The sequence below is a fragment of the Salvia hispanica genome, chromosome 1 (genome assembly GCF_029641045.1).
Source record: "Salvia hispanica isolate PSC_SH4W2 chromosome 1, Shi_PSC_v1, whole genome shotgun sequence".
In the NCBI taxonomy this organism is placed as follows: domain Eukaryota; kingdom Viridiplantae; phylum Streptophyta; class Magnoliopsida; order Lamiales; family Lamiaceae; genus Salvia; species Salvia hispanica.
In genome coordinates, this window is record NC_142692.1 from 14,722,102 (window position 1) to 14,793,857 (window position 71,756).

Sequence of the window (71,756 nt, forward strand, 5' to 3'; positions counted from 1 at the left end):
GGAGGGTGATTGGACTAGATGGGGCTTTCTTGAAGACTTACCTAGGTGGCATTTTGTTATCTACAGTGGGAACTGATGGGAATAATCAAATGTATCTTATAGCTTGGGCAATAGTTGAATTTGAGAACGAGGTTTGTTGGACTTGGTTCATTAACATTCTAGTGCAAGATCTGAACTTGGGTGAATGAGTTGGAATTACTATTATTAGTGATCAGCAAAAGGTAGTATGATAAAAACAGAGGCGATGAAGCTCTTGTCGTTCCCTCTGTAACGACGAAGCTCTTGTCGCTCCCTCTCAAGCTCTCCCACCACATCGCCGGACTTCGACTTCAGATCCGCAAACTCCTCCAGGAGCCCGCTGGCGTGAGGGAGGATGTCGCCGTCGTCCCTCTCGGCGGCGCTCGCAAGCACATCGGCCAAGGCCTTCTTGGCCTTCGCCGCAACGCGGGCGCAAATGAGGTTGCAACGTCCTAAGACGCACGCTCGCCGAGAAGTGAAATAGCCTTATCGGCTATTTCAGTCAGAAACCCCACCTTCACGTCCAACCCTCCCGTCGAAGTTGGCGGCGCCTTCCCCTCATGGCGGAGATGGAACTCCAGCTCCTCAACACTGGTGTACACCTTCTCCTCTAACCTCTCGGTGATCTTTGGGCGTGGGACGAACTCGAATTTTAAACCTAAATCGTAGAGACTGAACGGCATTTTCAAAACGACCTTGAAATTGAAACTTGAGCTAGAGAAGTAAAGTAGTAACTCAGCGAGTACAAAGTGTCGAATTTATACTCCCTAACTCCCACTCTTAAGTGGGACCTTTCTAATTGGGCACTTTATGTATTTTTTTTTTATTTTTTTTTTGACATTTTTCTTCTAATAGATGTTCTTTAGTGCACTTGTCTGTGTGAATTGCAGTCGAATTCGCTCAGCTATTAATTTTCTTATGCAATTCTGCTATTGCTTGTGCATTGCCTCTACAAACTCCATTTGGGATCCTTACGGAGTCTCTGTTCCCTTTTTAATGATCTCAATGTTTTGTGTTCTTGAGATTGTTTTGAAAATAATCACTTACACCTTTTTTTCGTTATCTGAAGTTTGCAGGGGTCGGTAGGATTTATTTTTGGCTATAGAGCATTTTGATGGCCTATTGATAGTGGCAAGTTTTCGTTGGTAGATTTGTATCAAATTCTGTATTACAATGTCTACCACTTTCAAAATATTTATACCCAATGGAAAATCAGACTATGCCGGTGTTCTTGTTCCATGATTTACACAAGTCATCTGATAGGCATGTAGAAAATAACCATGAGAATGCGGTCGAAGGAGAAATAAATCAGCTGCCAATGGGTATGATTCATGTACCTGAACCATTTGGTTTGTTTTGAAATATATAACTGAAAATGTAGTAACAAAAGGAATATGATTTCAAAATTTTAATTTCAAATAATGTTCCCATAGATATTCATATTTCTTACAACACCATTAGATTATACAGTTTAGACAAAGATAAATCTAATTTGTTGAGCAGTGAATTAATAAAGAACACATGAACAAGAAGGATAAAAGAATTGAGTTAACACTGCATCTGCATTGAAAATTTCATAAAGTCTACAACGAAGATAAAGTTGAGGATACATTAGAACTTCAATGTAAAATCCTAGACATAGGTGACATACATTAGACTATTGCATAATCTGGACTATTATAGTCTAGATAAGAAGCCAGATCACAACACATAAACGCAAAATAGCATACTTCAAGTTCCGGTTCTGTCGATGCAAATTTTCAGCCACGATTTGGAGTGATTCCAATTCAACCTCTTTGGAACGGACTTTCTCTGTTAGCATATCATGCATATCAACTCTCGCTTGCAATGCTTTTTGCATGTTGTCCTTCTCCACCTTCAATTTTTGCATATAGTTCTCTTGATTCGGTGACAAAGATGGATCAATTCAGCGGAAGAACTTGCAGTCGTCCTCCTTCCAAATATAGCACCAATAGAAACATCGTCCAGGATTTGCATTCGTCTTCGATGTTACAACTTGAGCTTCAATTCCATGATTACAAACCACGACTTCTGGCCTTGGCCAACTCCCATGGCTCATTTTACATGACGATGTGGACATCCTACACACGCACAATTGATAAACACAAAACACAAACAAGAGACAGAAAAAATGATTCTCAAGCTCAATAAATCAGACAGTACGTGCTTAGCTAAGATCAGCTAACTACTTTCATTTCAGATTACATCTTATACATATGCTTCCATCATCTAATGTTTCAGCTTTAGCCTGAAAAATTATTGAAAAAAATACAGACTATTGGTATAGTTGCTCCTAAACTAAATGACTATTGTTTCATTTTCAAGTGCCTATCGTACAGTACAAGCTTAACCAGCACAGAACTAAAATGATTCAGAGCAACTTATCAAACTTATAGCAACTTTATAGATAGAACTAAAAATTTCACAGCAAAATTTTTTTTGAAAATTTCCCCCTAAATAAATGCAAGAACAAGAATAAACATAAAAATCGAATAGAACCTTACATCGATTTCAGTCAGGTGACAAATTAAATAGAACCCTAAATCGATTTGAGCTCACAATTCGAATAGAGTCCTATATCGATTTGAACCCACAATTCGAAATAGAACCCTAAATCGATTTCCATAAAAGTCAATGCAATTTGAAATAAACCCTAAATCGAATCAATGCAATTCGAAAACAACCCAAAATCGAATCTGACTTTCAAGAAATTTAACCTCGTTTTTGTCGATGATTGTCTGGATGGTGATGTTTGATTTACTCCCTCCGTCCCTCATAATTTGTCACCATTTGACCCGGCACGGGTTTTAAGAAATGTAATAGAAAATGGGTTGAAAAAGTTAGTGGCATGTGGGTTCTACTATTATATATTAGTTTTATAATAAAATGTGAGTGGGAATGAGTTAGTGGAATATTAGGTCCACTACCAAAAATGGTAAAAGTGAAAGGTGACAATTTTTTATGGACGGACGAAAAAGGAAATAGGTGACAAATTTTCAGGGACGGAGGGAGTAGTTCGGATGGCGATTTTCTCTCGGATATAAATTTTAATTTTTTTTCCACCAAAGGGAGAGATTAGCGTGATTTAGTTCGGATAGAAAGCTGAGTTTTTTTAACAAATTTTTTTTAGCATAACACAAAACGATGTTTTGTGTTCCGGCTGCCACATAAGATAAGTTTATGCCGGAAAATTTCAGGGTCGGGTCATTCAGGAAATTTGCACAACCCGACAAAGTTCGTGATTTTTCACGCAACTTTTAAAGTTCACGGTAAATTCCAGACTTTTGTGAAAGTTCATGAGTTTAGAGGCAATTTACCCTAAAACTAATATAAAAGTATGACGCCTTTGACTATCTTTTCTCATTCAATATTCGTTATATTTCTTAAAATTTATACTCATTTAAAGTAAGCCAACTATTGATGGACGGATGGAGTAATTATTTGAGCACATGGATTTGACTTTGAGGCTCAACGCCTACTTCTTGAGTGACCTCGGGTCCTAGTTAGAAAGAAACAAGCTTGTGTTGTGTAAGTGGTAGGGTGGAATGCATGAGATCAAAGGTTTTAGGTTAGAATCCACCTTGACGCACTCATGACAAAATTATTATGCATCCATAATAACATAATTTCCATAAGAGCAAAAGAAAGAACTATTACTTCCATGTTCTATTGAAGATGATCCACTTTATTTTTTTCTTCAGAAATGACTCCTTACCTATTTAGGAAATAATTAAAATATTCAGTTACTACCTTTTTCTCTTTCTCTCTCCTATTTTAAAACATCTAATAGTCTTTTCTCTTTGTTTCTCAATTCATCTTTCCTACTCCCTTTACAAACCAAACAACCCTTTTTTTGATCTCAACCTAAACTCTTTAAAATAAAAATGCATAAAATCTCACATTGTCCTATAAATAGGTCATTTTTCCTAGGACGGAGGGACTATATTATGTTATCGCAATATAAATGGAGTAAAATTTTATCGTAAAACAAATATATTACTGTAATACCTTCCGTCTTTTAAAATTAGCAAAGGTTTTCATTTTGGTTTGTTCATTAAAGTTTTTTATTTTGGAAAATGTTTTTCTTTTTATGAGTATAATTAATCCATTTTTCACTAACAACATTTCAACTATTTTTTGTTTCTATCTCTATCACTTTATCAATTATAAATTAAAAATTTTGCTATTTTAAAAGCTGCTTTTTAAAAATAAAATAAAGGATATAATATTGTACCATGGAACAAATAATCAGATTCTGATCTTACAAAATATGAAAAATTAAGCAACTGATAGAGAATCTATATTTGTTACTCCCTTCGTTCCAGATAATTTGTCTCATTTTTTTTATTTCGGTCCGTCCCACATAGTTTGTCTCATTTAACTTTTTATCATTTTTGGTAGTAGATCGCATATTCCACTAACTTATTTTTACTCACATTTTATTATAAAACTAATATATAAAAGTAGAATTCACACAGTGGCAGAGCCAGGAATTTATCAGTGGGAGGTCCAAATTTTTTATTGATAATTGTTCAATATTCTTAGTATATATTGTCCAAAACCAATGAGGCATAACCGCATAAGCAATAAGAGGGATCGTGGAGAAGAACATATATAATTATATATAGTGAAAATAAATAAAACATGGACAATGGAACCTATAATCACATGGACAAAGTCAATGTGAATTAATTTATTTTCTTAAATTGTAAAGATAATAAATATTAGTGTGTGAAATTCACATAAAATTACCAATTGTGAGAAAATCAACAAAACTTATAAATAATAATTAACGATGCTAGTATTATAGCAGTAATTACATATTTATGGGACAATAGAATAATTTTTATTTATAGAGATTTATAGATTAAAGTTTCAAACTAATAATGATACCATATGTTATTTTATATATTTATGAGGTTAGAGAATAATATTTTATTCTTATATATGTGTGATTTTAAATTTCGAAATGAAAGAGAATACATATAAATATATAATATAATAACATAATAGGATATATAAAAGAGAAATATAAAAGCAATAAATAAAAATATCAAAATCTACGCCTAAGGAGTTTCGAACATGGGAGCATTTAGATGCTAGACCAAACAGAGAGGCAACTGAGCTAGAAATATCCTTGGTTATAGCTCTATACATATATTATATATAGGCAAATTCAGCTAGAAATATCCTTGGTTATAGCTTTATACATATATTATATATAGGCAAATTCAAAATGGCTGAGTGGCCCAAGGCCCCCCCAAGCCTCAGCGTGGCTCCGCCACTGAACCCACATTTCATTAACATTTTCAACTCATTTTTCATTACATTTTTAAAACTCGTGTTCGATCAAAGTGAGACGAATTATCCGGAATGGAGGGAGTACTATTTACAAGGCTTTCAAATTGTCTTCCTCTCATTTGTATAATGATCTATACAATATATAAAAGGGGAGTTTTGGGGGTGTTTAGAGAAATAAGAGGAATTTTAGGGGTATTTATGGAAATGGCCATTTAAAATAGATATTAAATGAATTACAAATATATAAAATATGCGATTAAGTGTTAGTTGGTTATTTAATTTCCATAGTTAATGGATTAGTGGTTTAGTGAGTGGTAATGTTGCACAACAACATATAGCCGAAGAAAAGCAAGACTTGAAAATAAAACCTGATTGGTTTTCTAACTCTTAAATATGTTTCATGCTTTATAATGATGCAGGAGTTCAAGATTGGAGGGTTACAATTTATACTCTTCTGCCATGCTCGCAAATACAGTTTTGAGTACTAGAGATGCTAGAGAAAGAACAAATAATTTCGTACTTTGTAGCAGACGGGGTGGCCCTCTTTGCATGCACGGCCTTTTCAAATTCTTCTCCGTGTTGTTTATGTTGTTCTCTGTGCAGGTCTTTATGATGAAAGTGGTTTATGTTTTGAAGTGTCGAGCTTAATTATGTGATTTTTTTTTTTCCTTTTCATCATGTATTATTGTGAAGTGTCGAATGTATAATTTTTTCATGTAGCGCTCCATATGAATATTAGGTTGGTGGCAGCTCTTATTCATTTATCTTTCCTGGACGTGGTATGAGTGGTAGCAGCTACACGGGAAGTAGGCGATACGGGAATACTCTTAGGGTATGCAACCAGTTTTTTTTTCCGACTAAATGCATACATATCGGTTGTTTTCCCCTAGCTTCTAGACCAGAGCTAAATCCTCCATAGCTTTGAAGCTCTTGTTTTCCCCTCCTCGGCAAACTTCCAATACAACTTTACCATTGATTTAAATCAAATAAAATAAAAAGAAAAATTAATTGAATCATCCTCAAGCTCCAAGATTGCGAAATAAGTAGAATAGAGAGTAAAGAACATTTTTAGCCATGGAATACGGAGAAAAGAACATTTTTAAGTCACATCATTTGTTGACGTGACAGTCACACAGTACATGCTGCAGCACAACGTTATCATTGTAGGTAATTTGACAAGAATGCCCTTTAAGGGTCTGAGGGTGTTATCGTCCGAAAAAACCTCGTTTGTGATTATATGTTTTATTAGACCCCTCTAGTACTAATTTTTTTTATTAGAGGTCACTGACGTAACAACGGGTGTTTGATGCAGTTTACTCTTTATTAAAATCTAACTCCGTCACTAACTTTTTATAAAAACAAAATAAAAGTCAACTTCACAACAAAATGGAAAATTTTTAACACAATTTATACACAAATCGAATATCAATTTATAATCGATCTTAATTTCAAACCTATTCTCTCTGTGTCTCTGCAAACAATTCTTCGTCATAGCTCTTACAGTGAGCAGTGAGCACACATTCTCTCGTTGACGCTGACTCCTTTGCATCGCAATGCCTCTCAATCCCTACACCATAGTCTCAAATTAGGATCTTTTTCTGACTTTTCTGTCAATTTAGATCCCGCTGAATTCAGCAAATGCAATCAACCCCTTTTCAACCCTAATTGATCCAATCAATTCAAAAATCAACGCCAAATCAATTCTTAAATTAACGACTAATCCAATCTCAATCCCAATCCCCCGTTATGAAATCCTCGGGCCGATTCTTCACGATCGGGCTGGTCACGTCGTGGTACTCCTCCAACATTGGGGTTTTGCTGCTCAACAAGTATCTGTTGAGCAATTACGGCTTTCGGTACCCGATTTTCCTCACCATGTGCCACATGACGGCCTGCGCGCTGCTCAGCTACATCGCCATTGCGTGGATGAAGGTTGTGCCGATGCAGACCATAAGATCTAGGGTTCAGTTCATGAAGATCTCTGCTCTCAGCTTCATTTTCTGCACCTCCGTTGTTAGCGGCAACATTTCCCTCAAGTACTTGCCCGTCAGCTTCAATCAGGCTATCGGCGCCACCACCCCCTTCTTCACCGCCGTCTTCGCCTACATCATGACTTTCAAGAGGGAGGCCTGGTTGACTTACGTCACTTTGATTCCTGTGGTCACGGGAGTCATCGTCGCCAGTGGGGTATCATATCATCGCCTTTCTCCTTTTTATTGTTTCATTTCTTTGCTTGCAATTTTGATTTTGTATTGGTGATATCGTTAATTGTTGGATTCATATAATGGAAAATGAGTTTTGTGGGGTTTATCTGTTAAAAAGAAGCGGTTTAAATGCAATTTGAATGGGCGCTCTTGTGTTAGTTCTAGTAACTTCTAATAATGTAATCTTGTGAAAATTGAAATCAAACACTTCTGATTAGTAAATCGTGTATTATCTGATTTTGGTTCGATTTGTTTCTGTTAGGGTGAACCGAGTTTCCATTTGTTTGGTTTTCTCATGTGTATCGGAGCTACAGCTGCAAGGGCACTGAAATCAGTAGTTCAAGGAATTTTGCTTTCCTCTGAAGGGTAAGCTTCCTCGTGTTTGTTTTTATCTCTGAAGAGATCGCACCGTTTATGTGGATTCTGAAGTTTTTTTTCTTTTTTCATTGAAGGGAAAAATTGAATTCCATGAACCTGCTACTGTACATGGCTCCTATAGCTGTTGTGTTACTACTTCCGGCTACACTTTTTATGGAGGAAAACGTTGTTGGTATTACAATAGCCTTAGGTAAAGAAGACATCAAAATTATTTGGTTGCTGTTATTCAACTCTGCGCTGGCATATTTTGTAAATTTGACCAACTTTCTGGTCACAAAACACACTAGTGCTCTAACTCTTCAGGTATTTTTTGCTTCCTGTTTCATGGTACCCTTTCACTGAACTGTTACTATTGCATTGTATTCTTGTTATCAGTTTTTAATAATTTTAAATTTTTGGTGAAAAGTAGCAAAGTTTTTTCTCTCATTTTTCTTAAAATGTGAATGGCAAAGTTTTTACCTATATGTAGATCATTTGGTTGCTAAATTATTGCATCCAATCCAAAAAGCTTTTCAGGGTTAACTACTGATATTATGTTTGATGAAAGTTTTAAACTTTTGACACTGGTGTTGGGAATACATAATCCTGGTTCATATTAGTCAGTGAGTGTGTGTCATTCTTAAGTTACTTCACGATTATACTGACATATGGAGAGCAGTTCAGTGGTTTCAAGTAAATGAAGTCTGTATTTTCTGAGTAAGGCGTCCTCATATCATTCCATCTTGTGATACCCTTGCTTAATATCTCTTCCATTTCACATACCACTATCATAGTTTTGCTCTACTCGATTTTGTTTTGGAAGCTATCAATTTTCTGATTGTGCTAAAATGGATCCAAATTATCTTATGTTGGAGAATCATGATATTATGCACAATAGCATGGCTATGTGAATGTGAAATAATTGTTCGCAGACCCTCCAGCTAAAACTGACCAGTTGTTTCCATGATGAATATCAGGTGCTCGGAAATGCAAAAGGGGCCGTAGCAGTTGTAGTTTCCATATTAATCTTTAAGAACCCCGTCTCTATAACAGGGATGCTTGGATACTCCCTTACTGTCCTTGGTGTTGTCCTCTATAGTGAAGCCAAGAAGCGTAGCAAATGAAGGCGAATGTACGACCATCAACAAAGTAATTTGACAGAGCTTGGCCACGGGAACACGTATTTTTGCCCAAATAGCCAAGGATGGTAGGGGGCGAGAGGGTTTGACACATACCAGCAATCTGAGTGGTGGAGTAGAAGTTCGAATAAGTGACTCAAATGTCTTACTTCCCAATTTTGGCAACTCAAAGTAAGCTTACTTTTACCTTATTCTTTTTGGGAAAGATTGGATCCATTTACATAGCCTGTGATTATAATTTTTTACAATGTCAATTAACAATATACACACAGAGATTATCAATTCGGCCATCCTTCATCAAGTGATATATGAAAAGATTATTAGCCAGTTTTGTTCGTGTACCGTGCCTTTGCCTCAATGACTCAATTGGCAATTCTACTTTATTTTCCTATTTTTGTGACCTTGAGCTATACTGCTCTGTGACTGTTATTTTAACTGCCTGCTGCGGATTCCGATTTCACATCGGCGGTTAAACGAGAACAATATTAAAATCGCTAATCTGGCATTTTAGAAAGGGAAGAAACAATTAAACGAGCATTCATTATTGTTATTATTCAAAGTTAAAATTTGAAAAGTTATTTCACATGGGCAATAATTAGACTGATAAAGTATAGAGTAGTTTAGGGCTGTGCATAGCATGTGGTCGGTCTACTTCCGAAAAGAAGTGAAAGAGCTTTTTCACACTATTTATACTAAATTCAAACTCATTTTAATTTATATGTCATACTCTCTCTGTCTCCAAAGATTATTCACTTTGAGTTTGGCACGAGTTTTAATGCAAAATTGATAAAATAATAAAGAGATAGAGAGAAGAAAGTAATTAAAGCATGGTTAGTGACAAAAGGGTCTCATCTTATGAAAGATAGAAGAGTTTCTAAAATTAGAAAGTGCATATTCTTGTGGGACAGAGAGAGTATCAAATACTCCTTTTGTCCAAAGGCAATTTCTTTTTGGCCGTTGTTTTGCTAAGATGATAATAAATAGTTAAAGTGGAGAGAAAGTAAATTAATAGAGATAATAATATAGAAGAGAGTCGTATATATATTATTATCTTAATTACATTACTTTATATCTACTCTAACTATTTATTACTCCCTCTGTCTCATTAGAAATGAAACGTTTTCCTTTTTAGTTTGTCCCATTAAAATGAAACGTTTCTAAAAATGGAAACATCTCTATCTCTATTTTTTCATCTCTCTTCATTAACTCATAAAACAACACTAAATAAAAATATGTGCCGATTCCCAAATGTTGTATATTTAATGGGACGGAGGGAGTATCATTTTTGCAAAAAATGTCCGATTTGAAGCGCCTCATTTGTAGCAGGACGAAGGGAGTATTATGTTATCTTAACCATTTACTTTTAACTCAAACTTAAAAAAATATTTTCTATATTATGCATATTTTACTCACAAAATTTGAAAAAAAAAATATTTTATCTTAGTGTAAACTTAAATATTGGTATTTTATTTTGGAGTACCATTGGAGTTAATTGTCTGCCTTATTATAAAATCTTATTATAGATTTTAGTGTATCATTGGAGATGGTCTGAGATCCATTACGCCAACTAATCAAATTATATTCCTGTTAATTACTATAATTAATAAACTTTGGTTATAAATAAGTCACACTAATTAAAGAAATTTTGAATTTAATTAACATGAGTATACCCAACGTTTGAATACACACGAACAGTTTTCTAGAGCAAATATTTCAGGTTAAATTTCCAAACTGATCACACCAAAGTTGTTTTTCATAGAAAATTCAATTTATATATCACTGATTGAAAAGTTATAAACCACAGCATAAACTGTATTAAACAATATCTTGATCCAAATCAAACCTTGCAAGTTGCAAACAAACTCTCAACAGAGAAGAAAATGAAGCCATTGTGTATGAAACTTAAACATGTTGCATGGCATTAAGAACAGTGATGGGAAATATAAAGTTCCCCTCAATTGTGTCGACAGCACCAGCAATGAATGCATTACACTCAGTTGTGGTGATAGTTACCTCCACGTTTGCAGGACTCGAAATCAAACAGAAATATGTCGAAAAACACACCCACAAAGGCAAGCTCATTCCAGAGTAGTAAAAAAACTGAACGTGCCTTGTGTTCAAGAGTCAGGAACCGCAACAGTCGGGTGTTTCATTGATGCAGACTTGATCAAATGGTTATAGCTCCCTTTTTCTTTGAAGAGCTGTGAAAAATGGGGTTTGCAGTATAGGATGCCGTCTAGGGCAGCATAGTTTGACGGAGTTAGAGAGCATCCACCATGAGAACACTTGAAACATGACTTGTGATAACTCAGGCTTTCCACGGTCACCTGTAAGAATCGGTGAAATGAACGTATTGTATTATAAAAAAAGAGTTGAATACAGATGCAACAAGAATATCTCAGGGCCTCAAATGTGAACTAGAATAGAAGTAAAAGATTTAGCCACATATAAACTTTTCATCTTCGATTTTGCCTCAGATGTCACTGTAACAGATGTTTAATCGGTATCCATACCTTCTCAAGTGGGTAAGCTGTTTTGCCGCACGTTGCACATTTCTCTTGTGTTCCAGAGAACATGCCTGCAGCCTTGCTAGGTGATCTTGTCTGGAATTTCAGAAAAAAGTGGAAAAAGCATCATCAGATCACTTCTTCAGTTCTTAAAAGCATAGTAAAAAAGATTGAAGCCCATGTTTAGGAAATTTACCATCTCTGCTGTTAACTTCTCAGCTGACTTTGCAGCTGCAGATATTTACAATGGGACTGATTAAACAAATCAAAACAAATATCTTTAACAGATACGGAGGAATTGAAGGCTTACGTGATTGAAAGTTCTTGGTGAAACTGCCAGTCTCCTTGAAAAGTTGCTCATAGTGGGGCTTGCAATAGAGAACACCCTCCATCGACGAATAACTGCTCAGCTGGGGTTTATACACGGATATCAGTATACATGATTAACGAACATTAAGAGACCTTAGAAGAACACAAGGTTCATCCCTTTTAAAAGGACCACATACTATTATCTTTTAAGAAATTTCATTAGAAAGCAAAGGGCACACTTTAAATGAAAATGTGCCTATTGCCTTGCACATTCCATTGCAACTGAAAACAATGGGAACAATTCAATTAAACAATTAGGTATAATGAGATGCAGTAGTTTATATGCAAGCATACAACAAACCACTTACACTGATAAATCAGAAAACAACAAATTCAAGAAATCACAATAGAACTCCCATATGGCAATACAAATATACAACAAACATATTCATGAACAAGAAAAGAGGCTTAACCCCATCATTATAAGAGACTACTTGTTAGCAGATAATCCAAATACAAATATGATAAATGGATTAAAACAAAAGATATCCACATTATTCTCCACTCAACAAGCAATCATGAACCAACAAGATATCTCATCAATTAAAAATCTAAATATAGAAAAAGGATGGCATGGATGTAGATCTTCTTATAGTACAACTTCTTCCACAACCAAATCAGCAAAGAAGGGATATTTGCAACCTTGAGGGTTCCCTTGCAATGGGAGCATTTGAAGCAAGATTTATGATAACTAACTCCATCAGCAGACAGCAATTCCACTGGATACACAGTCTTATCACACGCCTTGCATTTCTGCTGTGTTCCAATAAAAGACATTGCTCTTTCAATCAATAGATCTGAGGGATCACAAGCTCACAACTTGCCAATCCCAATAATTAACTGCCAAAACCCCAAAATCAAGCAGTCATAAATCTACAAGTTGAAGTAAAAGAAATAGATGACAATGGAGTGAATGTAAGAAAGCAATTACATATAATTATACCTCAAAAAGAGACGAAAAGTGTAAAATTGGTGGATAAGAGGTTGAATCTGTATTTATTTATGCAGCAACACGAGATCGGATGATGAAGAATAGTGAATAGAGACAGGGAGAGTAAATATCCATCTTCGCCGGAAATGCATTTGAATAGGATATAATATATGCTGTCTTTTGTTAACTAAAAGCCTAAAAAGAGCAGCGAGAGTCCCACTTTGAAAAAATACTGTAGTCTTTTTTTACTATTTTAGTTGTTCCATAAAATTAATTTAATTTTTATTTCTGAATTTTTTTTCCCCATACATTATACTACTACTAATAATTTCTACTACTTCAAATTTTAATTCTCTCTAATATTTCATCAATTTTGTAGTATTAAAATTTGTGTCAATTCTGAAGTCTTTATTTTTAGTTCAATCAATTTTTTTTTCTCTCGTATTTCATTGATTTCGTATTAAAACTCGTGTCATTCTTAAAGTCCTTATTTTTAGGGGATATGGGAATATTGAATTATCAATAGTCCATCACTCTTATAGTTTAGTACCCCGCCAATTATCAAAAAATCATTAACTTAGTCTAATTCTTATCTATTCTCCAACATAAACATACTTTGCAACTAAATATAATAGCATTATTCACGATTGTCACGCAACTAAATATTCTATTGTGTATAAAATGTGATATGTATGCAATGAACTGATGAAGTAAGATGTAATAATGTCAATTATCTTTATGCCAAAACGATGTTGATTTGTTCTATGAAACTAATTTGAATTAAAGAAGCGCTACACCCCACGGACACCACATACGTTTTTGTTTAATAATTTTGATAAATACTAATAGTACTTACTACTATGTCATTAGTATGTCGAGTAATCCTAATGAGTGCATCACAAGTTTGAATTAAAAGTTTTGGTGTATTGTGATTTGTGAGTGGAAAAGAGTACTATATTGGTATTGATTTGGATAATGATTAGTGTTATTAGTGATAATGAGCTAAGAAAGTGGTGGACCATATTGATATAAATTATTATTAATAAATTGATGTATTGGGTTGGTTAATATGTTGTGGGGTTGCAAAAAAAGTCAAGATTATTATCTCGCAAAATATGAGTCAGCTGATCGGATGGCAGCTCGACGCCTCGACCTATTGTTTCACTCTTTCCACCTTTAATTTAGTTTCTCGAAATGGTCTTGAACTTTGGTGAAGCTTGCTTGTACATAGTAATTCTTTAATCCTTCATGACATGATTATACTGTTTCTCGAATATTTGATTGCTTCAATTAAACATGATAGTTCTTGGAACCACTCTTCCAGCTCATTCAAAGCACAAGATATTTCTGGCAACACTCTTCAAAACAGATGCATACCTCACAGGTGAAAAATAGCAGTAATGCTCAACAACATAAGTATTTGTGTATCCTCAATGAATTATATGAACAATATTATATACGTATATACGCTATTGATATGAAGAAATGGTATTTATTTTGCCTACTTCTGATTTTCAGCATGAGCTTTGGCACCATGTCCCAAAATAGGATATGGAAGTTTGAATATGCGATCTCCCAAACAAGGGCCCCGAAGACTATCCATCTGGCTGCTAATCACACCTTTCACTCGGAACCCCTCTTCTTGCAGCTTCCTCCGCTCTCTTGATAAAAACTCTTCATAATCTATGTGCATTTCATTATCCTTTCTGCTAGCCCGGAATCAAAACAGATTTCAGGATCAGCCATATAAATTCTTTCCGCATAAAATAGCACAGATATGCTAGGCAATAATATATCAGCAATATAAAGCATCAAATTGGCAGAGCAGAGCAGTCATGTATGCTTGTGTTTAACCACCCTGTTTGTAGAAAATTAGTTTTATGATACTATAATGGCAATAGTTGACCACTTGTAAAACTTTCTACTTAGTATCTGGCCCTACGTGGTATAAATTTCATATGAGCAACGTTATCCAGCAACTGAACTACATGCTCTCTCACACACTGCTTAATTCAGATGTTCTATAGTTTACTTCTGATTCCAGCAGAGGCCTTTCATCATCTTACAGCACAATGTACTAGACATACATGCATGCTTTAGCTTTGATAGGATATGCTTGTGCCCAGATTTTCTTGACCACCACTTAAATGCATAACTAGAGACCAAAACACGGAGTGAACCAAAATGCCATTATAGTGAAGGGTTTAGGGTTTAGTTCACTATAAGAGAGTTTTTGTTTACTATAAAGGCGTTTAGTTCATAACACAGATTTGAAAATATGGAGTGAACCAAAACACCATTATAGTGAACACTGTGTTTTCAAAATCCATCCAATCTTATCCTTCCATAGTTTGATCTAATGGTTGAGATTTGATATTTAGTTATGCATTAAGAACTAGTTATACATATAGAGAGAGAAAGCTAATTAATGTAACTTAGTTAAACCAGCTAACAACACTCTGGACTCTGAATGACATAGGTGCAATAAAGTGTACGATGATGGCACACTATGTTTGCTGGAAATAAAGATCAATTAGTAGAATATGATATAGGACCACTGATAAATTATCTGATTCTAATGAATGGAGGGCTAGGTGTTGTTTTCATCTTCTTTTTTGCTGTGAACTAGTACTATCTGCGAAGATTCTTCATAATAAACTGATTTTCTTCAAGAGATAAAAAAACAGTATTTCTTCAAAGTTTTTATAGTTGAACTTAGTTCATGTGGTCCTTAATGCATATGACTACTTTATTTACAAAACATATCAAGTTATTTGCATGTAATTAAGACTTAGTTACCTCATGACGAGTGATGACCAACCATGACATCCCACAGACGTAAGATACTCCACAGTATCATTTCGCAGTTTCTGAGGTTTACGTGATAACAAAATCAATGGCCACTGCCCAGCTTGAAGTTTAAGGTACAACTTCAGGGCAAAAAAGTGTCTCCAATATTTTGCATCTCTACTGCTGTCATGCAAGACATCTTTGTTGATCCTGTGTCACAAAGAGAAAAGTAATTGAGTAATTCTTATCCTGCAATAATAGTCTGCATGACACATCTGGCTATTTATTTCACCTAAGCTGTATTTCTACTTGTAGCACCTGTATAGTGCCCCTTAATACTAGAACAAGTTAATATCGCATCTATGCAGTATCACAACCAATAAACACAAATTTTTTATTTAATTCTGATAACCAAAATGTGGCCAGCGACTACTGAGAAAGATCCAGAAAGCAGAACTAAATGGGAACTTATGATTGCATTAACTAAATAAACTATAACAGAACAATGAGCTAGAAGGAATTACCAGTACATAAACTGATTAACATACATAGTTTCTGAAGTCAAGAAATCATCTGCATCCATTAATACAACATCGCGACCATCACCTTGTGGTCTAATGCTACTAAAGAACTCCTCAGCAATTGTAACTACAATATTTAAATCTTTCTTGTATTGACCTTCCTTGACATACTGTGCATTAATATCATGGCAAATTTCTGGAAAAATATCCTCACTTAAGCTGTTCAGCTCTGCATGAAGAGCCAAATTCCGGCAATAATCATAACTGGGTGTTTTTCTGTTCATCTCTACAACTCCAGAATTCTGACGTTCACACGAATTTAACATCACAGTCAATGCTACCAATAATGAGAAGAGTGATATCCCAACTGTAACAAGTCCAGAAACAAAAACAGCAGCTGCAAAAGATGACATGTAAATTCCTGCCTCACTGGTGTAATGGCTTCCTGTTTCTGTGACAACCCAGTCGTATACTGATTAGAAGATCATTTATGTAAAGACTAAAGATGTCACTAGGTAAATATAGGTATTACTGAGAAGCTTTAATCTAATAAACACTTCAAAGTAACAACTAAAACTTCAACTTTATCCTATAGTACTATATTTTACAACAAGAATTTACTAAGCCTCATCATGCTCATAAAATTCCATAACATGAATGGTCTTAGATTAATAAACACATTGCTATTTGCATTAGGCAGGCTATTAGAAAATATGACAATGACAAAGATTAACACCTGATCCCTCCCCAGCCAATATACTTTGAGCAGAGTATTCCCGCTCCATTTGATGTCCATAAGCAGACATTCCTTGTGATTGCTCTCTTTCAATTTGTAGAACAAGTTTAGTTCATCAAATTTTGCTCATTTCTTGAGAATACATAGCTCATCTGCATCGATGTAAGAAGAAAACACACTTAACTCACATGCATGACATTAAACAAGCATATAGCATAGTTTAGACACAATAGAACTTGGAAGTAACTTCAAAACAACCAACAAGCTTGGAATATGACATATCTTGGAAAGTCTGGCTTGGTTTGGCAAATCTTGTAAAAAGTGCTTTAGGATAGAGATTATCTGGATACAAGTAATCTTAGTTTTGCTTTTGGGCAGACATTTTTTTCACAATTTCAGTGACAGCTTCACTTTCAGACCTTTAAACCGATATTATCTAACCTCTTGATGTAACATATTCCAAAACTATGGACAGTCAGTATTTATGTAACCTTTTTTCGAGTATACAAACTGCTAATCCCCAAATTTCAGAATCATCATCCAACATAAGCCATTGATAAATAAACCACACTGCCAATAAATAAATAAACGATCTCCAAAGATTGAACTAACTCCACATATTCGGAACGTTTCTAATTAGGTAGAAACGGAGAAGCTTCAAGAGCCGATGAGTTGAAATCAAAATTCGAATTGAAAATAATAGTTGAACAAGTGATGAGGATGAAAGTGATTATACATACCTGAAATAGAGGAGTGGGATCAATGAAAGAGATTGAGAATTCGCCATTTTCTGGCATTAATTGAACAGATTTGATTCCTTTCTGCCATTATTGAGCTTGCTGGCTGTGATGTGGTGAATCGGATTGGATTGTCAAACCAAATTCCTCGGTTACACTTCCATTTCAATCCAGATAAATTTTGCTTTATCCCAAATACTCATAAACTGACTTGTCTAAATATATTCAAAAATAAAAATTATGTACATTTTGAAATTTATATAAATATTATGCACATCAGCACACGTAACTCAAGTAGAACACTAAATTTATGCAAAATTATAAAAATTAAGTACAACAATCAAGCCAAATTATAAACTAAGAATATAAAATTAGAAAGATAATTCAAATCATGGTTGAGCTTTTCTATTGTTAAAAAAAAAAGCTCAACGTTTCCTTTTTATATTCTTATGTGTATTCTAACAAAATTTGGTAAGATCAATTTTTTTCTGATATGTGCCACATTATCTTATGCAATTATATTGATACAAGATATTATATTCAAAAAATTGTGAATTACACTTTGAGGATTTCAAATATCCGCTCAATACCGTTTTCAAAAAAAATTTAGTGCTGAGAAAACAACTTGTGCTTTAGGATACGTGGAGAAGTAATTTGACAAATGTAGCCCGTGAAAAATATATGACATCAGTGGGATAATATGTCCTATTACGATACTGGCTATTCACAAATTGACTAATACATGGTGTTTGATCTTTTAAGACATCATAAAAAACAAGAATAAAGTACTGTACATCAATATTATTACACAAATCTAGAATTTTCATCATTGATTTTCTACTTCTCCTTATATATTGTCATGCTATACATTAAAACGATTTTCTACTTCTCCTTATATATTGTCATGCTATACATTAAAACGATTTTCTACTTCTCCTTATATATTGTCATGCTATACATTAAATCAATTTTCTATTACCAATGTTGCAGTCTATCACATCCCAAATCCTCTAACATATGGAGTACTTGTATAATTATAATAAACAAATATTATAAGTAAAGTAGTCACATATCCAATACAAAATCACCTTAATGTTATAATTTCAAAAGTAAATATTAATCATATACTCTTACAAATATTCTAGATCATGGTGGGATCCTCTTACCAATAGATTAGTTATACACATATAAAAAATGATGAGGATAAGAAGGTTGCTAAAATGTGAAAGCTGTCAAACATGAAATCAGAGTCGTCAATAAAAGTAATTTAAAATTTACTCAAAATATGTTAGACCAGTTTACATGAGCCACAACATAATATTTATAAACCTTGCTTTTTAAGTTTACGCTAAAAATAATAAAAATATATGGTTTTAGCCAATAATATATACACTCAATCAACATATTCATTAATCAATACAAATTAATAATAAGATATTAATATTTTAAACAAATTTGTGAACATATGCACATGCCTCTGCCTCTGTATCCATTTTATTATTATGTGACAAATTAGACCTAATTTTGATGAGCCAAAGTTTTGCACTCTTTCTTGTGTTTCAGTTTACGTCTTTTAGTCCTGTTTTGTTTGTGAGGCACGTTTTGGTAGATAGTACTCTGGGGCATAGAATTGGTAAAACCATGGGCTAAAAGGAGCATAATTCCAATAAAGGAAATGAAGAAATGAAGAGAAGATAGATTTTATTTCATTTTTATTTCCTGTTTGTAGTCTTATTCGAATAACCGTACCTTAGTAATGATGAAGTCATAGATTGTATACAATAGTTGAAACTTGTACAGTAAACTGAAGTGAGCCAATTTACTTTCCTAATCTTAGAGCATCCCCCTCCGTGCTCTTAGCTAAGAGCACGGAAGTGGGCCCGGATCCAATTTTACTGCTTGTCCTTAGCTAAGAGCACAACACCCACATCCGTGCTCTTAGCTAAGGACAAGCTCAAGGGTCCCACCATTCTATTATTCAATTTAAATAAAAACATTTTCACAATATTAAAATGCATTAAAATATCCGAAATACTATTACAAATTACAAAATAATTAAAAATTACATAATTAAAATCCTAAAAATTAAAAATTACACAAATAAAATCCTAAAAATTAAAAAATACACTACTCGTTGCCGAATTTCGCCCAAATGTGATTGATTAGATCTTTTTGTAGCTCAGTGTGGGCTCTTGTATCGCGCATTGTGTGTCTTCTTTCCATCCTCTCGTTCACCGTCGTATGCACACCTCGACGTGGGGGAGACCTCGCGGTTGAGCTTCCGGCTTCATCCTCGTCGTAAAAGTTACCCGCCATCGGTCCTTCGTCAGCTATAATCATGTTGTGCAAGATAATGCACGTGTACATGATGTCGGCGATATTCTTAACGTACCAAAGCCGAGAAGGGGACTTCACAATGTTGAATCGGCCTTGAAGGACACCAAAAGCTCTTTCGACGTCTTTCCGAGCAGACTCTTGACGCTGCGCAAAAAGAATCTGTCTCAGCTCTTGTGGATTGCTGAACGACTTCACGAAAGTCGACCACCTTGGATAGATACCATCGGCGAGATAGTAACCCATGTGGTATGCATTTCCGTTGACGGTGAAGTCGATCGCCGGTGCTACACCATTCAAAACATCATCGAAGAGTGGTGAAGAATATAACACGTTCAAGTCGTTGTTGGATCCGGCACCACCGAAATATGCATGCCAAATCCATAGGCGGTAGTCGGCGACTGCTTCAAGGATAAGCGTTGGGCCGCCACCTTTGTGGCCGCTTAAGTGTTGCCCCCTCCAAGCAGTCGGGCAATTCTTCCACTTCCAATGCATGCAGTCAATGCTGCCTAGCATACCGGGAAAACCATGGACTGTTTCGTGAAGACGAAGCAACCGTTGACAATCGTCGGTGGTGGGTGCCCGAAGGAATTCCTCGCCGAAAGCAGAACGAACGCCGTCGCAAAAACTCTTGAGGCATAGGATTCCAGTTGACTCACCGACATGCAAATACTCGTCGAAGAGGTCAGCCGTTTGCCCAATAGCAAGTTGTCGGATGGCACAAGTACACTTTTGCAATGCCGTGAGACTTTGCCGACCAGTTGCGTCTGCACCTTCTTGAAAGTATTCAACGCGGGTGGACAATGTGTTGACAATACGCATAAACAACCGTTTTGACATGCGAAAACGGCGCCGAAAGTAATCTTCTGGATACCGCGGCTGGTCGAAAAAATAGTCGGCAACGAGCCTTTCATGGGCTCCCTCTCGATCACGAGAGATGTAGCGACGTTTTGCTCTAGTTGGTTGAGGAGGAGGGGCGGGGGTATTGGCGGCGACATAGGCTTCATAGGCGGCATGATATTGTTCATAATATTCTTGTTCTTCGCGCTCCGCTTCCGCAATGAGATTGGTGAAATCCATTTTTGAATTTTTTAGAGAGAGTTTGGGTGAGAGAGGAAGATGTAGATGATTTAGTATGAAAAAGTATGAATGAGAGATAATTTGATCTGAAAAGTGGATGATGAATGTGTGTATTTATAGATGATTTTGGGATTAAAAAAAAAAATTCACAAAAATCCAAAAAAAACGTCTATAAACGGCTCTATTTTTTTGGGAATCCAAAAATATTTTTTTTTATTTTTTGGTATTATTTTGAATTAATTATGAATTTTTTTAAAAAAAATTAAAAATTGAATTTGCCAACGGCCGTTGGCCAATAAAAACACGCCACGTATGGCTGCTCAGCAGCACGGACGTGCTCTTAGCTAAGAGCAGCGCCGTGCCGCTGGCACGGACGGACGAGCTTCAGCGGCGGACGGACGAGCTCTGTCCAGCGGCACGGACGGACAAGGCGACGGACGAGCACCGCTGCGGATGCTCTTAGTTAATATGGAGTAGAAAATTGAAGAATAAGAAGAGATTTGCATCACTAATAACGGAAGGGATCACCTCATACATTTGCATACTACATTTTATAATACACCATTAAATAGTTGACAAATGGATCTTATTTTATGATTAAAAAAGTTATTCTACAAATTATTTCCTTCACTTTCTTACATACCATATTTAATTAAAATAATTTTGTTAACTCTTGTTAAAATAATATCATAGGTTAAATTTTACTTTTAAAAAAGATTTATATAAAATCAACGTCTCTCTTATATAAGATAAACTAAAGCTTTGACCAAATTTTATGTTTTATGTAGTTATTATCTCAATATAAATACAATTTTTTTTTATTATATATATTCTATAAAAATAATTATAAAATTTTATTAAGTTAAAAAAGTTGGCATAATTAGTTGACTATTATTTTTTAAAACCCGGTCTCATTATAATAGAATCAACTAATTATGTCAAACTTTTTTTTAATTAAATTAAAATTTTGCAATTATTTTTATGGAGTACTATATTTTGTATATTATTTTGTTTATTGATAATAGCTATATAAAATATGAAATTTGGTCAAATTCTAGTTAAGTACATTTTTATATAAGATCGACATCTTTTACAGATATTAAAAATTAAACAATCTCAATAAAATTAGAAAAAGAAATTAAAAATAATTTTTTTTAAATTTTTTAGAATACATAAAAATTTAATCTTTTTATATAAATTTGAAGTAAATAAAATTTGACTTATTAAATATTTTTAACAACAGTTACGTAATATGATTACATATAATAAGCAAAATTGCATGAAATAACAAAACTATTTTGATTTACTGTAGTAATGAGAAAGTGAAGGAAAATTTTTAGAAATAACTTTTTTACCATAAAATGGGATTCACTTGTCAAATATTTAGTAGTGTATTATAAAATGTTGTATGCTTTGTATGAGGTGATCCCTTTCAAACTAATAAAGGGTAAAAATGAAAACGTTGACATCATTTCACCATAAAAATATGAAATGGGATGCTTATTTAGAATAATTTTTTTTTTACCAAAAAAAAGAAGAAATAAATTTCACTAAAACGAAACACATACGTGAAAACAAAGCAAATTAAAAACCAATGGATTAAACAATAAAAATGTAATGATACTATGTACTAACAATTGGAATTAAAATTAACGTGGAACAGTTAATATTTACCCGTGCAATATTATTTGGAATTGAAATTCAAGCATATTGCGATTAATCAATATACATGGCCCAATATCACATTTCATCAAAATATACAAAATACATTTCATTATCGAGACAAAAGATAGACATCTAAATCAAATTGCAGGATGCAAACAAAAGGATGATGCATATTCCCGATCTCTTAAAATTATTGTTATCATAAATACTTCAGCCACACATTAAGGGATAATATATATGAGCATACCTGATAGTGTGATTAAAATTGATCATAACTCATATGTAGCACTATCCAATATATCTATAAGGTGGAACACATTGAGAGGTCATATATATTATTTTATTAGATCTTTCTATTAAATTTTGGTTTATTAGGTTCTTATACTAAGGCATAGTTTGGTAGCTTTATAAAATAATCCTAAGTTAAATTATATCCATATAAATTATCTTAATAAATGTGATTACTAATCTATTCTACACGTTTGGTAGACATTAAGAAATATCAATTTTATTTTTTATGTTGTTTGATAGAGTTTCTAAAATAATAGATAAAATAGATAATGACAATATTATTATTTAATTAATTTTATAAATTAAGGTTAATTATAGAAAAAGATAACATCCATTGTTACGGCAGCTTCTTCTCCATTACTCCACTCTCTCAACTCTCCATTATTCATTCCATCACTCCACTTCTCACCCATTTTAATCCCACTCTCTCCACTCCATCGATTTCCTCCAAATTTTGTATAAATAGAACTCCCCCATTTGCTTAATAACAGTTCAACAAAAATTGCAGGAGGTATACAAAATTTGTAGCTTTTGTAATTTCATTCCTGAACTTGTATTAATATATCTGTTCTTTGTTGGTTAGGCATGGCTGAAGGTTCCGCAGGTGGTAGTGATATGGGGCGAAAGACAAGACATGCAGTTGAGATGTGTAGTTTTTTTTAGATGGAACGGTTGTAGAGAAATAATAAAAAGAAATATTTTTTTAATATTAAAATTGATCCAGATAAAATAATCCGACCATAATGATCAGATAATATAGTCTATAATATGGGAGATTATTGTATCGGGCCCATTTTTAATCAAAGGCTTAAACATAAATAGTTTATGCTACCAAATGATCAATAATATAGATTAATTAATCTAATCTATCATTGCCAGAGCTACCAAACTATGCCTAACTGAATTTGTTGCATTATATTCATTTATAATTTTTTATTCATATAGGTCCTTATACTAAAACATTTTGATTTAAGAAGTTTCTATATTTTTATTTGATTGGATCTTTATCTAATGGATTTAAAATTTAAATTATTTATTTATTCTTTCTCTTATTTATTTTAAAATTAACTCAGTTGCATTATCAGCTAAAAAATTATTAGAAGATGAAAAACTTATAAGTTGATAGCGGGCAGTATTAATAAACTTTTCATTTTCCAAATGATTCTTGTGTCAATATTGGAATTGAATTAATTTCAAAATAAATATTAAAACAAATAAATAAATTTAATTAACACAAGAAAAGTTAATTAAATTCTAAATCCGTTAAATAAATCCAACTAAATTAAAGATGAAGAGTATAAAAACCTCTTAAATCAAAATGGATTAAGTGACTCGCCCTATTAACCCTATAATTGTTGTTTGGATATCTTAATTGTGTTTTGAATAAACTGAAGTAGTTAAATCATATCCCTGGAATTCTCGTGTCTTCTTTGATTTTCAGCAAATGTTTACTTATTTTTCGTTACTTTAATCTGTTTAATTGTTTAATTCTAGTAAATAAAAATCACAAACTAATGTTTCTCCAATTAGTATATGAGACAGAGTACGTGGTAGTCAATTTGCAATTTTATTCTTATCTAGTAATCTTTAGCTATGCTAGATATATGTGTCCTTGCAATAATTGTTAATGCTAATAAAAAGTGCATAATGTCTATGTAGATTGTTAAACAAATCTAAATCAAAAAAGTTATGACAAATTTAATATTTTGACGTATTTTAGATTTGTGAGAAAAGAATCCGCGGTTGACACGTGGCATTCCCTCATCTACTAGATTTTCAAATTATGCGTCCCAGTTTGGTCACTGTTAGAGCATCCGCAGCGGTCGTCCTTGCCGACGGACGCCATCCGTGCCGCTGGCAAGGCGACCGCTGCTCACTGCTGCACGTTGTCCGTCCATGCCAGCGGCAGAGCGGTGTTCTTAAATAAGAGCACGTCTGTACGGCTGAGCAGGCTGACGTGGCAGACTGCAATTGGCCACCGGCTTAGCCCGTGGCATTTTTAAAAAAAAAAATCAAAATTTAATATAAAAAATCACTTTTAAATAAAAAAACTTGCATATTCGTCCATAGGTCAAATTGGATATGTAATTATTGGAATAATTGTTGGAGACTCAAATAATGGATATGCAAGCATGATAACTTATATGCTGTTCTATATCTCCATGAATCTAGGAGCTTTTGCTTGCATTGTATTATTTGGTCTACGTACCGGAACTGATAACATTCGAGATTATGCAGGATTATACACGAAAGATCCTTTTTTGGCTCTCTCTTTAGCCCTATGTCTCTTATCCCTAGGAGGTAATATTTTCCCACTTCCCAATAAATTATATCTGTTTTCTACACACTTTTAATTTATTTTTCAATATTTTTCCCCAAAAATTGACATTTTCATCTATAAGTACCCCCACTTCAACACCCAAAAAATTCATATTTTTTTAGTCTTTAATTATGTAATTTTTAATTTGTAGGGTTTTAATTATGTATTTTTTCATTTTCTAGGATTTTAATTATGTATTTTTATTTTTTAGGATTTTAATTATGTAATTTTTATTTTTTAAGATTTAATTATGTAATTTTAATATTTGAATGTATTTTCATATTGTAGAAATATTTTTAGTAATTGAAGTATTTAAATTGAATAATAAAATGGTGGGACCTTTGAGCTTGTCCTTGCGGAAGAGCATGGATGTGTGTGTTGTGCTCTTGCCTAAGGATAGAGTAAAAGTGAGTCCGGCCACCTCCATGCTTTTTAAGAGCATGGATGGAAATGCTCTTAGCACGTAAGATGTTATAATTTGAATAAATCCCGTAGGATTAAAGTGAATTCAAATTTTATATCAATACTAAGGTCAAGTGTGACTCATTAGATTAAAAATAGATGATATAGATCTAAGTTATCCATGCTCATTATATACACGTGAATATAGCATTTGGGCTTAAAATAACCCTACTGAAAATTGTATTTAATATACATATACAATTTGAAAGTACATATTTTTCTAATTTGAAAATACATTTACCGATTACAATTTTTTGGGCATTATATACATCGAACTTATGTCGTTATAGACATTAACCGAGGGCAGTATATATAGCAATGTACCATAGGTTTACAGATACATAAAAATTACTCCCTCCGTCTGCAAAATATTGTCCATGTTTAATTCGACACGAGTTTTAATAAATGTGAAGAAAAGTAAGTTGAAAAAGTTAGTGAAGATTACTACATATTTTAAACTTTTTAAATTTTCATGAAGATTACGGCATATAGTAAACTTTTGAAAATTTAAGTCACAGAAATCTCGGATCTATAATGAGTTTAATTTTATAATTTTGATGTATATATTGACTTGATTCATTTATAATATCATGATTTCTACAAGTTCAAGCATACAATACTAATTACTGTAATAAATATTTAATATTTAGTACTCCTGGTAAAGTAACAAGACACCCCTCCGTGTGGACATTATGAGAATAATAATTACTAGTACATAGTAGTAGTATTATTCAAGAGCATTATATCATATCAAATCCTACTATATATAGTATTTAGCTTTGGAAAAGAGAGAAATATAAGAATCTAGAGAACAATGATATGTATTGAGACTTTAGAAAGCAGCTGCACACCATGTGGAATATGCCACCATTGACCAATAAATATGAAAAGAGATTGCAATATCCCTACAAAAAATACAAGCTTTCCAATCAACAAGAAGCAATATATGTGAAAAAATAAAAAAAAAAATTAAAAATTGTACAACCACAATATTGATATTATGTGGATCCATAATTTTTATGACGATTAATAAAGCAAAAGATGCTTCAATTTAGTGGAATTCACACTCAGACTAGACAATCTGTGATGTGATCAATCTTAAAGCAATATTGGCCAAATTGTATGCTTTAATTTTTATTATTACTATTTAGATCGAAAGGCCAACCTACATCTTTGGCGGAAATTAAAGGCCAACCCAAAATGCCAACTTGCATTAATAAAGTGATAATCCACAACATCAAGATATCAAAATTCATTAGTTAAATTTAATTAAACTGATTTGGTTATTGTGCGAGGAAAAAAAAAGACAAAAAAAATTAGTGGCATGGTAAATTTATCGAGGTAAGAAGCAAGGTAATAATATGATAATTAAAATGAGACTGAAACATCAACATGGAATAATTGAGATGGTCATTTTCGGATAGGTACATTAACATGTAACATTACATCTCATTTTCAATTTTTTTCAACCATAAAATCTAGGCGATTTGATATAGAAGGAAGGGGTAGAGGCACCAATGTTGAAGATGCAATGAGTAGTGAAAGAATCCTCATTTTTGGTGTTCCAATCCATCACTATGCCATCGGTGGTGTTGGAAATAAGATCATGGCTAGATTTCTGCAGCGGCTGCTTCTCGGCGATGAGGTGCACTGTTGTGATGTCGTGGATGCTCGGCCGCCTCTTGTCCTTCCCGCCCGAGAGCTGCCGCAGGTAGTACTTCTGCGCGTGGCTCGCTACTTGCGTTGGCGTTTTCGACACCACGAAGTTTCTTGATATGTTTCTCCAATCCCCTTTCCCATGCTTCTCCAGCCCCAGTAGAAACCTCCTACAATTTTCTCAATCACACAACTTCAATATTCTTTAAACTATTGAATTTTCATCAAATTATGTGAAGTTACTCAATGATATTGTGTATGGTGATAAATAATCACTGAATTATTGATTTGTTGTAATTTTGATGCGGAGAAAAACCTGAAATACTCTTTCTAGACCGAGTATGCTAGGTTTTCCCTTTTAATTTTACTATACTACTATTAATAAATTATTGAACTTTCAACTCAATGATGTATGTATGTTGATTACTGAATTTTTATTTGATCTGATTTTCCCGTCAATCGAGATTCTGGCTAGACATGATGTATACACGGAGAAAAACATGCCATATATAATCTTTCTTGGGAGGCTAAATCATAACTCAATTAATTATGAGTATGTCAGGTTTTTCTCTATGGCAGCATGAAGTCTAGCCAGAATAATCTTGATTGACGGGAAAATCAGATAAAAATTAACATTATAGTACCTGTGCTCTTCTTCAGTCCATGGGACCCCCTTTTTTCGCTCTTGATCACAAGTAGTGGTAGTGTTCCTAGGCCTCTTCCTAAAGAGATGATCATCGGCTAATTCCAATGTAAAAGAAGAAGCCAAGTAGCCTGGGATTGGGACCAAACCAGCCTCGATATCAGTAACATCTGCAACCAACTCTCTGTACTGATTTATTACATCATAAACAGATTTCCCAGGTATCATCTCTGCAACCTTAAACCACCTGTTGGGAGTCTTGTCGTCGAATATCGCCAGAGCGCTCTCGAACCGCTTGTTCTCCTCTTTCGTCCACGCGCTGCCGCCACTGCTCTGCACCCAACTCGAATTCCACACCGCTGAACTAGGACACAAGGTCTCCATCACCTCCACTTTAGTAACTTCCTTCACAAATATTAGACTGATCTCTTAAACTTAAAGCAAACAAACTAGAATCATTTTACTGGGAATCTAGCTACTTTTTTATTTTGGAATCTTTGAAATATGGATTTAATTTAATCAAATTAAATCAAATCAAATCATGCATGAGTTGATGAAGAAATAAGGGTGTGAATGAATGAATCCAAAAGAGAGGAGAATTAGAAAGAGGAAAGGAGACATGAAAACATGTGTGTGTGGTGAGATGCTTTAAAATGGGATTGTATTAATGTAGGATTAAAAGGAAATAAAAATGGTTGGTTTTGTTATGGTAACATAGGTTATGGTTTATATTATAGTAGTGATGGGTCTTGTTTGGTGTGGCTGCTGTCAAGTTTTTTGGATTACCCATTAAAACCAACTTTTTTGTGTCAGCAAACACACACAGACATATACACCAAGTTAATAAAGGAGATTTTGTAATATTGTCATGCTACTTTTTAACCATTTTTATATTACTATTACTACTTTCATACTATTATATTTTTTTGTTTGGATATGGTTTAGGAAAGAAAAATTACTTGATAATCATTTTGGTATATTGACCCACTGTTTGATCTCAGCCACTACTTTTACAAAGTGATCATACACTTGATCTGTGATTTAATATTCCATCTTAGATTGTTCTAGATCGTAGTTTCGTAACGATTATGGTTGTTTTCATTATTATTATTATTATTATTATTATTATTATTATTATTATTATTATATAGAGTCGATTATAAAAATGGTCCCTGAACTATAGGTTTATCTCACCAATAGTTAATGGACTTAAAATATACCTATAATAGTCCATGAACTAAGGTTTATTTCAAAATCGGTCTTTTTGCCACTTTTTCACCAGAAATTGCCCTTTTGGACTGTTGGATGATTTCATCTCATTCACATTTTTAACTGTTTCAATATGATATTATTTCAATGATGTAATAAATCTGATATTATTTTAAAATTATCTTCTTCTCGTTGACATCCTTCATTTTGTTTTTTTATTATTTTAATATTAGATTTAATTTATAAAATTAAATTTAAACTTTAAATTTATTAATAACAATATATTAATTTAATTAAAATTATTAATTTATGTATTTATTATAAAGGAGTTTTGTGTGAGCTGACTGCATATATTTCTATAATATTTCTATTTTTTTCTTGACTCAATATAACAAAAATTAAATCTTTTAACGATAAAACATTTCTATTTTTTCTTGAGTCAATATAATTCTTCTCTATTGATTTAGTTAGAGTGGTAAAAATGAAAACACTCCTATATAGGACAAGATGTATTGCTCCACAGAATATTGATTTGACTGGCAATGGCAATATTGAAAACATAATGATAAAAAAAAGAAGCATTTTCGTGAATTTGTAGAAACATGGCACATTTTCGAGTGGAAAGAAGCCACATAAAGCAAAGAAAATTGGTAATTATTAAGTTATTTTATTTATATTTGTTTTGGTGGTGGGCTTTTCTACTCTTTGGTGCATAAGAAAGTTGGAGTCAAATCTCAATCATGTACATTTCTTTTTGAAAAGGAAGAATCATCAGCCACTATATTTAAGTAACAGTTAAGAAGTTAATTGGAAACTATTTAGACATTTATTTGCCTACTATAGAATAGTACAAAATAAAGGTGTGTAGAGTTGTGTCCCTTTATTTTGATCGTGAAGATGGGAAGTGTGATAATTAATTAATCCAAAATGTCCCTTTGATCGTGAAGAAAAGGAGTATTATTTTTTGCATAAATGTCCCTTTAATCCAAATATTTTAGTTTCATGTTTTTCTTTCTAATTATTCGTGTTTGAAAAATTGTGTTCCTAAATGGGTTACTTTTTTAAATTCTGCTGATGGGTGTTACACGTCGCGTTCTGAGAATGCGTAACAAATGTGCGTTTAATTACACATTCTCTAATGCATAACTAAATAATAGACTTAGGGACACGATTTGTCATGCACACCTGAATCAAGAATTATGCACTTATTTAAACTAATCGCTTGCAATTCTCACAAATGTGTACTTCTTTTGTACGTAATTAATAATTCTGGTAATGAAGGACGCATAGTAGAATGAATTTAGTGAATTATGAGAGAAAATTAGTTAGGGTGTTATTGGTTGTGAAAAGTTCAACAGATAATTTGCAATTAATAGTGATAAATGTTATTTACTGAGATAGTTTTCAATATGTCTCTGATTTTTATTTTATTTTATTTTATTTTCAGAAATTATATCTCAACGATGAGCATGCGGTAAGAACTATTGAACCAAAAAAATGATGTATTATAGTGATATAAGTGGCATATTTACTAAGATGATTTTCACTATGTCACTGATTTTAGTTAGTCACCACTAATATTATGCATTCATAAGTTTTAAACTTTTTACCGAAATTAATCACATTACACACTTCCAATATCAAATTCCAATCACCTTTTTTTAACACTCCCACATCTTCTTTTGTCCGGACAGATCACAAAATATACAAGCAAAAATATTAAAGCAATTCCAAAAACAAGGGGACAATACAAAGAAGAAAACCCCTTAAAGAGAAAACAAGAAAAGCAAGTAGTAGTAAATGTTAAAGTACATTACTACTTGTGTAAATATTAAAGAAGAAATCAAACAATTAAGTATTTACAGCCTACAACAACATCCTGTTTTTGCGCTACAGAAAATCAGATTATTGAAGTTGCTTCTACAAGGCAAAATTTATTAGTTAAATATTCTAAATTAAGTTCACACAACAGTGGGAGTGGGCGTGGACGAAGAAGACGTGATTTATGAACAATGCAACTAAACAAATAAACAAAAGTGTATATGCAAGCATACGTAACAAGCAAGTATGATTCAAGGTGCTAGGGGCCTCACTGTTGAGGGGAAATCTGTTCTCGGCCCGGCGAGGGACCAATAAGCGAGTATGTGCGCTGGATGCTCTGCCACTATCGGCCCTCCTTCCGTGTCCTGCACTACGACTTGTCTCGATGGTATCAGCTCGATGTTCCAGTTCGGCCTCACCATTGCCAGCAGGTCTCGGCCATTTGCAGATGCTCGATATCCCTGCACCCACAAGTACCTTAGAGACGTCAGCTGCAGGGCCGCCATTGCCAGTGCACGCTCGCTGAAGCAACAGCCTCTCATCTCCAGCTTCTGCAGGCTCGGGCACCCCTTTGAGAACTCCAACAGACCTTCATCCGACTGTCCTACGTAACCCAGAAGCATCCATCTCACGTTGCGGCTGTACTGCCCTATGTAGCTCAGACCCACGTCGCTCAGCCCACCAGGCCGTAGATACAATGCAAACCTCCTCAGTTTGTGGCACCCCATTAATAGTGACCGAACTCCATTGTCAAGAGGGAGGTCTGTAATTCGTTCCTCTCTGTCCAATAAAACCAACCGAAAGTCACATAGGTTTTTTGAGTACGTTCCCATGCACTCCAGTGATGCATTTGTGATATCTGACACATACACGGCCAAGTACTCCAATTCGAGACATCCTTGCGCCAGAGCCATGAGTCCTCTCTGGGAGACCACACCTTCGACATCTTCCATGTCTTGCTCATCAGCTCCACGCTCTATCCTCAGTCTTTTCATTTTCTTGCAGAACTCACCCAGAATTTCCATTCCTCTATCTCCGATGACGTTTCTTGTCTGTTCCATATTGTCATCAAAGTCAGTTCCATAAGCATTAGGGAATAGCATATTGACACTTTGAACTGTACTTCAAATTCAAAGTTTACAAAAGGTGCATGAAGGTCGAAAGACCACTATCCAGGTTCAGCAAAAAATAACAAAATCAAGAAATTCACATAGAGATGCTATAAGTTGTCTTCCATGAAAATTCAAAATCAACCCAACTCCATATCCAAATAACAGAAGAACCATGAACCAGCATCATAAGCTGTCCAGAGTGGAGCTGAAAATGTTACCTTACAATGCAAGACAAAGAAGCCATGGATTTTTTTACCATACATAATTTATTTCTCTACTCATACAAGACAAACTCTTTCTCTACTCAATTTATTTTTCCCATTAATTCATATGTTCCTCATATTGTTAGTCAAATACTATTCAGACATCGATTAATCCTATACTCGTGAGGCAGCAGAGCTCAACACAAGCTTCATCTCAATTATTTGTTTTAAACGCATAAAGAACCTACTTACCAGAACAGAGATGCATAAGTTCTCAGAAAGTTTACTGGCCGGAAAGGTAAATATCTAAGATTAGATTTATTTAATAAAACTACTTATAGGCACTGTAGTTTAACAAAAAATTCATACTCCAGCAAATTTTATTAGTCATAAGGCATATCTCAAATGACAAATGCAAGACTTCTAAATCTACCTCAAGAACTTCCAGGTTAGGGCATCTCTGCAGCAACTGATAATGGCCTTCAGTATCCAGCAAAGCATAAAGGAGATCCAATTTTTTAAGTCTGGAAGCAACATGATATACAATTGGCAATTCTGCTTTCCCCAGGTAAGTAAGACCCAAGCGGCACAGCCGACTAGGGAATACAACGTTGGCATACCTTTCCAGTTGCTCATTAAAAACACCTTCACCAACCTGTCCAGGGGGCTCACTAAAAGATCCCCCACAGAATTCTTCCAATGAAGCTGCTGCTCGGAAAAAACCTATAAGGTCTGAGACATCACAATCGCTAATTTTCATTGAGGCCAACTTCGGGCATCTTCTTGCTATCTGTTCAAGGTCTCTAGGTCTAACTTTCATGAGATCAGTCATATAGAAATTCAAACTTTCAAGAACTGTATTGTTCATTGCAAGCTCATTCAGCCATTCTCCATCATTCTCAATTATTGAGCTTTCTTCCAAAAGCAAGTTTCTCAAATTCCTATAACAAAGAAAAAACGTTTTAGATTGAACAAATAGAGTTTCATATTTCTCACAGTTATACAATCCACAGACCAAAATGTAATCGGAAATCATCTGGTAATATTAGCTAAGGCATCTAATTTGTTATCAGATGTTTCTATATTTGTTCTCTTTCCTTTCTTAATTATGTTGGGGCTTACAGAGAAACATCATCCATTAAGTATAGAAATGCAAACACATAATAAACAATTCTTCCTTGACCATACAGTTCTACTAAACAAGACTTCTGAGTGAAATCAACAAACAATTGTCAGGACAGACAAGAGCTTGAATTTTTTCTAAGCTCCACTCTATAGAACCACACATAAAATGGTGCAACCACTATTGTTTTCATTGATCTACCACATTCTAAGACCCAATAAATCAAGCATGTACACAAATAACTCTATCATATGTTAAGATGCCATATTTTGAGAAAGCGTGCATTAGTTAATAACTTAATAACAGATCCTCAAAATCATTTGAATTGATTTGATCACATAAGTTTTAAAAAAAAAGTTAATATCTCCTGCGATATTCGTCTAGTCATATCATATTTAAGCATGAGGTGCGCACAAACAGTATTACTGGATGTAACGATGAAAAGTTGGAATGAAATAGAGTTGACACAATGTCTGTGTCATCATAATCAGCGAGCTCACAATTAGAACTATTATTTGCTGCAAAAACAAGATTTTAAAATGATTTTGATTTGGACATGAGAACTCCAAATCGTCACCAAATCTGATCGAAAATGAAAAGTCAAACATATGCATCGGCAAACCACATGTTTACGCCACCTACTAATAAGAGTGCAAATCACTCAGATCCAGCAACAGAAATTTGAAAAATTAATGATGTAACTGTTGACATATCTTCCAAAAAATAGATCAACTGAAAAATACTTAATGAAATATGCAACCATATCAATAACAGAAATTACCAAATAGAGATGAAATCATAAAAGTGAAATCAAATAAAAAAATTAGCACCTGCAGAATCTGGCTATACGCAGAAGTCCATCGGTAGAGAAACCGGAGCACTTATCTAACCGCAAAACTTCCAAAACCTTGCCATGAGAGGTGGCGAGAAGGTCGAGATCTGAATCCTTGACAATCATCCGACGGAAGTGCAGCACCTTCATCCTTCCGTAGGAGGTGAGGATTTGGTGGACCCAGGGCGTGACGAATCCGCCCCAATCCTCAGGAATGAGGTTGAACATAGCGGCGCGAGGCTTGCCCTTGAGCTTGAGCGACTCGAGATGCGGAAAGCGGCGCGAGAGGCGGTGCGGCGTGGCGGTGTAGCAGAGCGCCATGGTGACGTGCTTGCGCGTGATGGCGTCGATCTCGTACCATCGCTTGCAGACGAGCGACACCGCGTCCCGGTCGCGCGGGTCGTGCACGTAGGGGATGACGCACTCCCAGACCGTGTCGTAGGCGCCGCTGCTGCAGAAACCGTTAGGTTTCTTCGATCTGGCGTCATCCATTCTTCTCGGAATTAATTAGTATTGAGCGTATTAAGTAGTGTAGTAGTAAATAGAGAAACAATAAAGGAATAGTGAGTTAAGAGATAGTGAATCGAGATTGATCGGAGAGAAATGAATAGAGAGAGAGAGAGGGAGGGAGTAGGGGTTCTATTGTATTGGTGGGGATGAAAATGAATGATGATAATAAAATTAATTCAATCATTACGTACGCCTGGCTTCTTGTGGTATATGCCTCTTTACTTTACAGACTATATTCTTTTTTAATTATTATGTAAACTATGTTTAAGATAATTGCACTCAAGTGTTTAGTGAATACTGAATAGTATCGTTAATCTCGTTTTATTACTGTTAATTAATTAATCAAATCAAGTATATCAAATTCGCCGTACAAATTTTCTGTTTCGATCTCTGTACAAATACTAATATTTTCAAACGAGCCTTAAATGAAATTTCATCCCAATTTCTATAGACCACGATTCAAATACAAATAACTAGTGTATAAAAGACTCACAATTCGACCTCGATTTCATTTTTTTTTTCAGCAAAACGCATCAAATGCACCGACCATCTAACTTCTTAAAAAATAAAAGGTACTAGTACTAATTTTTCACATTTTTTTAGCACAATGCATCGCATGCACCGACCATCTCTATTCTAAAAAATTTGACGGTATAATTTTCATTTGTATCCTAACTTTTGATCGACTTATAATCAATCTTATTATTTTAAACTTGAAATATAAAATTACAACTTTTTTTTAAAAAATATGAAAAGGCCTCATAATTTCCACAATCAAAATATGATGCTCCATTCGTCTCATAAAAATATTAACATTTGGAACAGCGCAGGGGCAGTGCAGTTGGCAACAGAGTGGCAGATCTTGCTACAATGAGTCTGGATTCAAATCTCACTGCTGTCGTGCAGTGACTTTCATCTCTCAGACACAAGTGTAAGGCCTTGGGAGATGGGGTTCTAGCAGCCAGTTGGTTAAGGTCTCCCCCTTAAAGGGTTACTGCGTACCCTTATTGAACCCTCTCACGCAGTGGCGGAGCCACGCTGGGGCATGGGGGGCCCTTGGGCCCCCCAGCCATTCGAGTTTTAAGTATATTATATATATTCAAAGGCATTACTAATATTACTTGTTAGCGTAGTTGGAAAGTGAAGCTAGCTACAGACTATAGTTGAGGTGGAGGTACTGGGTTCGATTCTCAGCTAGCACGCCTTCCAGTTTTAAATTTCGCCCAGTTTTATATCTTAGAGATGTGCTATATTTATTCAATAACTTTTACTGTCAATTAATTTTTTAGAGATGTGTTTAATTCATGACTTTTGAAGAGTATTAGTTTGAAAGGATATTATTTGTTCAATAACTTGTCAATATTGTAATATACATTTTTATCTACTTTTTTTTATTAGTATTGTAATATAATTAATGGTTTTATCAAAAAAATTTAATATGTACACTTAAACAATTGCTTTACTTATAAAAAACTTAATTTTATTAGTAGGTAATTTTTTTTTTAAGATCATCACAAAGTTATTATATCAATATTCTTGATTAGATTAAATTTTCTTGATATGCATTTATTTCTTTGTACTAAATATCTGAAAACATTCCTTTATTTTTAAGATATTCTAATTCTAAATGATGAAAAAAGGCAAAATATAAAAGGGTCTTCTTACGACTAATTTCGATGATCTAATTCTAAATGATGAAATAAGGCATAACATAAAAGGGTCTTCCTACGACTAATTTCGATAACAAAATCATCGAGAGATCCCATATTTATTAACAGTGAGCGCTAAAACTTTTCTTCTTCTTGGACCCCCCACCGCAAAATTCCTGGCTCCGCCACTGCTCTCACGTGATGTCTGACCAGAGTGTGGGGGCCACCAAGGCAACAGAATCGCCTTTTTGCTGCAATGCAATGAACATTTGGAACGTGAATTAATGCACAATTGATAAAGTAACAGAGAGAAAAAGAAAAAGTAAGTATGGTATTGTTAGTGAAGAATATGACACACCTTATTCGAGAGAAAGAAGTTACCAAAAATAGAAGTTTTATGCGACATTCCAAAATAGAAAATACCCTTATTTTTATGTGACGGAAGTAGGAAGGAGTATAATAACAAAACTACATTAGATTTGAATATATTAGCATACTTTAATTAAAAATAAAGTCGTTTTGTTGTTAAATCACAACATTTTGTTTTCACATATTAGTTTCAATTTTAACTATCACGAAATGATTAAAATTAAAAAATAAATTTTGTCACATTTTTTTCATTTTTGTCCGTCCCACAAAATTTATCACATTTCACTTTTTTATCATTTTTGATAGTGTGACAAAGCTAATGTCTTAAAGCTCATGTCCGGTCAAAGTGTGACAAAATTTAAGAGACGGAGGAAATATGGGATTGGTTATAAGTCAACAAAAAGTTAATCGGATGAATCTAAGAAAAGTTAATCATCCAACCAATATAATCCGATAAATAAAATTTCAATTACAATTATCTTAAAATAAAATCCAATAAATTTTCAATTCACCTTCAAGATACCGTTCCTTTAATCACATGAATCAAAGAAGAGTTAATCATCCAACTTTTGTTGCAATTTTTCTAATTAGACAAACTTTTATCTCAAATCAGCATTTTTGATATTCTTCTCACCTATATATATGTTATCATTCTTGAAAATTTGATTTGAAATAGACTCTCGGTTTGATTTTATCTTCATGGAGTATGCCTTTCAATCTTGTCTAAGATACAACACAAGTTGTGTTGTGTTGTGTATTTATATTATATTTTGAAGATGTAAACTTTAAATAATGATTGCACATTTCTTCCCTGATAATTTGTCATCATTTGACCTGATACGAGTTTTAAGAAACGTAATAAAAAGTGAGTTGAAAAAGTTAGCGACATGTGAGTCATATTTTTATATATTATTTATAATAAATGTGAGTGAAAATGAGTTAATAGAATATGAGGTCCCTTGCTAAAAATGGTAAAAAGGAAAGATGACAAATTTTTAGGACGGACAAAAATAAAAATAAATGATAAATTTTTAGGGACGGAGGAGTACTATCGCACTAAGCAAGGCTTAGTGGGATATGTCATAGCAACTCCAAATTCCCCTTGTCATTAATCAATCATTATGTAAATGTATTTATACTTTCCAAGAACTTTGGTAAGAACGCTATCTATAAATGTCATTAGATACAATGGTAAGTTGTAATCAGTAATTAATGTATCGAACTTTGTATTCAAAATATAATCTGCAATCTCAATATGTTTGTAACATTTATTATACTTCTAATCTTCTATTCAATATTTCGTGATATACTATTGAAGAAACAATAAAGTAACAAAAAATATCTATTAATTTCCTGTAGATAATTGACGTTCAATTAATGTGTATTGATTATTGAATTACATATATAGATGGATACCTAATATTCATAGTATTAATTTAACGAAACATTGCGCAACATAATGTTTGTTTGGTTGCGTACAGCTATGATAAAAGTTACAGAAATAGATAAATAATGAGGTGGGTTCAGTTAATTAGAATCATTAATGAGCAAACAACTTTCAACCTGTCACGACTAACTTATATACACGCTCGAACTAAGCTAACATATAAATTAATACAACGGGGAGTGTTATATTGCTAACGCAATGTTTAATTGTTAACTACAACTCAATAATAGCCATTAGATATTCAAATTAAAGGTCTAGATCATTAACCACAAAATGTCAATACGATTAATAAAAAACGTCAATAAAGCTATAGGATTAATTCCAATAAAAATCAATTGGGATATTAATGTCACGTTAGTTATAACTAACTTTTAAAAGAAATCTCAAAACTTTAAATTCATATAACATATATCAAATTAAAGATAATTTTATAAGGATTCCAACGATATACTACATGCATATGTTCCGACGTCAAAATTTGAAAAAAAAAATCTAGAATTTTCGTATTTTTCGTACACAGGCTAATGTCAATACATCTAAGATAATATGTCAATATAAAGCATATACAATGTCAATCCTAAATTTGTGTTGACATTCTCAAAGCATTGTGTTGATATTTTCGAAACACTATATTGACATTTTCATCCAAAACCCTAATTTGGCGTTTTTTTTTTAATTTTTTTCGATTTAATTAATAAAAACGAAAATTACACGTGACAAATTGTAGACCACACGTTTTTTAAAATCATGTGACCTTAAATTAGTTGTAGTTAGCAATTAAATGATGAGTTAGCAATTCATCACTCCTCTTAATACAACTATATAAATGTATTATTCTTTCATTTCATCGATATAATCTTAGGGGAGTGTTATATTGCTAACTCAATACCTAATTGCTAACTACAACTAAATAATAGCCATTAGATATTCAAATTAACGGCCTAGATCATCAACCAAGAAATATCAATACGATCAACAAAAAACGTCAATAAAGCCATAGGATTAATTCCATAAAATATCAATAGGAGTATTAATGTCAATTAACTACATGTTTAGTTATAACTAACTTTTAAAAGAAATCCCAAAACTTTAAATTCATATAACATATATCAAATTAAAGATAATTTTATAAGGATTCCAACGATATCATATATGCATATGTTCCGACGTCAAGATTTGAAAAAAAATTCAAAAATTTTTCAATTTTTTCGTAAAGCAGAAATGTCAACATACTGTATAAAATATGTCAATATAATACATGTAGAATGTCAATATAAGCAATGGGTTAACATTCTTAAAACATCGTGTTGACATTCTCAAAGCATTGTGTTGATATTTCTGAAACACTATATTGACATTTTCATCTAAAACCCTAATTTGGCGTTTTTTTTTAATCTTTTTTTATTTTATTAATAAAATCAAAAATTACACGTGGCAAATTGTAGACCACACGTTTTCTAAAATCCTATGGCCTTAAATTAGTTGTTGTTAGCAATTAAATGATAAGTTAGCAATTGATCACTCCCCTATAATCTTATTGGGTTGGTTTGTATTTATTAATTACTTTCAATAAAATTAAACATAAAAAATTAGAACAAAATGGGAACTAATAATTTATGATAAAATTAGGGTTACATGTCGTCACACTATTAAATTCCTACTAGAACGTCTTTGGTTTATCTATTTATTAATTACTTCCAATAAAACATAAAAAATTAGAACAAAATGGGAACTAATAATTTATGATAAAATTAGGGGTAGACATGTCGTCACACAATTCAAACACATGATAAAGTTTGCTAGAAACAAAACATACATTATTCAAAGATATCAAGTGCACTGAATTGGATAACAAATTCAATCTCCTAAACCAAAAATATAAGTAGTGTAGGAAATAAATTTGAAATCCAAAACTAAAATTTTACTATAAATCTATAATCATATCATCACATCTGGTCTACAAATTATTGAACATCAAGGATTCCAAATATTTAAAGCAGCACAAATAGTCCCATACAAATTACAATTCTCGTTCGGTACTAGTAGGGATATTGACCCCCAATATTATAAAACTTTTTAAAAGTTTGGTCTTTCTCGTGAACTTTTAATTTGACAAATAATATTAAGAACTTTACTTGAGTTTGTTATTTTTTACCAATGAAAAATTTTCGGCTACATTAATAGATTGAAGAACAATTTTGGAAGGTGTGCTTCAAGAAAACCTCTCCTCAAATATTGAAGAAGTTGAAAATCTCGAAGTTGTCGAGAAATTACGAAAAAAAAATCCGTATCATGATACTATTTGCCGGAATTTTTCATCGGTGTAAAATAACAAACTCGAAACTTCATGATATGATGGCTCAATATCCTTTAGTAGTATTCCTTATCAACTTTGCGTTTATCTCGCCATTAGTCCCTGAACTTTTAAAATATCCCCAAACAACCCTGAACTAAGCGTTTATCTAAATGGTCCATTTTCACTGTTTCGTGACGAAAATACCCTTTTGGGGGGTTATGAGGGATTTGGGCAATTTGGTCTTTTTACATTTTAAATCTGATATTATTTCAAAATTATCATTCTTCTTCCCTTTTGTCATCCTCCACTTTGTTTCTTTATTTCAATATTAGATTTAATTTTATAAAATTAAATTTTAAATTTCAATTTTTAAATATCAATAATTTTTTTTAATTAAAACTATTAATTCATGGACGCTATAAATATTGATTAAAACTATTAATTTTTGTTATTTAATATAATATTCAGCTGAATTGAAGAAGTACATATTAATCGTGATGGAAAAATAAGAGCTATTCTATTTAGCATTCGTTCGGTTGTAATAATTGCTTGAGAATTTTTGTTGAAATCTTGTAGTTAATTTTTATTGTTTTCAAATTAATAAACGAAAACTATATTAGTATTACATTAGATGCATATTTACTTCAGAATAAATTGTGTTATATGATCTATTTATGATTAAAACTATTAAATATTGATTAAAACTAAGGTGTCGTCGTACCTTATTGATTAAATATTAGACACTATCAAATATTGATTAAAACTATTAATTTATTATTTAATAGTAATTTTAATAATTAAAAAAATTATTGATATTTAAAAATCAAAATTTAAAATTTAATTTTATAAAATTAAATCTAATATTGAAATAAAGAAACAAAGTGAAGGATGACAAAAGGGAAGAAGAACGATAATTCTGAAATAATATCAGATTTAGTACATCACTGAAATAATATCACATTTTAAATGTAAAAAGACCAAATTGCCCAAACCCCCCCAAAAGGGTATTTTCGTCACGAAATAGTGAAAATGACTATTTTCGAGATAAACTCTTAGTCCAGAGTTGTATGGGAATATTTTGAAAGTTCAAGAACTAATAGCAAGATAAACACATAGTCCAAAGACTATTTTGTTAGTTCATTCTAATAATAATAATAATAATAATAATAATAATAATAATAACAATAATAATAATAATAATAATAATAATAATAATAATAATAATAATGTTGTTAGTTTTAAGCGATGGATGTTATTATGTGAACGTCCCTTTTATCTTTTAAAATAGTCCGCGGAATGTATGCTAAACGTATTTCATACTACAAAATGAATAAGGAGTACTCCATTAATCTAGCATAGGAATATATATACTATATAGAGTATAAAATCAACAAAAGATCACTGTGTTTCCTGCAATGTCAACTGTTTTTGGAGGACCTTTCAATTTTTGTTTTATCGAAAATGGGGAACTGAAGCTAATTGTAGTGGTGTGGCCGTGTGGGATTTTGGACATACATCAATCATAATATTATTATCAAGAAATACCACATACAACTAAAATATGCTTCTTTTTATAGTTTACTAAACTATTGCTAAAAGTTTATTAATTTCGAGAATTAATTAAAAAATACATGGACCTATTTTACAATGATAGCTCTTTCAATTTTTGAAATTGTATAAATTTTACTACAAAATTTTCAAACATGTAAATTTTATAGTAATTTTTATCATAATGTGAACAATTTATATCTATATCACTATATATACTCGTAAAATTAAACAATAAGTGAACTATATAAATAGTACCTAATCTTTCACTTTCGCACAAAAATAGTACATGATTTTTATTTTATATCGTTTTTGGTACCTAAAAATCACATTTTGAGTACCTGATGCTAATTTTTACCCCAAAACACATCCTAAAAATCACATTTTCACAATTTTGCCATGAAGGACATTTTTGGGCATACACGAAAGATGACCTAAAATGATGTATATATATAACTTCTCTATTTGTCTCTTCTATACTATTATTATTAATAATATAATTATTATGTTATTATAAATTAGTATTAATTTATTTTTTAATATAATTCAAATTATGATTCATACTTCATTATAGTTATAGTTTTAACTATATTTAATTATTATTATATTATTATAATATTAATAACTCGTAATTGATAAATAATAATACACTTATTTAAAATATAAATCATATAATATTAAATACTAATAATGGGTCTTATTTTAATGCTTATAGCACCCTAATCCAAAATTAAGACTAAATCTCCATCCTTAGATTTTAAAATAAGTGAATGAGATTAAATCTTACGAATCTCAATAAATAGTAGACAAAATATCAACAAAAGGGTAATATCGTCATTATGTTATCATATGATGATTTTCGTGAATGTGTTTTTATATCAACATAGTGTATTACAAATATCAACAATATGAAATAAGAATATCAACGCTAGTACAACAAAATATCAACACATATTTATTGAGATTTTTACATGGTTTTATTGAGATTTTTTGATGTATTTGTTGATAAAAATCTGGTTATCAACATTTACGAAAACTAAAATAAAAAATACTCCCTCCGTCCCAAGATAAGTGACTTGTATTCCTTTTTGGGGTGTCCCACTATAAGTGACCTATTTCCACTTTTAGCAAAAAGTCATCTCTCTTACTTTAATCTCCACCTACTTTATTCTCTCTTCTCTCCTCTACTTTTCCATCTCTCATACTTTACTCTCTCCACTTTAACTTATTTAAATATCATTCCTTAAATCCCGTGCCCAAAAGAAGTAGGTCACTTATCTTGGGACGGAGGGAGTATCAAATTTCATCATTCGAACGTCGTTGGAACATATGCAATTGAGATCTCATTGGAATCCTTATAAAATTATCTTTAATTTGATATATTTTTTGCAAAAAAATAATTTAAATCGAGAGAGTTACGTAGATTTAAAGTTTTAAGATGATTTTAATGTGAGAGAATTGACATTAATACCCTCTAATTTTATTTATTAATTTTCTTAATTAAAAATATAATCCATGTGACATTATTTCAACCACTAGATCTTCTAAGAGCAACTCCAAGGGAAGAAGGTAAATGAAAAGGGTATATCATGCTTATACCTTCTCTGTGCAATATACCTTTCTAAAAAGCAATCAACTCCAAGGATAAAAGGTATATAGAAAGGTATATCATTTTAAAAAAAATAAAATATTAGTACAAGATGCATTAAAAAACATAAAGTGTAATACCTTCTCAAATACCTACCCCCTTGGAGAATGATTTTTTATGAAAAGAAGGTAAATATGGTGGTTATATGATTTTACCTCTTCATTGATGGAGAGGTAAAGATACCTCTTCAAAATGGGAAAAGGTATAATACCTTCTCAAATACCTTTCCCCTTGGAGAATGATTTTTCATGAAGAAAAGGTAAATATGGTAGTTATATGACTATACCCCTTCATTTACCTCTCCCCTTGGAGATGCTCTAATCTAATGGCTAAAATTTAGTCTTAGTTTGGGATTGCTAATTAGTTAGCAATTGATCACTCCCCTACTAATAATAATTATTATTAATAGGAGTATTATTTTATCTTATTAATAACTGATCAATATAATCTTAATAAAATTTATAATTATAAATTATATTTAGAAAAATATAAAACGATTGAATATATTTAGTTAGGTGTTTTAGTCCTAAAATAATATAAAACAATTAAGTTAAAAATATTCAATTGATTTAATTAGTTTAAACAATTGATTTAGTTAGATATTTTATCTTTAATTTATATTATGAATGTCAATTAGGTGTATGTATAAAATACTAAAAAAAAGAAGAAAATGAAGAAAAAAGAAAGAAGATGAAATAGAAACTAAAAAGTAATCACATTTTTTGTACTCCCTCCATCCCATAATAGATGACATATTTGGGTAATGACACGAGATTTTACGAGATGTTGTTTTGTGTGTTAGGTGTAGAGAGAAAATAGTATATTTATATTAATGTGAGATAGAACTTGTTCTAGAAAAGGAAATGTGACATCTTTTGTGTGACAAACTAAAAAGGAAAGTGTGACATCTACTATGGGACGTAAGGAGTACTATTTAATACTCTCTCTGTCCCACAAAGACTGTCTCACTTTGACCGGACATGCATTTTAATAAATGTAATGAAAAGTGAGTTAGAAAAAATTAGTGGAATGTGGGTCCTACTTTTATATATTAGTTTTATAATAAAATGTGAGTAGAAATGAGTTAGTGGAATATGTGATCCACTATAAAAAATGGTAAAAAGTGAAATGAGACAAATTTTGTGGGACAAATAGAAATGGAAAAATTGGACAATCTTTGTGGATGGAGGGAGTAGAAATTTCTAAAGATACCCTCTATGCCTCAAAATCACATGTTTGATATCTAGGATTATTTTTGTTATAAGGTACTAAAAATGATGTGTATAAAATAGAGAGTAGGTATCAATTTTTGTGCGAGAATAAAAAAATCAGGTAGTAATATTTATATAGTTCACTGTTTAACAAAAGATCCTTTTGTTGAGAGATCTTGTAGTGCTTTAACTTTAATCAATTGTAACAATTGAGCTTCACATATTTGTTGTTAGTGGTTCGTGTAGGCGCCCCAAATTTATTAGATTTGACCAAGATTAACATTTGAAGGGATAAAGAAGAAAGGAAATCTTTCCAGCCTACCAAAAACTAGATGTTAAATGTGGTCCTATTTGCTCTGGTGAAATAGAGAGTAATAATTTTATTTTAAATTTATAAATTTGTATAGATCCTCCCATCCAGGTAGATTAAAAGACAATAAAATGGAATTTAAAATTATGTACCTAGGCCCAGGGCCTGGCCTAGTAACTATGTACATGGATGTTGTATTTTAGTGTCATAGTGGTAGAGAGCTAGACATGAGATGGGACCTCATGTCCACCTATGTTTCTGTGGCCTCTAACAATACCATCACATCATCTCACACTTGGAGGCACCAACCACTTGCATTTACTCAACTTATTTGGTTGTGGAATCACCATGGCCACACACCACCAACAAACACCTTACTAATATAATAACTCAACACACCTATACACTACTTCAACTAGACATAGTACCCAGTCATTATAAAAGTCTTCAATCAATAGAATCAAGAAGAAAAATAAATGATGATTGAAAAATAACTACCCCACCAGAAGAAATCAGCGCAAGAAACAAAAAACTAGAGCAAAGAAACAAATATGCTTCATTTCACAAAAGTTGAGGATTACACTACTGCTACATTATACAACTATTTCTCTAGCCTAAAAACATTTGTTGACAAAAACAGTATTAACCACCTGAAAAATACTCACTCTGGGCAGTCTAGCTATTCATTTCCCAATCCCCAGCTTCATGTGGCTTCTCCTTATCAACTGAATCATCTCTGCTGGAACACACTTTGTGAAAACCACCTCCCTTTGATTTCTCCGTTAGAAACATGAAGCTTGTATTATTCGTTGGACCATCTGAGACAGCATGTACGCCTCTTGTTACAGGAGAAAACCCCCTGCTTCCTCCAATACTGAGTATGTTTGGCTTGACGTTGCTGCTGCTCAACATAGGCGGCAGCATCTCCATCCGCTTTGAGTTGGGTTGGCTGTTGGTGCTATTAATGAGCATGCGAAGTGTTTCCCTAGAACTTTGTTCGGCAGTAGATTCAGAACTTGAGATGAGAGGATCCACATGATTTGTAAAGGCCGGGCCAGAACTTACTAAGTATCCTGGGCCGGATGAATAGATGGGAATGTGGATGATTGGATCACACATCAAAGGTGTAAATGTTGGGATCTGGTGTGAGGTTGCTAGGCTAGTTATAAATGGCTCAGGCTGAAAGCTAGGAAAATCCATAGCTGGAACTTCAGACAAGCTTAGAGATGATTTAGAGGTCAGTAGAGAAGAGAGTGGAGGCAAATGAAGAGATTCGGTTGACATTTGAGAGGTCCTGAGAGTGTAGTGCAGAGTTGAAGCTGCGGGAGGACACCAGCAGTAGTGAGGAGACAAATGAGATGAGCGTGACGAATGAACCTGCACTTTCGAGCCACAGAGAGGGAGATCCAAAGGTTTATTAAATGCATCCACGGCATTTAGAGCAGAAAATGGGTGAACTGAATTTGCTTCAGGAAGCTTTCCTTTGGCCAAGCCGATAGAATTTGATAGTTCGGCATTGATTGTCGCTGCAAGAGACAAGCTGTTGGGGAAAGCACTGTTATCCCCAACTAGTATCATTTTTTCTCTAGCAGTAACGTAATTAGAGGACAATTTATTTGGCAGGCTCATTTCAGATGAATCAGAGTTGGGATAGAGACCATTAAGATGGTTCAGGTCTGTCACTGACCCTCGAAGGCCGTACTGCTCGGATTCTGAGCTTTTCTCATAAGTAACTGAAGACTGAGGAAAATGAAGCTCAGCAGAATATAATGAATCATCATCTGAAGGACAGCTAGATGGAAGAACACCACTATATTGTGAATTACTCGCTACTGATCCACCAAGATAAGTTCTGAGCTGAGTTGCAAAGGAGTTGAGACGTTCATCACTTATTCCAGTTAATTCAGCCAAGGAAGGTTTTCTTACAAGCAAATCCTTCATCTATATAAACAAGAAACGAGAAGCGTGAACTACAATTTCAACTGCACATAGACAAGCTCGGCGTATATTGTTTAACTAATCATACCTTTCTGAGCATTTCATTCCCTAGAAACTGAGATTTCTCGGAGCACCAAAAGTAAAAAAACATATCATCTACTGTCCTGAGTAAGAAAGATCTTCTGGAGTTGTCTGCAGAAATCTCTTCCATCTCTAAGCCAGTGCAATGAGCCCCTGAGCTTAATGTTGCCAGTATCTCCATAGAACCATCATCCCCATTAAATGAGACCCGAAGGTTAGAAGCAGGTAGTAGTGTGAGACACAAATTTCCTCTGTCCAAGTAGACAAATGGAAGGCTCAGAAAAGAGTGACCAAAAAAATAAGAGATAAAAGCAATGATAATTAGCCAAGATTATTTTATAGCATTAAAAAAATCAAGCAGCGATTCGATTAAAGAAAACCTCAGTAATTTTTTAAATTCAAATGTTCTCTAGATAATATAGATTAACTATACATTTTCATCCCAATTTTTTGTCCACATAAGTAGGCTATTAGCTACACAGTCAAATTTTGTCCAGTAAAAATATCTTCAGCTCTACATATTAACATAAGATGGTCCAAAGCCACAACAACATTTAAGATCCAGATGACAAAACAAATCATTTCTAGCAAGACATAGTAAAGGTAATTAATAATATGATAATGGTGATAAAGCATTACTATCTATTAATGTCACAAATGTCATCATGGCCAAACAGCTATAATATGTATAGCAACCAGCAAGCACTAGTATTTCTATTCCTGAAATCCATATTCATAATTATAGCTAAAAGCAAATGCAATAATGATAGTTCTAAATAATTCAAATCATTATAAGAGCTTCTTAGTAGATTAAGCATATTCTCGAATTTCAGTCTCCAAATATAATACACCAAAAACTTTTACATTTATTCTAGAACATACTCATAAAGTGAAAATACAGGAGTGATGGAAGAGAATATGTTTGTGTACATATTACAAGAATGCATGTGCAAGTGATCCCTTCCGGACATTCACATAACATAACTTTGAAATAATAGAAGGATGGCGATATATATCACCAGAGCAAAAACCAATGAAATAAAATAGAATGGTCAAGTTGAGATGATAGGTATCAAAGGCAAGCTCAAAACACAGATCAGAACGTAAATAGAAACATCACCAAATAAACTAATATGATGAGCAAGTGAGCAACAACAAAATAACACTTTGGAAGTCAGTACACTCTGCCATGTCATGGTATTTTCACTTGGAAAAATAAACAATTATCACAATTATTGAACAAAATATAGTTTCCTGAGATAACTAGTCATTTCAGAACAGAGACAACATATGTTATAAAGAGCATAATCTCAATAGAGAAAAATCAGTTACATAATAAGCAAAAGTTTTTGGTGAAAGGTGTATGGACTAAAAGCTTCTCAAAAAGTTAATAGGCATAATAACTATTGCAGCATAATACTGAGGCAGCTAAATCAGTTAAATAAAACATCAAAGGTCAACAAACATCACATAGAGTAATCACATAGACAACCCACTACAATAAACTATTCCCAATATGATAAACATATTCAACAAACGCACCTCATACTTATGAATAGTCATATCAAGGTGCAAGCATGTAAGATGATCCAGCATGCAGTTCCGTCTAGAGACGATTAAGAGATGTCTGCAATTAAAGTACAAGACAAATACAAAACCTAAACAAATGCAAGAACCAGACATGAAAATACAACATACTACCCCCTCCAGCCTCTTAGCATGTAAAGAGTGAACTATGTCCAAAATATAATTAACTAGAACAGCAATTTATTGTGATAAGAAAGCATCAAATGAAAACAACATAGACAAGTTCAGAAAACCAAAACTAGATCAGCAGTATAGTCAATCAAAGATGAGCATAAACATAATCTTAAAATTACCACAGACTAGATAGAGTGGACAAAAAAAATGATCACAATAGAGCAGATCATAATCTTATAACTAACAAATTCTGTATTTTCTTTCTTTCATGAACATTTTTACTCCATAACCCCCTCCCTCCTAAAACTAATTAAGCACTCTCAGTAGGAATGTATCGTTCAAACTTAAATTGAAACCAATAACAAAGATGGGGAAACCGCCACACAACCAAATAAGATCGGGTGCTACAATAATTCACAAACATAAGCAAAAAAAAACACGTCAATAGAGCAATATAAGAAACTACCTCACAGATGTAGGGCATAATAGGGCTCCTTGCTTGTTAATTTTCCCGACGCGGATAGAAACGAGAGGAACACACAAGCACCTTGCAAGCAGACCAACTTCTGATGGCTCGAAATGCTGCTTCAAGAGCTATTGGTTACTAGATCAGTTGAAAAATATTGGAGAACAGAGAAAAGGACTCCGAAATACACACACCTCACAGAGTTGCGCTAATAGGCGATCCTCAGCCTCACCGCCGGAGATTTTAAGTTTCAACAAAGGCTTCAACCTCTCATCCGCACGACAAGCCCCCATCACCTGCATGTTCAAAGCCCCAAGCCACTGCATAAATCCATCACCGATATCGGTCCTCTGTAGCAACAGATCATCATCACCGTCCTCCAGAAATATATCCGTTAACCTCCGCGAGAATGACGGACTAGCAGTGGCCGGAGTCTCAATCGGAGATACGTCGACGGAGTCCTCGATATCGGAGTTTTGATCCGCCGCCGCATCCATACGGGGATCCGCCGCCGGCGGAGTTTTAACCATATCTCTGGCAGTTATGGTAACAAATTATCACTCAATTTGGTTAAAATCAGATTACGGAAACCCTAACCGTATTCTCCGGCTTAAGCAATTAAATCGTCTAATGTATGATTGTGTGATAGCTTATTAAGAGCATCCACTATAGGAGCGGCGCGCCGGCCGCCCCGTTCACGGCTACGCCGCGGCGGGCTATAGCGGAGGAGGCGTCCGCCCCGGGACGGACGAATTTGTTGGGGCGGACGAGCATTCGCTGCGATTGCGGCGAGGACGGGCCAGAGGAGAGAGAAGCGCGGCGGCCGCCGCGCCTATCTATTGCGCGGCAAAACCGCCGCGGCGGTCGCCGGCTGTGAATTTTTTTTTTTTAATTCGAATTTGTAATTATTTTTTTTTGGCTTATTTAAATACCCCACCAATTTATTTTTCACTCCACACCCATTTTCACTCCACCCCCAATTTCACAACCCTAAATTTTATACCAAATGCACGGGAGAGACGAAGATTCACCCGGCATGGATGAATCGGGATACAGATACTATCCTTCTTCCCAGCCATCTCAGCTGTGGGGATCGAGTCCCACCCCCCGGGATCGAGTCCCAGTCCCCCTCCATTCCAGTCGTGGTCACCGACATCCCCGCCATGGCAACAAATCCAATATCGGGGTCAATCTTCTCATTAGAGGAATTTAGGTCGTTCGGCATTTGGAGATTATCGACCCACTATGGACTTGCCCAACCATCCGCGGCCGGATACCCCTTCTCACTCTTTCCAGCACACCCAGACTCCTTTGTCTGATTTCGATAGGTTCACACTGGAGCAGATGATGGGGCTGATGAGTCCGGGCCTACCGGAGACCCCGCCGACGAGATCTTCCGGCGACGGCGGTGGTGGGCGGGGCGGCGGCAACGGCGGTGGGGGGCGGGCCGGCGGCGACGGCGACGGGGATGGCAGCGGCGGTAGCGAGTCGGCGGTAACAAGTCGGGGCGGGCACTACACCAAAGACGAGTCGATTGCTGTGGCGAGGGCATGGGATGCCGTCACATCAGACCCCTGTGTTGGCACCGATCAGACCGAAATTGGCTTTTGGAAGCGCGTTTTGTTGACCTACAATTAGTTCAAGCCGAGAGGCGCCAAACCGCGTGACGCGGAACAGATCCGAAAAAAGTTTGGGAGGATTCTGACACCCACCAGGAAGTTCGCGGGCATCTACGGCAACAACCTTATCAACGCTGAGAGTGGCCGCAACGAAGCCGACGTGAAGACTCTGTCTGTGTCCCAATACAACGCGCTATATAAGCCTAAGTTCACCCAGTGGGAGGAGTTTCTCGTTCTCGAGAACTGCCCGAAATTCAAGTCCATCTGTGCAGAGGAGACTGAAGGTCACGGGGCGAAGCGCAATAGACGCAACAGAGTCGGGAACTACAGCAGCAGCAGCGGCGGACATTCAATCGACCTCAACGACGCCCAAACGGAGGAGCTCTCTGATACACACACTAGGCGTTCACGCCCTCCGGGGCAGAAGGCCAGTATCCGCAGCGCCCGAATGTCTGCAGGTTCCTCCCGCTACTCGGCGCCCGGGTCTGGATCGCGCAGCGCGCAGGCGCCTTCTGGAGCTCAGTCCATGGACCATGGGGCCCATGTGGTCTTGAATAGGAACTTGAATGTGCAGTTGATGAAACAACTGCAAGATAACTGCCGTTTCTACGAGTCGGCCACCGACCCGATCACCAAGGCGATATACTATGAGCTCATGTGTAGGATCAGAGAGGATCTGGGGCTGACTGGTCCAGGGGCGACGCCAGGGGCGGCGGCGCCGGGGGGAGTGGGCGACGAAGAAGAGGCAGAGGATTCCGACTCCGCCACCGAGTAGATGGTGGCGGTGTTTTTATTTGTTTTTATATGTTTTTTTTATAAAATGTTCGTTGTGTAATTTTCCGATATCCATTAATACAACGAATATTTGGTCTCATCGCACTTTTTAATTTTATTATTATCTCGTTTTCTAATTATTTTTAGTCCGATAATTTTAATTGTAATTGAATTAAAATATACAACAAATAAAATAAAGTGAAATTTGTCCACCAAAAAGTGTCCACTATTGCTGCGGACACTTTTTTTTTGTGGCTGTGGACAAATAAAAAGTGGCTATGGACAAAAAAAAAAGTTGTCCACCTATAGTGGATGCTCTAAAGATGAAAATATTCGGAATAATTTTGAAGAAAAATGGTCCCTATATACCGATAGCCGCATAGGCAAAATCTCCCACGAATTTCTTCGTGAAGGTGAAATATGAATAAATATAAAAATTGTACTCCCTCCGTTCCATAAAAGATGTCACATTTGTGGAACGGCACGAGATTTTAGGAGGTTTTGTTTTTATGTGTTAAATAGAGAGAGAAAATATAATTTTTATATTCATGTGAGGGAGAACTTTTTCTAAAAAAAGAAATGTAACATCTTTTGTAGGACAAACTAAAAAAGAAAGTATGACATCTTTTGTGGAACGGAGGGAGTACACACTAATTCATTCATTTGCAATGATTTGGTTATATTCGAAAACAAGACTAGGGTGGGGAATTATGTCGAAATACCGGAATACCAAACTTACCGTATTGAAAAAATAACGAAATATCGATTTTTCGGTATAGCGTAGTTTTGGGTACGGTACCATATACCATAACAAAAGATTCGGTACGGTAACAGTATTAGATTTACTATACCGCTATACACCACGGCATACTGAATAGTCGATATATACCGACGTTTCGGTATACCGATTGATTATAGGGGTGTATTAGGGTCCTATTGTCTCTTAGTGTTAAACATCAAACATATCACAACCCTTGAATCCTTGGATTGGATGGTTGTGATTAACTAACATTATTAGTCAAGCTACATTATTACACTAAAATGCTACTACATTAGTTTACTAAAATAGTATAGTAGTACTCCATCCGTTTCTTCATAGTTGAGTCATTTTTCCATTTCGAGAAGTTTCTTCATAGTTGAGTCATTTCTATATATGGTAACCTTTTTCTCTTTCTTATTTTACTCTCTCTTACTTTATTCTCTCTACTTTTTTCTCTCTCTTACTTTTTTATCTATTTATTTAACACACTCAATATTCTATTCTAAAACTCCGTGCCGAAAAGTTTCGCCTTAACTATGGCGAAACGAAGGGAGTACATTATTAGCTAAGTTATATTATTAACCCTAACCGTTAGATCACAAGATTCAATGGATAACAAGTGTTTTATTCTAAAATTTAGAAAGAATGACTGTATGAACAATATTTGATCGTGATGAAGTTTAGTTGTTTTGGACTTTTTGAAGTAGTTGAACGCTAAAATTATTTTTTTGAATATTTTGGATATTATAAATTTTTTTTCCGTTATAACAAGTATAATGGTATGTCGTACCGCAGTTCGGTATACCGCAAAAGTACGGTATACCAAAAATACGATATGATATCGGTACGGTGTTTTTCATACTGTAACTTTCAGTACGGTATAAGGTATGACATTCTACCGTACCGAGCCACCCCTAAAAGAGACCCGAAACCCTATTCACACACCATTTATTTAAATTTATGGAATAGTAAGCGAGCTGCCTATGCCCAAGGAACAAAATAAATAAAGAAGGTAAGAAACAACTATTCCCTCCATTACAAAAAAAATAATAAAATTTAGTTTAACACGGATTTTAATATATAATCAGTAAAATAAGAAAGTGAGAAATAAAAAGTAGTGTATGTAGTGTTAGTGGAGAGTGAGCTACACATCATTAGTAGCACATTGTAATGATATAAGTTGTAAATAAAATAATGTGTTTTTTAACTATTCCTAAATTAGAAACTTTATACTCTTTAAGGACGGATTAATAAGAAAAATTTCAGGGACGAAGGGAGTATGTTGAACTATGAATATATCTAAAATTGGGATAGTAGTGTTTGATACCCTAACTGTAGATTCCATTAAAAAAAAAGAAGAAGAAAAAGAAATGCTCATGGACCCGATATACTATTATCATTTCGCATAAATTTATGGGTTTAATTTTTTGGACCCAATTGGACTAAAAGTTGGGCTTAAGTTGGACTCGAATCCAACAGAAAAAATTCTGATTTGTTATTTCTCTTTTTAATCAGCCGGAGACTCATTCCTTCCTCTCGTATTTTTGGATCAATCACAGTTAATTTTCTGGAAAAAATTGTCTAATCTAATATTAATTAAGCCTAACACCAATAATTAATATTAATATAAAAATAATTTTTTAATGTATATTTAAAATTAATTCTATTATCCAATTTCTCTATAAACCTCTCTTCCTCTGCCAATAGGAATCCGAGTTCCCTTTTATTATAAATTATAGGGAGCCCCACATTCCACCACTCAAATTTTATTATAAAATAAAATTATAACAAAAGTAGGTGTCACATTCCACTAAATATTTCAACTCACTTTTATTCATTTTTTAAAATCCGTGGCGAATTCAAATGAGACTCATAATGTCTGATGAAAGGATAATTAAGATCCACGTAAAAGTACGAACAAACAATATTCATTATTTGTTACAATTTGTCTTTTATGAATTTTAATAATTGTATTGAAAATGGGGCAAATAAAAGTACGAACAAACAAACAAAATCATTGTTTGTTACAATTAGTCTTTTATGAATTTTATAAAGAGGGCTTGTATTGAAAATGTGGGCAAATTTTCATACCATATACTCTAAAGTTCAAAAATTGTGGGCGATGCACAAAAAAATATCTACTCCATATTCCACCAAATTGCATGAAAACCATTTCAAAAACACAAAAATACATCAAATTTCATTCCATCAAAATTTGTCACACACACGTGTATCACAATGTGTATCACATAACTGAACAAACTACCTAGAGAAAAGAGTGAAACAATTTCTTTGTGAGGGAGTCATCATTTTTGAGATTCATAGCAGTGTTTTCCGTGAGCTCATAATTCAAGATAGATTGCTAAGACTGTTTCATGATTCTAGTTCTTGTATTGTATCTTGACATATTGAATAAAGAGTGGATCATCTTCTTTATGGATGTAGGTTTTACACCGAACGACGTAACTCGCTTGTTCTTTACTTTTAAGTTTTGTTGTTTTATTGGTTGTTGTTGTTCGTTGATTGGCTTACAGTAATCGCCTAAAATCTAACTACCTACGTTTTATTCTCGCCTTTTTTGTACTATAGTAAGGGGAGAGCAATATTTCATCAGAAACAAAGTCCATCTAAAGATTGAATTGCAGACGGACAAAATAAAACTGACAAATCAACAAAGCCAATGAAGGCAAGATGGGTAAATTTAAACCGTACATCTATTGTCCTCACTGTTAACATGGTGATCCAAACTGAAGTTCCTAAAGAGAAGCCAGCTAAGAGGATTTGTGATGCTACATATCCAATGTCAAAGATAATATCTAGTTGTGCCACGTTGGAGTCAATGCTAGCTGCTCCTACATGGAAGGAAGTGCTGCTTGGTGGAATCGGCTGATTGGTCCAGGTACAGGCTTTATCTCAGCACCTGAAAAAGGATGGACCACACCTTATTTCTCTTAATGAACATTGTCTTGTAGTTCAGATTTTACAGCTTGTTTTGTTAGAGATTTAGGGTTTGACTAATGTTCTAGGTTGTTCTCTAGCATAGTATATATAGAGACAAAGTTGTAACAGCCGCATTGATTTTCAATGAAAGATTAATGCAAAAACTCTTTTCTTCCTCAAGTTGCAATGTCTTCTTTTACATCTTGTTGCAAATTCTGTTTTTTGGCCATTCTTATCATGGTATCAGAGCCTAGGCTCTGATCCTAGGCCCCCTTTTTCTTATCTTTGCTTCTGCTTCTTCATATCAATGGCTGAATCCCATAGCTCAAGTGAGCATGATAATGAATTCTCTGCTTCACCAAATTATAGCCTATTTGCAAATCAAACTTTCCCACAAAATACATCAGTCTCTATCAAGCTCACTAAGGATAACTATCTCATATGGAAACATCATGTTTTGTCAGCTGTGAGAGGGTATGGCCTTGAAGGGTTCCTGACAGGAGAGCAGATCCCTCCACCACGAGTCATTACCTCAACAAACTCCACTCAAGAAAGAGTGAATCTAGATTATTTAAACTGGAATATACAGGACCAGAGGTTAGCTTACTGGATCCAATCTTCACTTTCAGAAAGTATCATGATTTTGGTTGTGGGACTAAGCACTAGCCAGGAGATATGGGAGGCCATAGAAACGAGTTTTGCCCATCAATCAAAGGCCAAAGTGATGCAGTATCGGCTGCAGCTTCAATCCATAAGAAAGGAATCACTCTCATTGAGAGCATACTTGAACAAAGTAAAAAGTTGTTGTGATTTGTTGGGAGCAGCATGCTGCAAAGTTTCCGAAGGAGATCAAATCTTGCACATTCTTGCTGGATTGGGAGCTGACTACAACTAGGTTGTAGTCACAATCACTTCAAAGTTAGAAGAACTAACTGTGCGAGAAGTTTATGCACTTTTGACGAGCTTTGAGACAAGGCTAGATTCAGCTGTGAAGACTAGCTCAATCAACACAGAAGGCTCCATCCCAACTGCTAATCTTGCACAAGCTGGAAATCAGAGGACCAACTCAAACAACTATAGAGGAGATGGAGGCAGATCCTTCAACTTCAGGGGAAGAGGTGGCAGATCAGGTGGTAGAGGAGGAAGATCTGGTGGCAAAATCATCTGCCAACTATGCCAAAAGCCAGGCCATGGTGCTGACAAATGTTGGCATCGTTTTGAGCAAAACTTGTGCCAACTCCTCCTCAAATGAGAAATCCAAGTTTGCAAGGCCAAGGATGGTTCAATCAGATGAATCCTACTGCTAATGTTGTCCAAGCCAGGAACCAGAATGTTGTTCAACACACTGCTCCACCTCAGTATGCTCCATCAGAATATAATGTTGATGCCTCCTCATCCACATCTTGGTACCCGGATTCTGGGGCAACTAATCATATCTCTAATGATTTTGGAAATCTCAACTCAGCCTCTGAGTACAATGGAGGTAAACTTCTTCATCTTGGTGATGGTAAATGCATTAAGATTAAACATGTTGGTAATTCTATTTTCAAGTCAAACTCTAACCCTTTATCCAAATCTCTTTTTATTAATAATTTGCTTCATGTTCCCCAAATATCTAGAAATCTTCTTAGTGTCTCCCAATTTGCTAAAGACAATGGAGTAATTTTTGAATTTCATCCTACCTTTTGTTTTGTGAGGGAGCAGGGCACCAAGGAAATCATTCTCAAGGGCATCCTTGACCATGGACTTTACCATTTCTTCCTGCACAAACCTACTTCCACCGCCAAGACATCAAGACCAGATGATCCTTTTTCCTTCCATAAGAGCAAGTGAAGTGTCCCTGTGATAAGGCTAATTTCATGCATCGGTTATGTGGTGAGAAACACTTTATTTTACTGGGTCTAACGCAGTTTTTAAGCCGGGTGTGTGAAGGAGACGCTAGATCCAGGAAGAGCTGGAGGCAATGGACTAGCGGAGGAAAATGAAGGGAAATGAGCAGAGTTGAAGAGAAAAAAATGGCTAGACGAAGGAGGTCAATAGCTGAGGGCAACAAAGACTATTCATACCTCGCTGGACCCACTTCAACGCCTATAAATAAAGGAGCATGCAGCACACGCCAGATACATCATTTTTGCTCTCAGCTCACACACACACTTGGGAAAAATGGGAATTCGGGGGTAGTAAGGGTTTCTAGGGGTTCATCTTCGGCGAAAGTTAGTCGTAACACCGTCCTCACGGAGGGCGAAGAAACAACCTGTTTACATTCAGCTTTTCATACTTTTATTCCGTCGAACTTCATCGTTTTGGAAGTCGATTTGGTTGCTGGCTACTTATCGGTTATCTATGCATTTAGTTTATGTCATGTTGGTGTTTATCTTGCGTTGATTTACGTTAATTCTGTGTTTTTAAGGTTTAATTTCAGAAGTTGAATGTTATTCTCTGTTTTGGATAATTTTGTGCTTGATCTGGGAAATAGGTCGTGGATCTGAATTGTTGTTGTGGATCGGTGGTTGTTTGGCGAATATGTAGCTATGGGTATGCTTTTGGTCAGAGTTTGTGTCGGATGCTTGGATCCAGAGTGGATTTAGCATCCGAGGTTGGATCTGAACAGAGGAATCAAGTTGTGCATGGATATCAAACACTTTTGCTCTCTTTTCATTTTACTTCGTCTAGTTGTCGCAGATCTGTTTAGTTTTAAATTGTTCTTCGTTTAGTTGCTTTAAATTCAGTCTGTTTCGTTTCCGATTCACGTTCCATCTCTGTTTTTACTGAAATTTTATGCAAATTGATTGGAGAAGATGATGTCGCTATTAGTTGGTACTTTAGTTAGTTGTTTTTCAGCTTTTCATCCGTACTTTACCTTTTCAGCAAATGGTCCCCACCGTCAGTTCATTTCCCAGGTCTAGGTAATTTAGAAAATAGTTTCTTAGATCTAGTGATTGTCTCGTTTTCTAGTTTACATGCATGATTTCTGTTCTGCCTAGATCTAGCTGTTAGCGTAGCAGATTTCAACTCCAAGTTTAGTTTAATTTCCTCAACCCAAAAATGCGTGGCAGCAGCCAACCCAAAAACAATCCCGTATCCTTGAGCATGTTTAATTGCGCATTCATCTCTGTGGGATCGATCCCTACTTCCCTTTGCTAATTTTAGTATACGTGGTTGAGGGTTTTGAAGCGATATTCTGTGTGTCCGACGACCGAGATCTTCCAACGTTCCATGAGTTCCTAGACCCTGTGATCTAGTGGATTCGCTGGACCTAGGAGACTTGTTATTCCTTTTTGTGCATGCAGTCTCTAAACTGAAAACAAGAAGAAAATTGATCAGGCTTCGCTACCAGCTCAAAGTCTTTAGATGTTCTTGTTTGTTCAGCTTCTACTTTACCTTCCTCTAATTCAGTAGTAGTTAGCTTAGATTTGTGGCACAAGCGCCTAGGCCATTGTGCATTTGACACAATCAAGAAGGCTTTACTTCACTGTAACATTTCCTATGATTCAATAAAATCAAATTTTCTCTGCATATCTTGTTGTGTTGCTAAGGCTCACAGATTAACCTTATGAAGCTTCTGTTACAGTTTACCATAATCCATTAGAACTAGTGCATAGTGATTTATGAGGTTCATCACATGTACTTTCAAGAAATGGTTTCAAGTACTATGTTACCTTCATTGATCACTATAGCCGTTTTACTTGGCTTTTTCTCCTAAAATCCAAAAGTGATGTCTACTCTGCCTTCAAGTAATTCAAATCTCTTGCTGAAAATCAGCTCAATGTTAAAATCAAAACCTTGCAAAGTGATTGGGGAGGTGAGTTTCAAGGTCTCTCCACTTTCTTGCAAGAATTTGGTATTGCACACAGAGTCTCGTGTCCCCATACCCCTCAACAAAATGGATTGGCCGAGAGGAAGCATAGACACATTATAGAAATGGCTTTAGCTATGCTTTCTCAATCAGGTTTAGACTACAAATTTTGGGATGATGCTGTCGTCACTGCATCCTACATCATCAATAGAATTCCTACCCCACTTCTGCAGAATATCTCTCCTTTTGAAAAGCTGTTGAAAACCAAACCAAATTATCTAGAGTTCAAGCCTTTTGGCTGCCTATGTTACCCACTTTTGAGGTCTTATAATAAACATAAGCTTGAACCTAGATCCTTTCCATCCACCTTTCTTGGATACAGTAACACTCATAAAGGATACAAAGCCTTGCTGCCATCCGGAAAACTCATCATAACTCGAGATATTGTTTTTGATGAACTATCATTTCCACATCTTCCTAAGTCAGTGAATACTACTGCTCAAGCTACTTCATCTCCTGCATTCTCCCCTCCTCTTTCCCCAGTCCCACCTCAAGTTTTCCCGTCACATCCCTCTCAGCCTGCTTCTCCATGCTCACGACATACTCATGTCAATTCTCCAACTTCGCAGTCACCTCCACCAGCTGAATTTATTGATGGTGCATCTCCTCATAATTCTCCTCCAACTCCAGCTGATGGTAACTCATCTTCTCCTCATAATTATCCTCCAGCATTATCTGCATCATCTGGTCATCATCAATCACAGAACTCCTCTTCTTCCACTCAATCAATCAATACTCCTACTCATTCCTCTTCTCATTTACCAACTGTTGATGTTTCTGCCAAAACATCTCACCAAATGATCACTCGGAGTAAAGCTGGAATTTATAAGCCTAAATTGTTTACTGTGTCTCTTGATTGTATACCTAGATTTGCTCTTGAGGCCTTGCTGATTCCTATTTGGAAAGCAACCATGTTAGAGGAATTTTTGGCTTTGTTGAGAAACAATACTTGGATTCTAACCAAACTACCTCCAGGCAAGAATTTAATTGGTAACTGACTCAACTTTATTTTACCCAATTAATACCCGCAAGTGTACGGGGTTATCGTAGCAAACAGCAAGCAAGAGTATATCGTATCCCACAGAGACAATTTAGTGTAAACCTAAGTACCACGAACAAATTTCAACTACTATCCAGACGATCAAGAATTTTGGTTTGAAACTATCGACTATTGAAATTATATAGATTCAGAAAATGAAATAAGCACTTAAACAAGAAACAAAGAAGCAAGTTGTAGAAAATGATCGAGAAATATGCAGAATTCAAGGATCCGATGCACAACTCATAGCCTAACCCAATTGACATCGATTTACCATTTAAAGTCTCCAGAATTGTTGAATCAATCACAAATATAGATTAAACCCCCTCCCGAGGTGAGAAATCCGTAGATTAGGTGTAATAATTGAAGTCCCCTTCTAATTCTTAGACCTAACTCCTAATAGTTCAATTAGATTAAAGATCCCACTCAAAACCTCAACTCTCCCGAGTTTTATTGAATTAAAGTGTGAATAATTCTTCTTTCAAGGTTAAATATTTCATCTCCCGATTATTCTAAGAAACCCTACACTCCCAATTGGTGATCAAGCATTTGTTAGGAAAAAGCACAAGAATAATTCAAACAATTGCAAGAGCAAGATAAAAACAAAGTCAATTGGATTAAAACTATAAATCAATGCATCTTCACCAAGAATTCTACATAAAAGAAGTTTAGCTACTCATATTCATGGAAGAAAACAAGTCTAAACTAAAGAAAACAATGGAAAACATGATACGGAGTACAATTGGCGGATGAATTGAAGCTTGAATCTTCAATCTTCTTCCAAGAGTGCTTGAGAGAAATGGGTAGTGTGTTTCACGGCGGTCGAGAGTCCGTAGAGTTTCCCTAGCTTTTATTTCTTATCTCCCTATTTCAGAAAATCGCGTTTTTGCTTGGAAAAATCGCCAGAATTACGTACCCGGCCGGGTGGATTTAATGTACTGGAAAATCACCCGGCCGGGTGGGAATCTTTTGGTACTCTCTGGAAAAGCGCAGGTCAAAATGTGCCACCCGGCCGGGTGGAATTGTTGCACTGTAAAATCACACGGTCGGGTGAGGCTTCTCTCGAACTCTCTGTATTCTCCACGGCTTCTCAATGCCACCCGGCCGGGTGGCTTTTCTGCCCAAAATATCACCCGGCCGGGTGAGACTCTGTTTCACGTCCTTTTTTTGCCTATTTTGCCTAAAACACTTCAACAAACACGTGAACTCCGAAACAAAGAGTAATTGGCTGGAAATAACCATTTTGAGCACAAAAACTCAACAATTAAGCATATCAACACACCAATCATGGCACTAAAATACGAGTTTGTCAGTAACACTTGGGTTTTTAGATTGAAGAAACATGCTGATGGCAGTATTGCTAGACATAAAGCAAGATTAGTGGCACAAGGCTTCTCATAGGAACCTGGTTTTGACTTTGGTGAAACGTTTAGTCCTGTGGTCAAGCCTACTACTATCATGTTAATTCTTTCTATTGCTATCTCTCTTGGCTGGAGCATTTCACATCTTGATGTGAATAATGCTTTTCTACATGGTGATTTGGAAGAGGACATTTACATGAGACAACCTATAGGTTTTGAGCAAGGTGACCCCTCTCTTGTCTACAAACTCAACAAGGCATTGTATGGCTTAAAACAGGCTTCCAGATCTTGGTTCCTAACTATTCAGTCTGTACTTTTATCTCTTGGTTTCTCCCAAGCCAAAGCAGATACTTCCCTATTTTTCAGGATTTCTGGCAAGGAGACGGTCTATCTGCTTATCTATGTTGATGACATGCTCATCACTGGTTCTTCCCATATTGCTGTCAAAGATGTCATTTCAAAGCTCAGCCATCATTTCTCTTTAAAGGATCTAAGGGAAGTGAGGCATTTCCTTGGAGTTGAAGTCACTCACACAGCACAAGGCATCCATCTTTGCCAAGCAGCCTACATAAAAGAGCTCTTGAACAAGGTACAAATGCAAGACTGCAAGCCCTATCCTACTCCTATGTTGAGCACTCTCAAGTTGTCCAAAGATGATGGAGATCCTTTTATGGATGGCAAGCTTTACAGAAGCACTGTTGGAGCACTTCAATATGCTACAATTACCAGACCAGAAATTAGTTTTTGTGTTAATAAGGTGAGTCAGTTTTTGGCTGCACCTCTTGATTCACATTGGAAAGCAGTAAAAAGGATTTTGAGATATTTAGCAGGTTCTGTGGATTATGGCCTACACATACAAAAGTCAGATTTCACTCTAACTGCGTTTTCAGACTCCGACTGGGCAGCAGATCTTGATGATAGAAGGTCAGTTACCGGCTACTGTGTATACTTTGGGAAGAATTTAATATCTTGGTCTTCTAAAAAGCAAGCCATTGTTTCGAGATCAAGCACAGAGGCTGAATATAGGAGTCTTGCTCAAGCTGTTTGTGAAGTTGGTTGGGTAACATCTTTGCTTAATGAGTTGAATGTAGATTGTGGAAAGACTCCAGTTGTTTGGGTTGATAACATGAGCACGATTGCCTTAGTAAGCAATCCTGTGCTGCACGCACGGACCAAACATATAGAAATTGATGCACACTTCATAAGAGACAAGGTGAAAGAAAAGAAAATTGAGTTGAGATATGTCCCTTCTACTGATCAGATTGCAGACCTTTTGACCAAGCCCTTAGGCTACCAATTCTTCTCCCGACTTCGAAACAAGCTTGGCATTTGTTCTATGTCTGGGATCGAATTGAGGGGAAGTGTTAACATGGTGATCCAAACTGAAGTTCCTAAAGAGAAACCAGCTAAGAGAATTTGTGATGCTACATATCCAATGTCAAAGATAATATCTAGTTGTGCCACGTTGGAGCCAATGCTAGCTGCTCCTACATGGAAGGAAGTGCTGCTTGGTGGAATCGGCTGATTGGTCCAGGTACAGGCTTTATCTCATCACCTGAAAAAGGATGGACCACACCTTATTTCTCTTAATGAACATTGTCTTGTAGTTCAGATTTTACAGCTTGTTTTGTTAGGGATTTAGGGTTTGACTAATGTTCTAGGTTGTTCTCTAGCATAGTATATATAGAGACAAAGTTGCAACAGCCGCATTGATTTTCAATGAAAGCTTAATGCAAAAACTCTTTTCTTCCTCAAGTTGCAATGTCTTCTTTTACATCTTGCTGCAAATTCTGTTTTTTAGCCATTCTTATCACTCACCACTTTAAATTTTGTTAGTAAATGTCATTCTCTTATTTTATGAATTGAAGCATTTCATTATGTTACTAAAATTATAAATGGGCCTAGCTACGTGACCACAAAGACAATTCATTGAATTTGGGAGCATATGTGTAAATAGTCTAAACTTTAGATATTTGATAAATTACACCAATAGTTGTAGACCCACACAATCTCCATAGATACCCTTGTACAAAGTGACATATATAAAAGCTTGTTTTGATATAAATATTAAACTAATTATGCAAATTGATATCAAGTTTGTCTACTAGTTCTCCCACACCAGTATTTGTGGCAAATGATATTTGAACAAACAAACACTCACCACTCAATGTTGTTATTGGACTAAAGAGATAAATAACATAATCATTACTCATTTTCTCCCACGGCCATAATTGCATCTTTATTTAAAATAATAAAAAAGGAACATGCATCTTTATCTCATGTAAGTTGTGTATCACTTTTCCTTTTATAGTTTTATGCTTTGCACTGATATTATTAATTAATTTAGTGGCCTTCTTTGGCTTAATGTAATTTGGATAAACTATAAAAACCACCCTTACAGCAATCTCTTTGGTTAAAGAAAATATTGGATGATTACCATGATAATCTTTTGCCTTTAAAAATGTTTCCCTGAAAGAAATTTCTCTGGCCTTTTGAATTTATAAATATGTAGTAGTACAATAATTAACCCAAAGGGTGTGATTCATTCTTTTCTTTTCTTCATCTAACTACGCCCCTAAAATTAAGCATAGCCCAGTAGTTGGAGACTTTACAAGATATTGGATTTTAATGTTAATTATACTTAACCCGTTCATACAAATATGTTTTCATTCATAGTTGATAAAGTACGATAAAATGAAAAAGTGAGTAAAGTAATTAGAATGTATCAGAGGTTGGAATAGAGATAAAAAAAAGTAGCACGTATGTAGATTGCTTAGTCCTTGGATCTTGGGGTGTCGTTGCTTAGTTGTTATGGTGTGTGTGTGTTTTGAAATTTTATATGTCTTCTTTTGTCAATTATTGCTTCGCTGTTTTTGCTAGCATGTAGAATATCTTGTGTATCTTGGACTTCTGCTCGCCTTTTCTGGTTTTGAGATTTTTTAAATGCATTGGAAAAAAATATATTAGAGAGTAAAAGGAAAATATCACTACGATAAAAAAAATTGTTAGGAACATTTTAACTCAATTAAGGGTGCTAATTTGTTTTTCTAAATATAGTACCAACGATTCAAAAGATTCTTTATTGTTGTTGTCCCAATTAAAGTTAAAAAACACAAATGGAAGTGTACTAAAAAAAATAAAAGAAATTAAGTTAATTTGTCCTTAATTTAAGGACGCTTTCTTTTGCGTTCTAAATTGGTTTTATTTTTTGAAACTTTCCAATGCAAATAATTGTGTTCAATTTTTGTATCCTTAAAAAATACTCCGTAATAAGTTTTTTGTAGTGTAATGACAATGTTTTCATGAATAAAAATAAGAAATATTGACAAAAAAATGAGATATGAAATATAGTCAAAGTTTCATAGACATATGAAATATATAATATTAAGGACTGCAATAATAACAATAATAATAATAATAATAATAATAATAATATAAATCTTGATGTACATCTAAGTTATGTAGCATTGCCCTTTGGCTGTTTTGAAGGTTTTCTCTTACTACATACTACCTCCGTCCCGCAAAATTTGCTACACTTTGACCCGACACGGGTTTTAAGAAATGTAATGGAAAGTGAGTTGAAAAAGTTGGTGGGATGTGGGTCCTATTTTTAAAGTATTAGTTTTATAATAAAATGTGAGTAAGAATAAGTTAGTGGAATATGAGGTCCACTACTAAAAATAGTAAAAGTGAAGTGATCAAATTTTCAGGGACGGACCGAAATGATAATATGTATCAAATTTTCAGGGACAGAGGTAGTAACATTTTTCTCCTTGCAGTATCAATTATTAGTGTTATATAGTCAACCTCATGTAGGGGCTACCGTTACTAACAAAACTTTGTTTATGTTTGTGGTAAGCAAATAGACAATAAACTTTTATGTCGTCTTCATTTATATTAAAGTGTGCAATCACTTTCGAATTTTATTTATTATAAAAAGCTGCCTTCATTTTTGGATGGATGCGTATAATTAACATTCTGAAACAAAACATCATGGCGTACAATGTATTTCCCCTACATAAGTCGTCAACGAATGCAATATTTTATTTATTTTAATATGGCTACTTACATATGATAAAATATCCCAAAGTCCATTTAATCATGCAACCCTTATCCTGGATTTTATATGCGCTCCATTGACTCCTGAGTCTTGAAACAGATCCCACTCATGAGAATGAATTTATTTCATTCATGAATCTGATACATTCTCTATTTTAAGTTGTCTCAAATATATATATATATAGGTGCGTATATACTTACCTGTTTAAACAACATATGTGATGATGATGGTGGTTATCACAATATGCCTGTGGCATGCCACTGAACAATTTATTAGAATCTGTAAATAATTTTGGAATGTTGTGTGAGTGTTTATGTAAATCTTCAGAAATGGCATGCCATCAATATTAATAGTCCGGCACAATTTAGGTCAATCCAATTCGCAGATTAATTGAATGTGAGATAATTAGACTGAAAATTTTAATGGGTTAGATAATTTTAATTCAAATCTGGGATTTCGTGCTATTTTAACAAGCTAATCAAATTGCTAAAAATAAATGTATATGTCACTAATCCAATATATAATGATTGAAATATTTAGTTATATTTATAACATGTAAATACATTTCATTATGAGAATTTTAGGATATACTAGTATCTTTTAATTCAAACATGATTTAAGTATTTCATTATTAGTAGAATCGGGTGTACGAGTTGTAATTTTTTACTTTTATCGACTATTTGCGTCAGGTTATGTTTTTATACTGAAGCAGCTTCTGTATAAAGAAAATAATATTTCATCCGTCTGTGAATAAGAGTCCCGATTTTTCATTTTGGTCCATTCACGAATTGGAATTCCAGTTCATAATTACTGTAAATAGTAAAGAGGCCACACATTTCACTAACTCATTTCACTCACATACATTTAAAACTAATATATACAAAGTGAGACTCATATTCCACTAACGTTCTTCCACCTACTCTTTTTTTAACAATTTTTAAAATCGGTGCCGGAATGAAATGGGACTCTTATTCGTGGATGTAAGGAGTATATACGAAGAAGCATTATTCTATAAAAATCAATCATAATTATTCATTTAGTTGAGTCTTACATAGACCATAGTGGATTAATTTCATAATCATGCAAATGCAATCTTGTAGAAATAAATTTGAGATAAACCTGCGATTTGAAGAGGATATGTCATCAGTCAATTAATACTCAACAAACATGCCCACTCACTGATATTACTTATTTACATGTTGAATTAACTACTCCATATATCAACCCCAATGATTCATTTGGTTCATTGTACCATGCGAATTGATTAGCACTGTCAAAGAAAAAATTATTAATTATGTGGTGGAGCCTGTACTCAGACATTTATTTATATGTATATATATATATACGTGGCTCGGAAAAAAAATCCATTCAATTGAAGGTTCAAGAATTGGACTCCAAAAATTAATAATGTCCGGCCTTGAATATTTTTGATATCTGAACTAGTATAAAACTGAAATATATTGACTAAAAGTTCAAAGCATATTGAATAATTACTAGTATTTTTTTAAGAGAGAAAAAATTTAAACCGCTTTAAGATATGTGAGCAAAGGAATCAAAATTAAAAACAAAAAAACTAATCTAAAAAGACAAGAAAGCAAAACACCTCAAAACCAAAATAAGTAAGCTAAATAAAAGGCAACCTAAAAAGGACTAAGAAGTGCATCCTCCAAGCAAAATAAGAAAAAAAAAAAAAAAACATTCATCAACCAAAGCCACCAAGTAAAAACTGAGCAAGAAGTAAGGACGAGTTACGTTGAACTTTTATATTCGCAGAATTGCTTATGTAATTAGTTAAAACCAAATTCTATTTGACTATTAAAATTAAAAAAAAATCACAAAACAAATTTTAATAACTAATTAAAATAAAAAAAAATGTTTCAATCCAAAATATAAATAACTAATCATAGATATCAGAATCCAATCTAGAACACAATAAATCAAACATATGTTCACAGTAGTCCCCATCAATGGGGACAAAGATAATATTGACCACACGTGTAAGTTCTTATGATAGACAATACTAATTCAAGAAATAATTATGTGCCTGAAATACATTTAAAATCTCGCGTGATTCCATAAAGTATCGGAATTAAGCCAAGCACTTTTATCTTCTACACCAGAATTTTATACCGATGAATGCAAAAAATATATGAGCAAAATTGAAGAATTTTGCAAGAAGCGTGTTTTGCAAGAAGCGTGTAGTAAAAAAATAAAATAAAAGTTTATTATACTGGAGTACATGATTTATGTATAACTGGGGAAATTGGAGGCAGGCATTTGCCCCTATAGCTAGTTCGGGCAATGCGTAGGATCCTATTAGAATGATAATTGCATTTTTAGAAGATCTATATTATATAATAATAATAATAATAATAATAATAATATAATAATAATAATAATAATAATTATTATTATTATTATTAATAATTTTTTATATTAAATTAATAATTAATTAATATAGACTTAATAAAAATTAAAAAATTGTGAATTGTATTCATAATGATATAAACAATATTTAATATTTTTAGTTAGGTGTTTCAACCCTAAAATAAGTATAAATTAATTTAATTAAAAATATTCAATTGATTTAACTAGTTTAAATAATTAATTTAATTATTCTTTTTCTTGATTTATATTATGAATGTAATTAGATGTATGTATAAAATAATAAAAAGAAATACAAGAAGGAAGAGAAAAGAAAAAAGAGGAAACATAAATTAAGGAGAAAAAAAGAAGATGAAAGGAAGATAAAATACTAAAAAAGAGAGAAGAAAATGAAGAAAAAAGAAAGAAGTAGAAACTAAAGAAAAAAAATAGATAAGAAAGGAAGGAAAAAGAAATCACATGTTTGGCATACTATTTAATTGAAATTTCTAAAAATATCTTCCATAGCCAAAAAATCACATGTTTGGTACTTAGGGTTGTTTTGTCACGAGTACCAAATATGATACTATAAAATAAAGATCAGGTACTATTTATGTGCGAAAGTGAAAGATCATGTACCGTTTATGTAGTTCACTCTAAAGCAAAAAGAAGGAGAAAAATGTTTCCATAAATGAATATGGACTATTTCTATGGGACAGACGAAAAAGAAAATATGACATATTTCTATAGGACAGAGGAGTATGGCAAATAATGTCAATACTTATAAAGTGATTACCAAGATTAAAAGTATACGAATGTCAATATTCTTCATAAAAATGTCAACCAAGATTAAAATATGGAAATGTTAACTTGCTGCATAAAAATATCAACTGAGATTAAATGACACATTGTGTTGACAATAAAATAGATAAAACTTTCTTCCTCTCTTTTACTTTACTTGTTTTTTCTCTTCATCTCTCTTATTTTACCAATTATGCATTAAAACTTGTGTCGTTCAAAGGTTTTTATTTTTCAAAGACATAAGAGTACTTTCTTAGTCCTAACTAAGTCGAGTCAAAACTTTTGGACACCGAGATTAAGAAATTGTGTTGAACAGTAGGAGAGGGAAATAAAGTAGGAAAGATAAAGAGAGAGAAAAGTATGTGATGGAATAATATAAAAGTGATTGGAGGTTTTGTTTTTTATCAAAAAGGAAATGACTCAACTTAGTTAGGACATCCTAAAAAGGAATACACTCAATTTAGTTGAGACGGAGGAAGTAATTAGGATTAGGTATACTTCTCCGTCTCTTAAAAATAGATCACATTTATCATTTTTGGATCTCCCTTAAAAATAGACTAATTCTATTTAAGGATTGTTTGATCTCTCTAATGAGTTGTGTCACATTCTCCACTAACAATACTCTAATCACTTTTTCTTTTGGTCTTTCTCTAACTTAACGAATTGTGCATTAAAACCTTATCGTTTACTCCCTCCGTTCCATAGTAGTGGAATCGTCTTACTTAACGAAAAGAAATGACTCCACTACTATTGTAATACTTCAATTAGATCAACATGCAACAAAACATTTATCAGCGTTAAAGTCCGTAGGTAAATACTTTGACTGGCGTATCTATACCAAAAGTAAGTGGTAATTTTGACGTGTTCACTTGCAGCTTAGCCAGTGCTAATCCATCGAACAATTTGGTCATTAATTAACAACGCATTTTGTAGCCTTAATATTCAATTTTGATTATGCCTCTTTTGTCAGTTATAAGAAAATGTAAGAAAGTAGATTGGAAAGGTGTGTTTAACAGTCATCCTTTAAATAAATAAATAAAATTTAATTAAATATACCTTCTTAACAATTACTAATATAAAAAAAATCTAATAAAAAAGGAAAATTTAAAAAGGCGAGAAAACTATTCCTATCATTTTATTTTTTTTTGTGAAAAAGAAGTACCTCTTCAAAATTAAAAACAAATTAGTAGTATAACACATTTTCAAATACCCTTTGCATTCAAAAATATTTTTTTATACAAAAAAAAAGTAAATACTCACTTCATCACAAAATAACTGACTCGTATTTTTTTTTTTTTTGTCATAATATAGTAGAATCATTTCCTTTTTTTGGCAAAAGTTCTATCTTCCCTCGTATTTTACTCTATTATATTCTATCTCTTACTTTTATCTCTCAACTTTAACATTTACCACATCAATTTCTTAAACCTCGTGTCTAAAAGAAGAATTGTTTCAACTACCTTAGGACAAATGCAGTAATATTAGACCTGACCGTATAAGTGTGCTTTAATAATGTTCAAATTTTTATACTTGTGTATATAAAATACTCCCTCCGTCCTATTGAAGATGACCCACTTTCCTTTTTGGTTTGTCTCAGTTAGGATGACCCATTACTTAAAATGGAAATACTTTTATATCTACTTTATTCTCTCTCTCTTACTTTACTCTCTCCTCTTACCACACAAAATATAACTGCATAAAATCCCGTGCCGCCCAAGGAAGGGGTCATCTTCCTTGGGACGGAGGGAGTAATAAATAGGTACCATGTACAAATTTCATAATTATGTACTCCGCGAAGTTTTTAAATAATTAATTATGTATATCATGTAAGTACATATTTTAAGTTATTATTCATCGCTTAATACTGAATATATGGTGTCATTTTCTTTCATTTTATGATAAAAAAAAATGACGAGTCTTCAATATTTTAATTAATTTGGGATTAATTTGTACTGAATTAGCAAGTTCTATTTTGGATCAATTTTTCTGTATTGAAAAGTAAAAAATTTTATAAACCACAAATAACCTGACATGACACTGACTCAAAATTAAGCCTCAAATCAATCCAACTGAAAACATTAATAAATCAATCCTATTCCATCAAACACCCTACATAACTCTAAACCATTATTTATTTGTTTAAACTATGAATGCCAACGAGGTCGGAAATACGTGGACGGATTTAAGTAGTTTATAAGACCACCCCTATCGGTGATTATGGGATGGGGGTGGGACATATAGGACAAAATAGGGAGTATTAAAAATAACTAAAAATAAAATTGCCCAACCCAACCCCCCATTTTCATAGCTTGTCAGTCGGTCCATCCAAAAATGAAGGCCAAATGACACTTGTCAACTTTTTATTGGTTTCATGTATTACTATTTTTATATTTTTTATTTACTACTAATTATTGATTATCACTATTTTATTTAATAATGTACATGTCTTAGAATTGTAATCTGTAAATATAAAATCTAAATACTTTTGAATGTTTTGAATATTGTGAATTTATGAAATTTTTATTACTTTAAGTGATTAATTTTAATTTATTTAATTACTATTATTTTTGTCTTTATATATCATTTCAAAACTCATGTGAATTATTCTTTCAAACATTCATGTCAG

General features: G+C 34.0%; 6 protein-coding genes across 12 annotated transcripts; 1 reads left to right on the top strand and 5 right to left on the bottom strand.

The window, feature by feature from the left end:
- Positions 1-6,769: 6,769 nt before the first annotated feature.
- On the top strand, positions 6,770-9,381 carry LOC125219571 (putative sugar phosphate/phosphate translocator At3g11320). Its single transcript, XM_048121587.2, has 4 exons — positions 6,770-7,527; positions 7,807-7,910; positions 7,997-8,225; positions 8,879-9,381. The coding sequence occupies exons 1-4, from the start codon at positions 7,087-7,089 to the stop codon at positions 9,023-9,025; spliced, it is 921 nt and encodes a 306-aa protein (XP_047977544.1). The 5' UTR covers positions 6,770-7,086; the 3' UTR covers positions 9,026-9,381.
- A 1,442-nt stretch (positions 9,382-10,823) lies between these two features.
- On the bottom strand, positions 10,824-13,018 carry LOC125219572 (LIM domain-containing protein WLIM2b-like). Its single transcript, XM_048121588.2, has 6 exons — positions 12,860-13,018; positions 12,559-12,756; positions 11,858-11,957; positions 11,744-11,778; positions 11,554-11,643; positions 10,824-11,367 (listed from the first exon to the last, which is right to left on the bottom strand). The coding sequence occupies exons 2-6, from the start codon at positions 12,691-12,693 to the stop codon at positions 11,158-11,160; spliced, it is 570 nt and encodes a 189-aa protein (XP_047977545.1). The 5' UTR covers positions 12,694-12,756; positions 12,860-13,018; the 3' UTR covers positions 10,824-11,157.
- A 1,154-nt stretch (positions 13,019-14,172) lies between these two features.
- Positions 14,173-17,824, bottom strand: LOC125219570 (HAD superfamily, subfamily IIIB acid phosphatase). 6 transcript variants are annotated; one of them, XM_048121585.2, is made up of 5 exons: positions 17,635-17,824; positions 16,895-17,046; positions 16,186-16,609; positions 15,647-15,847; positions 14,173-14,553 (listed from the first exon to the last, which is right to left on the bottom strand). In XM_048121585.2, the coding sequence occupies exons 2-5, from the start codon at positions 16,962-16,964 to the stop codon at positions 14,349-14,351; spliced, it is 900 nt and encodes a 299-aa protein (XP_047977542.1). In that variant the 5' UTR covers positions 16,965-17,046; positions 17,635-17,824; the 3' UTR covers positions 14,173-14,348. The 6 variants fall into 6 exon arrangements, with proteins under 6 accessions (XP_047977542.1, XP_047977539.1, XP_047977540.1 ...); XM_048121582.2 differs by having other exon boundaries at positions 16,162-16,609; positions 17,635-17,823; XM_048121583.2 differs by lacking the exon at positions 17,635-17,824 and adding an exon at positions 17,507-17,621 and having other exon boundaries at positions 16,162-16,609.
- Positions 17,825-27,176: 9,352 nt separating this feature from the next.
- LOC125218568 (transcription factor DIVARICATA-like) lies at positions 27,177-28,790 on the bottom strand. The gene is made up of 2 exons (XM_048120253.2): positions 28,084-28,790; positions 27,177-27,609 (listed from the first exon to the last, which is right to left on the bottom strand). The coding sequence occupies exons 1-2, from the start codon at positions 28,464-28,466 to the stop codon at positions 27,249-27,251; spliced, it is 744 nt and encodes a 247-aa protein (XP_047976210.1). The 5' UTR covers positions 28,467-28,790; the 3' UTR covers positions 27,177-27,248.
- Positions 28,791-31,073: 2,283 nt separating this feature from the next.
- Positions 31,074-35,041, bottom strand: LOC125222439 (coronatine-insensitive protein 1-like). The gene is made up of 3 exons (XM_048125057.2): positions 34,381-35,041; positions 32,861-33,368; positions 31,074-32,164 (listed from the first exon to the last, which is right to left on the bottom strand). Exons 1-3 carry the CDS (start codon positions 34,872-34,874, stop codon positions 31,364-31,366), a joined length of 1,803 nt encoding a protein of 600 aa, XP_047981014.1. The 5' UTR covers positions 34,875-35,041; the 3' UTR covers positions 31,074-31,363.
- A 10,862-nt stretch (positions 35,042-45,903) lies between these two features.
- Positions 45,904-50,434, bottom strand: LOC125185654 (uncharacterized). Of its 2 annotated transcripts, none has more exons than XM_048082215.2 (4): positions 49,751-50,434; positions 49,557-49,672; positions 47,397-47,640; positions 45,904-47,311 (listed from the first exon to the last, which is right to left on the bottom strand). In XM_048082215.2, exons 1-4 carry the CDS (start codon positions 50,084-50,086, stop codon positions 46,046-46,048), a joined length of 1,962 nt encoding a protein of 653 aa, XP_047938172.1. In that variant the 5' UTR covers positions 50,087-50,434; the 3' UTR covers positions 45,904-46,045. The 2 variants fall into 2 exon arrangements, with proteins under 2 accessions (XP_047938172.1, XP_088919364.1); XM_089063238.1 differs by having other exon boundaries at positions 49,557-49,684.
- Between the last annotated feature and the right edge of the window lie 21,322 nt (positions 50,435-71,756).

What these genes read in the sequence shown, in the direction of transcription:
- LOC125219571 (XM_048121587.2), top strand. Translation starts at nt 7,087, where the DNA reads ATGAAATCCTCGGGCCGATTCTTCACGATCGGGCTGGTCACGTCGTGG. An exon ending in ATTTTGCTTTCCTCTGAAGG is followed by an intron (nt 7,911 to 7,996) that starts GTAAGCTTCCTC and finishes TTTTCATTGAAG; the next exon opens with GGAAAAATTGAATTCCATGA. An exon ending in CTAGTGCTCTAACTCTTCAG is followed by an intron (nt 8,226 to 8,878) that starts GTATTTTTTGCT and finishes GATGAATATCAG; the next exon opens with GTGCTCGGAAATGCAAAAGG.
- LOC125219572 (XM_048121588.2), bottom strand. Translation starts at nt 12,693, where the DNA reads ATGTCTTTTATTGGAACACAGCAGAAATGCAAGGCGTGTGATAAGACT. An exon ending in ATTGCAAGGGAACCCTCAAG is followed by an intron (nt 11,958 to 12,558) that starts GTTGCAAATATC and finishes TATAAACCCCAG; the next exon opens with CTGAGCAGTTATTCGTCGAT. An exon ending in AGAAGTTAACAGCAGAGATG is followed by an intron (nt 11,644 to 11,743) that starts GTAAATTTCCTA and finishes CTGAAATTCCAG; the next exon opens with ACAAGATCACCTAGCAAGGC.
- LOC125219570 (XM_048121582.2), bottom strand. Translation starts at nt 16,964, where the DNA reads ATGTCTGCTTATGGACATCAAATGGAGCGGGAATACTCTGCTCAAAGT. An exon ending in ATTGGCTGGGGAGGGATCAG is followed by an intron (nt 16,610 to 16,894) that starts GTGTTAATCTTT and finishes GGGTTGTCACAG; the next exon opens with AAACAGGAAGCCATTACACC. An exon ending in TGGTCATCACTCGTCATGAG is followed by an intron (nt 14,554 to 15,646) that starts GTAACTAAGTCT and finishes CCGGGCTAGCAG; the next exon opens with AAAGGATAATGAAATGCACA.
- LOC125218568 (XM_048120253.2), bottom strand. Translation starts at nt 28,466, where the DNA reads ATGGAGACCTTGTGTCCTAGTTCAGCGGTGTGGAATTCGAGTTGGGTG. An exon ending in TGGACTGAAGAAGAGCACAG is followed by an intron (nt 27,610 to 28,083) that starts GTACTATAATGT and finishes AGAAAATTGTAG; the next exon opens with GAGGTTTCTACTGGGGCTGG.
- LOC125222439 (XM_048125057.2), bottom strand. Translation starts at nt 34,874, where the DNA reads ATGGATGACGCCAGATCGAAGAAACCTAACGGTTTCTGCAGCAGCGGC. An exon ending in CGTATAGCCAGATTCTGCAG is followed by an intron (nt 33,369 to 34,380) that starts GTGCTAATTTTT and finishes TCTTTGTTATAG; the next exon opens with GAATTTGAGAAACTTGCTTT. An exon ending in CTAACCTGGAAGTTCTTGAG is followed by an intron (nt 32,165 to 32,860) that starts GTAGATTTAGAA and finishes AATATGGAACAG; the next exon opens with ACAAGAAACGTCATCGGAGA.
- LOC125185654 (XM_089063238.1), bottom strand. Translation starts at nt 50,086, where the DNA reads ATGGTTAAAACTCCGCCGGCGGCGGATCCCCGTATGGATGCGGCGGCG. An exon ending in TATTAGCGCAACTCTGTGAG is followed by an intron (nt 49,685 to 49,750) that starts GTGTGTGTATTT and finishes AGTAACCAATAG; the next exon opens with CTCTTGAAGCAGCATTTCGA. An exon ending in GGAATGAAATGCTCAGAAAG is followed by an intron (nt 47,312 to 47,396) that starts GTATGATTAGTT and finishes TTGTTTATATAG; the next exon opens with ATGAAGGATTTGCTTGTAAG.